The sequence below is a fragment of the Nannobrachium achirus genome, assembly GCF_963921795.1.
Source record: "Nannobrachium achirus genome assembly, chromosome: 9".
Taxonomy (NCBI): domain Eukaryota; kingdom Metazoa; phylum Chordata; class Actinopteri; order Myctophiformes; family Myctophidae; genus Nannobrachium; species Nannobrachium achirus.
In genome coordinates this window covers 24,074,227-24,146,315 of record NC_137818.1, presented here as the reverse complement: position 1 = coordinate 24,146,315, position 72,089 = coordinate 24,074,227, and the positions used below count along the sequence as shown (strand labels likewise).

General features: G+C 42.2%; 3 protein-coding genes across 8 annotated transcripts in view; all 3 read right to left on the bottom strand.

Moving 5' to 3' along the window:
* Positions 1–30,471, bottom strand: part of mgll (monoglyceride lipase) — a 59,233-nt gene extending 28,762 nt beyond the window's left edge. For 2 of the 3 annotated variants that reach the window (XR_013962386.1, XM_080734324.1), the window contains exons 1-2: positions 26,832–27,239; positions 1,968–2,074 (exon numbers count right to left, since the gene is read on the bottom strand). Coding sequence is in view for 2 of the 3 variants with exons in the window: in XM_080734324.1 (XP_080590450.1) it covers positions 1,968–2,074; positions 26,832–27,103 (379 nt within the window). In the remaining variant the exon portion in view is untranslated. Of the gene's footprint in view, positions 1–1,967; positions 2,075–26,831; positions 27,240–30,312 lie in introns of those variants that run through there. The other variant, XM_080734325.1, reaches the window with a different exon arrangement.
* A 5,595-nt stretch (positions 30,472–36,066) lies between these two features.
* slc26a6.2 (solute carrier family 26 member 6, tandem duplicate 2) lies at positions 36,067–60,707 on the bottom strand (the record flags this gene model as incomplete). The annotated part of the gene is made up of 19 exons (XM_080732631.1): positions 60,620–60,707; positions 58,304–58,443; positions 57,078–57,188; positions 55,614–55,789; positions 52,448–52,612; positions 51,708–51,860; positions 50,703–50,785; positions 49,566–49,713; positions 47,441–47,554; positions 46,467–46,544; positions 46,042–46,137; positions 45,527–45,633; positions 44,805–44,874; positions 44,440–44,532; positions 40,913–41,035; positions 40,302–40,442; positions 39,950–40,004; positions 37,164–37,282; positions 36,067–36,090 (listed from the first exon to the last, which is right to left on the bottom strand). The coding sequence occupies exons 2-19, from the start codon at positions 58,317–58,319 to the stop codon at positions 36,067–36,069; spliced, it is 1,872 nt and encodes a 623-aa protein (XP_080588757.1). The 5' UTR covers positions 58,320–58,443; positions 60,620–60,707.
* A 7,046-nt stretch (positions 60,708–67,753) lies between these two features.
* The window catches only part of slc26a6.1 (solute carrier family 26 member 6, tandem duplicate 1), a 25,465-nt gene continuing 21,129 nt past the window's right edge, over positions 67,754–72,089 (bottom strand). For all 4 annotated transcript variants that reach the window (XM_080732435.1, XM_080732436.1, XM_080732437.1 and 1 more), the window contains 3 exons: positions 70,511–70,565; positions 68,739–68,863; positions 67,754–68,531 (listed from right to left, as the gene is read on the bottom strand). In XM_080732435.1, the coding sequence (XP_080588561.1) occupies positions 68,505–68,531; positions 68,739–68,863; positions 70,511–70,565 (207 nt within the window). In that variant the 3' untranslated portion in view covers positions 67,754–68,504. The remainder of the gene's footprint in view (positions 68,532–68,738; positions 68,864–70,510; positions 70,566–72,089) is intronic.

Sequence of the window (72,089 nt, the reverse complement as noted above, 5' to 3'; positions counted from 1 at the left end):
CGGCTGGCCAGGGGGATGCATTATTGAGACCAGGATTACTGCATGTTTTTGTGAGGGTATCAACCCTAGGAGACACGGGGAGAACATGCAAACTCCACACAGAAAGGACCTATCGCCAACCCCACCTAGGGTGTGGGCGCTGATGACGCAGAGGGAGAAACACGCCCCCAGCACCCACAGCGTCCCCCGGCGGGAATCGAACCCTGGACCTTCTAGCTGCGAGGCAAAGCACTAACCACTGCGCCACCGTGCCCCGGGGTGAAGGAGTTTCTCAAGCATCCATTTTGGCAGGTGTCCAACAGTTGTTCATAGTCTTGTCTAAACCAATTTGGGAGGTAAAACAGAGACAACTGACAACAGAACATCCAGCTACTGCTACAACAGTATGAAAGTGTGCAAAGAGAGAGAGGATACAGAGAATGAAAGACGGACAGAGAAGAATGAGACCGACAGACAGACAGACAGACACACAGAAGGGGGGGGGGGGCAGAGTCTACAATGAGTTTTCTATGGTAACATTTGCAGAGTCACAAACAAAGCCTGGCTCCACCATCACGAGTCATCAGCCGCCTACATTGAAAATGCCAAATTCTCATCATAATTTGTTTCTCTTCCGTCTTTTTTTCTCCTCTGTATAGAGAAAGGACCCCAGAGCGTGTACAATAATTGTCATTCAACCCTTGGCACAGAATGTAACGCCTGGGAGGTGTCAAGGAAATCCATACTCTTCCACCGTTGGCAGGCAGCTAAACGCTTCTAGATTAACTGTCGGCCGTCTTTGTTAAAGGAACACAGTGCAGATGAATGGTTTCTGAGTGTGAACCATGGCTGTATTACTTTTTATACCAAACCAGTCAGGTAAGTTTCTCAAGAGGTTGTGTTTCAGTGAAGGGAACAAACAACATCCAGTCAGATCCAGTCAGCTTGTCATTGTTTGAACTTAAGCTCTTCAACTAAAACAAGTGAGAAGATTGCCCTTTAGATGCATCGTGTCACTCGTGTGCATGCACGCACACACACGCACGCGCGCGCGCGCACGCACGCACGCACGCACGCACGCACGCACGCACACACACACACACACACACACACTCACAGGTATGATAGATTGTCAGGCTCTCAAACTTTCATGTCAAGGACCCAAATAAACCCAAATGAACAAACCTTTCTTTTTTAAATAGCCAGTGTAGAAGGGTTAAAGGGATATTTCATAAAAAATAAAAAATAAACTTTTGGTAATTTTATCTTCTAATCAGGCTTTTGTGAACACAGTTTTTAATTTGCTTGATTCAATATTCAGATATTTGATATTCATTTTATCAGACCCATCTCCCCAATCAAGGTCCATTCCTATACAAACCCATTGTAACTTCAAACTCCATTTCAACCATGATAGATTAATCAAAAACACCTGTCTTTTTTCTGGTGACTCATACTGTCCTCCTAATACGTGAGCTGGCCATGTACTTTCGATAACTTTGCAATATTTTATTTAAGAAGCTGTGTCTCTACCTTTCAAAGTTTTAAAAGTTTTTTATGTCCCATAGCTAATAAGTATGATCTTCTACTCCCACAGTGCTCCACTGGTATTCATATCATAATCACGCACGCACGCACGCGCACGCGCACACACACACACACACACACACACACACACACACACACACACACACACACACACACACACACACAGTGGAAGAACAAGATAGCAGTTTTCCTAATTAATTTTCAGAAGTAGGCTTAGTTTTTCAGCTATTAATAAGGCATAAAGCTTCATATCAGAGGAGAACAGCAGAACTGCTGCTGCTGCAGCAGTGCTGCTCTCTTTGAAGCGCTGCCATGGTACTCCATGTCCTTGTCCTGTGTTTTGCATATTTTTGTTCTTTGCATAGTTTTCTTCTCTTATGAGTCTGCCTGTTTTGTGTGTGTGTGTGTGTGTGAGTGATTGTATGTCAGTGCGTACTCACCATGGTCATGAGCGAACACAAACAGTGACTGTTCCTTAAGTCTCTGTGCAATCTCATCATACGGTCCACAGTGCTCTCCTGCCCCGTGGGCCACATAGACCAGAGCCCTGAGAGGAGAGAAATAATGAGCAACGTTAATCCAACTACGTACAAACAAACAAAGCAACACACATGCACGCGCGCACGCGCACACACACACACACACACACACACACACACACACACACACACACACACACACACACACACACACACACACACACACACACACACACACTCAATTCTTTCAAGAGAAACAAAATGTCTTGGTGGAGTTTATCAAGGTAGAGGCAGAGACAGCTCCTGTCAGTGCAGGACTGGTTGATTAATATAACTAAATTAAAACTCAATTTCTGAAAACATTTATGGATTCATGAAACCAATACAAACTAAGTGAAATCAAACACCATACCGAAAAATGAAATAAAACCCCAAGCCAATGGATATTTAAATACTATAATATGCTACGCAAATTCTAATTATCAGGAGACTGGATGAGAGATGGGAGAGGCAGGGGAACATGCAAACATTTGAATGATTCTTGCAAGGATTGGGACATCAACTTCAAACTATAGTTGAAGACAGTATGACTGTTGACAGGTGAGAGATAAAAAAAGGTTTTTGTGCTGTTACAGTATAGCAAGACAATTGTTTTTCAGATATGTTTCTATGAAATCAAATCGTTTTGGAATTTTGTGTATTGCTGCTACAGAGGCTGAGTAATACGTTTTCCATTTTTCAAATCGGACTTCAGCCTAAATGGGTTGGCATTTGACACCAACAACCAGGTCCAGTGCAAAATAATTAGAATGATCAAAGGCAACGATATTCAGTGGATGGATGTTTTAATTGCACAACAACAAACATTTTATATGTAAAAATCGGAACTGCATAAACCCATCTTTAAAAGACCATACCGGCATAATTTTATGCCAGTGTCTATTCACATCTTTATATTGTACATTAACACAGGCCAGTTACCCATTGTTTTATTTTGTAGGTTTGTTTACAATTTCTCCTAAGTAAGTTACCTGTAGATGCTAAAGGCTGACCTCCTAACATCTACAAGGGCCCTCACCACCCTCTTCCAGACCATCTGGAGTGGGGAAAACATCCCCAATGATTGGACAAAGGGCCTAATTGTCAAGATCCCTAAGAAAGGAAACCTCCAGAAGTGCGACAATTGGCGTGGGATCACACTCCTTTCCATCCCCAGCAAAATCTTCTGCCGAGTTATCCTGGACAGAATAAATGGTGCCATCGATAGCAAACTCCGTGAAGAACAGGCTGGATTTCGGAAGGGCAGAGGATGTATAGACCAGATATTTGCATTACGAAACATCATCGAGCAATGCACAGAGTGGAATGTGCCCCTGTTTGTCAATTTCATTGACTTCCAAAAGGCGTTCAACAGCATCCACCGCGAAACCCTGTGGAAGATCCTGCATTCATATGGAATCCCCCATAAGATCATCTCATTAATAGGGAGATTTTATGACCATTTTGAATGCAGCGTTATACTTGGAAATACCATCTCTGAGTCCTTCCCGGTACGATCTGGAGTACGCCAAGGTTGCATCCTCTCACCCATTCTCTTCCTGACTGTCATCGACTGGACAATGCGAAAAACAACAGCTGATAAGCATCGAGGCATTCAGTGGACCCTCTCTAGCCAGCTTGAAGATATTGACTTTGCTGATGACCTTGCTGTCCTGTCCACAAATATAACACATCTACAAGAAAAAACGGATCGACTCACCAAGTATGCACTACAAACGGGCCTCATCATTAACACCGCCAAAACCAAAGTGATGTCCATCAATACCACCTCACAGGCATGCATCACCATAAACGATGAACCACTTGAAGTTGTTGACACCTTTGTATACTTGGGAAGCTTGATTAGCCAGGACAATGCTGCACAAAAAGACATCCAGCGCAGACTTGGACACGCACGCAGCACCTACACAAGACTCCACAACATCTGGAAATACAACACCTACAGCCTCAAAACCAAGATCCGTCTGTATAACATAGGGGTGTGAAAGAATATTCTTTATTCGAATATTCGTTCGAATGTTAACAATAAAAGAATATTCGAAAGTAAAAAATTGAGCTTCGAATTAATTTATATTTAATTAAAACAAATCTACCGCACTTCTCGCGAGATTCTGGGCGCATGGAACGTTAAAAGGTGGCTGGTCTCGCAAGGCAGAAGTCTCCATTCGCTGCTGCAAAAGTGGGCTGATCTACAGGTCCACAATGCGTCGCTGATCCAATACGTTGTGGGCTTGTACATTAAGGGTGCCTATTTAGCAACACCGTCATACGGCGAAGAATAAACCTCCAGCTGCTTTTAACTTTCCCTTCACACTGTCACTGGCCGTCGTCCGCTCCGCAGGGAAGGCTCTCTCCTTTCCGACGGAGTGGAGAGATGCACTCGCCTCGCAGTTCACTGCACACTCAGTGCTTTTAAACTTAATACGTTGATTCAGAATGATTAACGAGTCAAGCTGAAACGTGCGACTCATTTGGTAGTGACGGGAAGCCGGACAACGAGACTTCTCCACCGAAAAACACAAAGCACGGATTTCTTCTCTCACGAGTCATTCTCCCCGCACGCAGCCACGGTAACGGTAAAACTCCGTCACACTCTTGTAGACTGCCTAATTTGGTTCAAACCAAAACATACTCCATTGGTGTGATTATAATTGCTCGTTTCATGTCGTGGCTGTTCCAACTCCATCACAGGCTGCTGCTGTGACGCTTCGCAACGACGATGCGATGCTGCCAGGCACGTGCACACAGACATCAAACGGGGCTTGAGCCCCTGCCCTTTTAAGAGAGAATTGTCCACCAAAATGCCCTTTTAGAAATGTCAGCCCCTGCCTCTATAGCATTCTTTGCACGGCACGTCCCTGACCAACGCGGACCTGGCTGCACGACCGCGACTGTCTACAGTTTACAGTTTACGGCATTTAGCAGATGCTTTTAATCCAAAGCGACTTACAATAAGCAGATAACACAATATATAATATAAATATCACAATAATAAACAAGTTAATAATATGTCAGTACACCAACAGCAATATAACAATGCAAATGAAATAAATAATTAAAGAAAAAGGTTTCTTAAAAAAAAAAAAAAAAAAAAAAAAAGATTAGAATAAACAGCTTCGAATTGCGAATGCTTCGAATTATTCGATATTTTCGAATATTCGAATTTATTCGAATCAACGGTGGATTTTCGGGCGAATATTCGAATGCTATTTTTGGCAAATTTTCACAGCCCTAGTATAACACCCTAGTCAAGCCGGTCCTACTATATGGGGCTGAGTGCTGGCGTATAACCAAGGGCGACATGAACAAAGTCAGCTCTTTTCACAATGGCTGCCTGAGAAAGATCTGCCGTATATTCTGGCCCAATACAATATCTAACAAGGAACTCCACATGAAGACTGGCTGCCGGGACGTGACCACAGAAATTAAACACCGTCGCCTGAGATGGCTTGGGCACGTACTTCGAATGCCCCCAGAGCAGATTCCCAAAGTGGCCCTCAGATGGACACCACCCGGGAAAAGGAAACGAGGCCGACCTAAGATCACCTGGCGCAGAACTGTCGAGGCTGAGCTGAAGGAGATGGGTCTCTCATGGGGCACGGCACAACTGGCCGCCAAAGACCGGGATAGGTGGAGGAACATTATCGAAGCCTTATGCCCCATAGGGGGCGAAGAGCATAAGTAAGTAAGTAAGTTACCTGTATTAAAATGTGCCCTAAAAATTTAGTAAATATTAGCTAAACTTCATTGCACGGTCATGGATTTAAGGGATATGAATCATGGACACATGGAGTTTTGTTCATAAATCAATCTTTTCTCCAGGGACTCTTTTCGTCTAGACTTTTCAAATCAATCTGTGTTTTAAGAAAGCATTAAAACACGATAATATAATAATGATGGATTACCTACTTATCTCAAGTCTCTGCAAGTTTATTTTCATACCGTACTGAAATTGGCTTCCTCGAAAACCAAACAAACCCCGACATACTTTGGAAAATGGTTGACAGTCATAGTGAATGATCTAAATGAAAAATACTAGAAAAGTGTACTCTTTGGACTGCAGGTCTCCACCAGGCCGGGCTGCCTATCCAGGGCCTGCTAACCAAATGCATGTAATTTTGGGTGCCATTATTTTTGTAATCATCCAAACACAGTGTGCCTCCATTCACTGTGCTTTATTTTGAAGAGCACCGGAAGCCACGATCGTGTCCATGTTGTGGAAATTCACGGTCTTGTGATGTGGATCAGGATGTTTACTTTAACACAGAAATGAAAAATCGTCACTGCGGCCGATCATCGCAGTGACGCCGTCCAATGTCACCGTGCGATCGAAGCGTTTTTTAAAAAAAATATTCTGAGATAAAGCTGTTTCTTTGCAGAAGCAATGAATAGGAGCCTATGGAGATTACACGTTTCCTGCTGATGGCGGTAAGTTGCATCATGGGATACGACGTTTTTTTGCTCACCAGCCGTCGCCGCCGCAGCACCTGTTTACTGGCTCTGCACCATGGTAATTCTTATCACATTCCTGGACGTTTTTTGGCATCGCAACTCGCAAGTGTTAATGTCGCCAAACGACCCCAGTCGCCAGTCCCCACTGATGTGCTGACCCAGATATACGTGACTTTTATCAAACCAGTCCTGGAATACACTTCACCTGTTTGGTCTGGCCTCCCAAAACACTAGACCCACGATTTGGAAAGTCTCTGCAGAGAAGATGCTGCCTCATCATTGGTACTATAACTGATTCCTTCCCCACACTGGAGACGAGTAGGGAGGTGTTCAGACGCCTATAAGCATAATATACAACATCCTGTATAGCCAGAGATTAAGGATAACATCCATCTGTTTATCCATCCATTCCACCACACCCCTGTTTTCATAGCCCAGTAACTAGGAACAGACTCAGAGGAAATCTATCAAAATACAGCTCACAGGAAAACAAAGAAAACATCTATTCATACAGTCACCGAAGCTCATCTGAGTATAGAAAAGATCAAGGGGCAAAAACATTAATCCAATTCCAATGCATTTTTATTATGGAACAATAAGTCCAACATCTGAACATTACACTAACACAATACAGCATAAGACTGTGGTTCTCTGTCCTGTCCTGTCCTGTCCTGTCCTGTCCTGTCCTGTCCTATCATATCAGGTATCAGGTGACTCTACAGGTCATGGTTTGGCTCTCTAGTAAAGTTGACAATCAAGTTCATTCTGCTACTGCTTTGTGTGACCCTTTGTGTGAAAAAAACAAAGACATAATTTTCAGGGCCCTTTAGTGTAAACATAGATGTTATTCTACTAAAACCAAAGAGAGGAATGCTGAAACTAAAAATACGTAATAACTAACGTTTATGTCCTGGCTTGACAAAATCACAGGAAGTTGTGTGATTTATGTGACTGCTACATTCCTACAAGTCCAGTGATTTCAAACCATTTACAGGTGCAATTCATTTTTCTCATATGAAACCTAAAACGCAACTTTATTATCTTAGACATTTAAAAAGCCGACCACATGCAGTGGTCCAAAACCCCTCCAACAGTCTGTCTGTGAGACTAATTTCAAACCCTTGCTGATCTAATATCATCTATCAGACCCCTACATAGCTGAGATCAGTGGACCAACAGTGGTACCAAATGTTTATTTTTCCCCCCTTTGCACTATTTAGACATGACAGTAGAGAGAGGGAAGGACATGCAATACAATTATGTGGTTTATTCTCACTTCATATTCTGAAAAGGCGTATTTTCCAAACACTTGTCTTTTCTTAAGCCATATTCTACTTTACCCAGTATCATAATATGTTGTTGTTATTATTGCAGAGCATGTAACACCAACGCTGTTGGTATTTATGTGTATGAATTAGGGCACGTTCTCACCCAAAGTCTGCTTAAAAGGTCCGGATCAGGGACCAAATGTTTACATTGTTGCATTTTGAATTTGGTCCGGGTAGCGTTCACACGGGACTTTTGTTAAAAGAACCAAATATGTAAACAAAATGACACGTGGACATGGTCATACAGGCTGCTGTTGATCTATTGACAGAATAGGCTATTCCTATGGAAAATTACTTCACTGCCTATTCTAATTCATTTTGTGTTATTAATCACAGCCGCTTCCTATATCTTTTTTTTAAAGAAGCGAAACTCACACATTTCAGGCAGTAATTAGCGATGGATGGAGGAATCTCTCTCTTTCTCTCTCTCTCAAAAAAATATAGCCTAATATAAAGCCTTCTTCTTGATTCATTTAACAATAAATAGCGCAAGAACGCGTGGCCAAATAAAAACATGATAAGCGTCACCGTTTCCACATCAAATAATCTCTCTCTGTCTCTTTCTTTCTTTACAAGCAACGGGTCCATAAAGATATTTCCTATCCTTATCATGTTGGAAATGTGAAGCTACATGAATAAATAACCTAAATAAATACAATAAAATAATAGCAAATCCCTATTGTCCCAAATGTTGAATCTAGCATATGCGTGTGAGCCATAACTTTATATGCGGTGGCGCATGCTTAAAAATAACATATCTAACAGGTTGCTAGCTTGCAGATCTGTTCTTTAGACCACAGGATTAATTTAGCTCTGAAACAGCCGTGTAAGCTTGCAAATCAGTTATTTTTACGCACAGCACACGATGACTGGAGTAGGATATGGACATCTTACTGCCGTCCCAACAACAATGTGAAAAGTTTGACTCGTGAACGCCTGTCCTCAGGGGAACAGTGAGAGAGCGAAAAGAGAGCGAAATCCTAATAATGCCTTGAAAAAAAAGCCAAGTTTGACATTTCCTTGTTGGATGGAAGTTATGTGCGCATCGAGGCTGTCTCCGTCTACTCCCGTGTTACACACAAGATGGTGACCTTACTTTTATTTGTGACAGTATTTGCGTCAAAACAAACAATGATCACCGTGTTCGGAGAGCGACCCCTGGAGTCACCGCACACAATGGGTCACCAGTTTCCATGTAGGCTGTAGCTTACAAGACACCGCACCGGCGGAGCGACGGCTCACAGAGAGAGGAGATGATACAATTATTAACGTGTAGCCTACCGCATCTAATGAAGAAATATCAGCGGTCGGGTCATATCAATAGTGATTCCCGTAAGAAATTCATGCTTTTAGAACTAATTATTAATCCAGCTTCACAACTGCAAAACATAAAGATTGATGAGTGTAGGCTAAGCTGTAGGTAGCTGAAGTTAGAATTGATTCACGAGTTGTCGTTTATTCTTTTTTTCCATAGCCTATTGTTTATCAATGAACAACACACAGTGCAGAATGTACTGTAGGCTGATCAGACCTACGTTTGGTCCTCTATAAAGTCCGGCTCCGTTCACACCAGCAGAGGACCGGACCATGGTCCTTTTGGAAGAGGACCGAGTCCTGCCTTTTCAAGAGGACCATGGTCCGGACCAAACAAAGGGACCTTTGCACGTTCACACCAGCGGACCAAAGGAGAAAGAGGACCATGGTCCCTTTTAAGCGGACCAAATAACCCTGGTGTGAACGCGCCCTTAGTGACTTCTAATCATGAATCTACCACAAGGTGTAAAGTAAACTAGAAATTAGGGCACGTTCTCACCCAAAGTCTGCTTAAAAGGTCCGGATCAGGGACCAAATGTTTACATTGTTGCATTTTGAATTTGGTCCGGGTAGCGTTCACACGGGACTTTTGTTAAAAGAACCAAATATGTAAACAAAATGACACGTGGACATGGTCATACAGGCTGCTGTTGATCTATTGACAGAATAGGCTATTCCTATGGAAAATTACTTCACTGCCTATTCTAATTCATTTTGTGTTATTAATCACAGCCGCTTCCTATATCTTTTTTTTAAAGAAGCGAAACTCACACATTTCAGGCAGTAATTAGCGATGGATGGAGGAATCTCTCTCTTTCTCTCTCTCTCAAAAAAATATAGCCTAATATAAAGCCTTCTTCTTGATTCATTTAACAATAAATAGCGCAAGAACGCGTGGCCAAATAAAAACATAATAAGCGTCACTGTTTCCACATCAAATAATCTCTCTCTGTCTCTTTCTTTCTTTACAAGCAACGGGTCCATAAAGATATTTCCTATCCTTATCATGTTGGAAATGTGAAGCTACATGAATAAATAACCTAAATAAATACAATAAAATAATAGCAAATCCCTATTGTCCCAAATGTTGAATCTAGCATATGCGTGTGAGCCATAACTTTATATGCGGTGGCGCATGCTTAAAAATAACATATCTAACAGGTTGCTAGCTTGCAGATCTGTTCTTTAGACCACAGGATTCATTTAGCTCTGAAACAGCCGTGTAAGCTTGCAAATCAGTTATTTTTACGCACAGCACACGATGACTGGAGTAGGCTATGGACATCTTACTGCCGTCCCAACAACAATGTGAAAAGTTTGACTCGTGAACGCCTGTCCTCAGGGGAACAGTGAGAGAGCGAAAAGAGAGTGAAATCCTAATAATGCCTTGAAAAAAAAGCCAAGTTTGACATTTCCTTGTTGGATGGAAGTTATGTGCGCATCGAGGCTGTCTCCGTCTACTCCCGTGTTACACACAAGATGGTGACCTTACTTTTATTTGTGACAGTATTTGAGTCAAAACAAACAATGATCACCGTGTTCGGAGAGCGACCCCTGGAGTCACCGCACACGATGGGTCACCAGTTTCCATGTAGGCTGTAGCTTACAAGACACCGCACCGGAGCAACGGCTCACAGGGAGAGGAGATGATACAATTATTAACGTGTAGCCTACTGCATCTAATGAAGAAATATCAGCGGTCGGGTCATATCAATAGTGATTCCCGTAAGAAATTCATGCTTTTAGAACTAATTATTAATCCAGCTTCACAACTGCAAAACATAAAGATTGATGAGTGTAGGCTAAGCTGTAGGTAGCTGAAGTTAGAATTGATTCACGAGTTGTCGTTTATTCTTTTTTTCCATAGCCTATTGTTTTTCAATGAACAACACACAGTGCAGAATGTACTGTAGGCTGATCAGACCTACGTTTGGTCCTCTATAAAGTCCGGCTCCGTTCACACCAGCAGAGGACCGGACCATGGTCCTTTTGGAAGAGGACCGAGTCCTGCCTTTTCAAGAGGACCATGGTCCGGACCAAACAAAGGGACCATGGTCCCTTTGCACGTTCACACCAGCGGACCAAAGGAGAAAGAGGACCATGGTCCCTTTTAAGCGGACCAAATAACCCTGGTGTGAACGCGCCCTAAACAGCAAACCGTAATTGTACATTTCCAACACTCAAGTGGTTTTTGTGCTATTTAGGCTAGTACACATTCTCCATAGTAACTCCCGTGCTCACTTAACACAACACGTAAGGCCCATTCCCACTGGGCCAGATAACAGATAAAAAAAATATCTTTCTCCATTCAAGTGGATGGTAAGAAAATATCTGACAGATTTTTTTTTTATCAGTATCTTACCATCCACTTTTTTTATCTGGCCCACACACACACACACACACACACACACACACACACACACACACACACACACACACACACACACACACACACACACACACACACACACACACACACACACAGAATGGAAAGGAAAACTGCATAGAGGGATAACAGAGGTGCACGCAGGCACACACGCGCACATACACACACACACATAAACATGCAAATGTGAGTGTAGATGCACAAAACATCTCTGTAGTGCTGAAACCTTTCAGTAGTTTATTTCTGCAACACAAAGCCTTCAGGAGCCAGCTAAAAGCTCCAATCATCACTGGAAGACCATTAGCCTCAATGTATTCAGCGACAGAACACAGAGAAAGGAACGCTGATACAGGATGAAAGAGAGAGAGAGAGAGAGAGAGAGAGAGGAGTCTGAGAGAAAATAAGGAGCGTAGCTGTTCATCAAGCTTCATTAGTAAATCATTATGTTCCCAGTCCTCTCCTCCTCCTCCTCTCTCTCTCCTCTCATAAATCCAGAGACTGTGGCTCAGGCTGTCTCCACACATGTTGTTGGTGGTTTGTGTAATATACGTGTACATGCTTGTGTGTGTGTGCGTGTGCGTGCGTGCGTGCGTGCGTGCGTGCGTGCGTGCGTGCGTGCGTGCGTGCGTGCGTGCGTGCGTGCGTGCGTGCGTGCGTGCGTGCGTGTGTGCGCGCGTGTGTGTGTGTGTGTGTGCGTGCGTGTGTGCGCGCGTGTGTGTGTGTGTGTGTGTGTGTGTGTGTGTGTGTGTGTGTGTGTGTGAAAGACTGTCTTTGTGCGACTGTGATGTACATGGGTCAGGACTTCTATGAGCCAATCTCAGTGCAATGTAAGGAACACTGTGTGACACAGCCTGGGGCTGGAGAGTTATAGTGTGACGAGGCTAATTTGTTCTCTCACTCTTTCAGCTCTTTATCTGATCTTTCTCAATTTATGTCTTTCCCCAACTTCTCTCTCTCTCTCGCTCCCTCTCTAGCTGCTCATTGCTTCTTTCAGTTTCTCTCATACCCATCTCTTCACATTGTCTTCCTTCTACCAGTACCTCTCCCTCACAGACATCTCTGTTTATACTACATCATTCTTTCTTTCATATCAATCTTCTATCCATCCATCTTCTATCTTCTTCAACCATTATCTCTCTCTTCCCACTCTCCCGCTCTCATTACCGCTCATTCTTCCCATCATTTAGCATCTCATTCCCTCTCTCTCTCTAATGTCACCCTCTACTTTTACTTCAATTACCACTACTACTCACTCTCTCTGACTCTTTTCCCTCTCTCTCTCTTCCTCCGCTCTCCTTTTCTCCCTCTTCCTCCCTCTCATTAACTCTCTCCATCTCTTTCCCTCTCCCCCCCACCACCTCGCATGGGAACTGGAAACCAGTTCATCTCCCAGGATGTTTTCAAGAAGCTGCGGCAAACAGCCATTCTTACAACCCAGCCCCAAATACCACAACAGCAGAAACAACCCCCTCCGCGCGCGCGCGCGGCACGCACGCACGCACGCACGCACGCACGCACGCACGCACGCACGCACGCACGCACGCACGCACGCACGCACGCACGCACGCACGCACGCACGCACGCACGCACGCACGCACGCACGCACGCACGCACGCACGCACGCACGCACGCACGCACGCACGCACGCACGCACGCACGCACGCACGCACGCACGCACGCACGCACGCACGCACGCACGCACGCACGCACGCACGCACGCACGCACGCACGCACGCACGCACGCACGCACGCACGCACGCACGCACGCACGCACGCACGCACGCACGCACGCACGCACGCACGCACGCACGCACGCACGCACGCACGCACGCACGCACGCACGCACGCACGCACGCACGCACGCACGCACGCACGCACGCACGCACGCACGCACGCACGCACGCACGCACGCACGCACGCACGCACACACACACACACACACACACACACACACACACACACACACACACACACACACACACACACACACACACACACACACACACACACACACACACACACACATACATTTGGGGGCATAGACCAACTAGCCAGAGCCATACTTGGTAGCTGCAGAACCTAAAACCAAGCCAAGACGTTAATCCCCTTAACAAGATGCTGAATGGACACTCCCATGCTTAATTCAACTCCCTCACTGTGCCAAACACCATTAAGTACCTTCCATAAAGTGGAACAAAAGACGACCTGCATTTCCCAGTTGGACTGACCCTGAAAAGATTGTGTTATGCACTACATGTTAATGAGTTATCTCCTAATTGTTTTCTTAAGGATTATCTCTGCTTTCTGAGAGCACAGTGGAGTAGACAGGATCAACTTGTTTTTCAGAATTCTGATCCGGTCTAGAGCGTATATAACTTTGTGTCATCAGGGCGGCATGGATACCATTTCGTAATTGGTATAAGCGTTTTGTCTGGCATGGTAAAATATACTACTTGATTCGGGCAAAAACAATGCAGTGCCAACCAGAAACCACAAAACGGAAACAACTTTCTAGAATTGTAAAGTAGGCTAGGTTTAGACCGGATCACACTGGTCAGTTTGGAATGAAAACAGGGCTTTCCTCCATGTGGAAAGTCTGGTGACGCGAGGTTAACAGTGGCGTGGGAGTGGGGCAGCATGGAGTGGCCACCCAATGGGGAGATGCCATGTGACACAGGTCATAAGATTAATTCCACCCCATGATGGAGCCCATTTAGGATGGGGACGCAAAGTAACTGGTTCAGCCACTGTCTGGGACACCACCAACCCCAATGAAACACTTGACTGTCCCTTGAACTGAACTGAACACCACACAGTAAAAGAAAATCCTTAAGGAAAACATTTGTACATTTTAAACCAGCTGATTGAACCCTAGCATTCCTATTCTGGGAATGTCTAGCAAAATAGAACATTTTCACTACAAGGAATTGGGAACATAAAATATTTATTTTCACAAGCCTTAACCATGTGTTGCTACAAGTGAGTTTCACCGGTAGAATAACAGAGATCTACATATATGGGCACAAAAGGACAGACAGACAGTTACAAAAGGTACTCTGACAAAGCCCTGACACTATCGTGGCTTTGCCAAAATGCATAAGCATTTGTGTATTGGTGTGCGCCAATAAGGAAAGTGGAGCTGTGAGTGATTTGTCCTCCATTGATTTAAATTTGGGATGTGCTACAGTACCTTTGAGGGATTTTTTAAATTCCTGTTTTTATGTCCCTCGAAACTATGACTCAGACATATTGGTTGGATCGGTGGTGCAATGTACTGTAGGTGTGAGGGCCGCTTAGCGTCCCAAACCTCTAGTGTAGATAAAAAGCCCTTCCATAACATTTCTTTTTATCTCCCTCACACTTTCTTAAATTTGTGAATCTATAAACATAAGTGGCTCAACTTTGTGGGATGGTGAACAGAAAATGTACTAGTTTCCACACATGGCTTTCCATATTATCTGCAGCGCCAGCGTTTAGCTCCAAACAAGAGTGGTAATAAGGGTCCTTTATGCCCTTGTAAAATGGCCATCTGCTTGTACACTTCATAACATGAGGGGATTTATCACCTCTTTGAGACCATCATCATGCCTGCACCTCTTATAGCATGTCTTCAAATGAGAGGAGAAATCTCAGCGTGATGGATAATGTCTTTCACATGGGACTTGCATGCTTATTTAATCCAAATACATTTTATTGCCATTAAAAGTCTCATCCAAGGAACCAATTCAATTTGTTATGTGTGCACTAGTTCCCTGTATCACAGGCTGTGACGTGACCGAGTATTTCCCGGTGAACCTAAGCGCAAAGGTGGGGGTCGATGGGCAAGGAGGGTTGCGAGCTTATGAGAAACAACTAAAATAAGACCTTAAAACCTGGCGAAAACAGTTGCGTGCATTAGCGCAGGATGACGATTGACGATAAAGGAAACCGTTAAATGGAGAACATTAAATTAACTTCTGAAAAGCCTATACCATATATCTATGGCCTACACGGCCTTAAAACATGGCGAAAACAGTTGCGTGCATTAGCGCAAGATTAGATGAGGATAAAGGAAATCATTAAATGGAGAACATTAAATTAACTTCTGAAAAGCCTACACCATATATCTATGGCCTACACGGCCTTAAAACATGGCAAAAACAGTCGCGTGCATTAGCGCAAGATTAGATGAGGATAAAGGAAATCATTAAATGGAAAACATTAAATTAACTTCTGAAAAGGCTTCTAAGCCTACACTGTAGCCTACTAAAAACTAGTGAACCGCGATCTTGCCACACTTGAATAATTGTGGTTGTAAACAATAACACAGACAATATAAATCCTTAGTCTAGTTGTGGGAAGAAAAGGATATCATCGGCCGAAATAACTTTTAAATATCTTGCAATTGGCGACGAGTATCTTACTAAATCGGCAAGAGTGCCTCTCATTCTCAATACATAAAGGCTAAGCTATATAACCTCTCCATCATCAGCAATATGCGTGTTCCCCACACTCCCAAGCCCCCACCGTTGCGCTTAGGTTCGAGATTCACCGGGAAATACTCGGTCGCGGCTGTGACAGATGAAAAGGAAATATCACTTATTTTTTTGGACTCAGTTCAGTGACTTAACCACTAAGTGGTGTGCTTAAATACTTCATAACAAGAAAGATTTATTCGGTGGTACAAAGTCAAATAATCACTGTAACCAAATAGTCAACTCTTTTACCATGTGTTTGTACACTTAAATTTCCTAACATAATGGGGCGCCCGCTGGCTTGGTGGTCAAGGCGCATACCACATACTAGGCTATGATGCCTGCTGGCGTCGCCGGTTCGATTCCCGATCCGGACGACCTTTGCCAAATGTCATTCCCCATCTCTCTACCCCTTTCCTTTCAGTCTACAAAATAAAGGCATAAAAGCCCAAAAACAAATCTTTAAAAAAAGAATTCCTAACATAAGTGATTTATCTGCCATTTCGGGATGTGAATGTTGCTTGGGGGTAGAATTCACCCATGAGTACAACTGCTAGAAGTATAATCTGCTAGAACTGCTAGAAAATGATACAGCGTATAATTCTTTTCATATTTTTCCAAATTGGCTTTGTTTACTGACAACAAGGGGAAGTAACAGATAGAAATATGGTTTCTGTAAATTATTTTCCCTTTACACTGTTGAGCGATGCCATAAAATGTCTACTCTATATAGCATCTCAATGTTGCATTATTCAAATCATTTAAATACCTACCGGTATATCTATCATTATTGGAGAACTGGCCTACCAGCCCTGTGACATAGACCTCATGCATTCAAATCTGACTCATAGGCCTATCCTTGCTTTCTAACCATGGCTTCTCTGTATCACTTCTCGGTGCTGTTGTCCACACAAGCAACTGCACACACAAAGCAACTGTACCAAGCACATCAATGCCTTTATATTTATAACTTCTGATGACTGATGACTGTTTCGCAATCATATGACATTTCGCCAAGGTCAGTATGTGTTATACTAAGTTGCGCGCCAGTGTCGCTCACCAAAAATGGCAGATCTAAAACCTCACAACAAAGCCTTGTGAGTTTGTAGATCACCTGTCATTGCTTCTAAGTCAAGGTTTTCTAGTAATGAGTCAACTTTGTCATTGGTCAAAAACATAATGGCACTACTCTATGTATTCCATTCATATAGGAATCATGCACTCTTCATCATATCTCTGAACCAAGGTCAAAAACCCATGTATTCATACACTCCTCAATAGCTTTTTAGACTTTGATTATCAATTCCCTAGAGGTTGAACAGGTATCATCATTGTACCTTGTTCTGCTAACAGATGCAGCATAGAGACAGAATTTAACATAACCCTTCTATACGTCTGAATTCTTAGTTTTGCGCTGGTGTCGTGCAAACATGCAAGCTTACAATGTGTAGCACTGCGACGTGCTGAGAGCTTGTAGATCGGCTATTTTTTTGCATTACAAAAAGTATACGTTATGTATTCCACACCGTCTAATCACAGTCATGTACCCGATATGATTATTCACCACAGGAGTGTGTGTGTGTGTGTGTGTGTGGGGGGGGGGGGTATTCCACACCGTCTAATCACAGTCATGTACCCGATATGATTATTCACCACAGGAGTGTGTGTGTGTGTGTGGGGGGGGGGGGGGGGGCAGGAACCTGTAGTCCAGAACCTTGGCATGTTAATGTGCTTCCTAGACTTAGCCGTTCAGAAGTGCATGGTCAGTGCTTCTCCTCTCACGCTGTGTGTGGTGTGTGTGTGTGTGTGTGTGTGTGTGTGTGTGTGTGTGTGTGTGTGTGTGTGTGTAAAGAGAGAGAGCGAGATGCTGATTACTGGCCACTCTTTGAAGAACACCCCACAGTACTGTGTAGGTGTGTGTGCATGCGTGCGTGTGTGTGTGTGTGTGTGTGTGTGTGTGTGTGTGTGTGTGTGTGTGTGTGTGTGTGTGTGTGTGTGTGTGTGTGTGTGTGTGTGTGTGTGTGTGTGTGTAGGATAGTGGGAGAGAGAGAGAGAGATTACTGTGCTTTCTTTGAAGGGCTGCCCAGGGGACCTTGCGTGTGCTCATGTACCGTACATTCTGTACTTGAATACATTTGAGAGCTGCATACTGATGTGTGTGTATGCGTGCGTGCCGTGCATGTACTGTATGTGTGCATGCGTGTGTCCGTGTTCAGATGTAGCTATCCATGGATATCCTTGGATAACTACATCTGCGCGTGTGTTTCTGTCTGCACACACACACACACAGACAGACAGATTCAAAAGTTGGTGGTTATCTGCAAACCACATTTACCTCTAGCATGATGTTGTATATTTGTAGATGTAACATTTCTGTCCACATCGCAAGCCTTGAACAACCTCCAGGCATTGACACTAAGGCTTGCCCACCTGCCCACGGCAGGTGAATAAAACTTTCGAGCAGGTGAAGTTGGCTTTCAGGTCACCCGACCGGGCAAGTGTTCATTTGAGAGGGGACGCAACCGTCTAAAAAACACAACACAAGATATGTCTACACACCTGGACGTGGCCAGCATGCTCTGTCTGGTCTGGTCTGGGGAATATAAAATAAGAGCACTGTTTACCTAAAATGTGCTGTTTTTACTGTTGCTACACTTAAAAATATAAAAGTGTGAAACCATTGACATATTCAATTATAGCTATGTAGGTATTTGGTATTTGTATTTGGAGTTATTGAGGTATGATACTTTATCGCACAGCCCCAGAAAGTAAAGAAATAAGTGTTAAATTAAGCGGTAATTAAGCGGTAATTAAAACTTTACCATCTTATCTTCATCTTATAATGGACAATTTACTTTTCGGGCAAGTAGAACATGACCCAACGGGCAAGTGCCTCTGAGACCTTAGTGTCAACCCCTGCCTCAACTTCATCATTCACTGTAGTTGTACAGTATGTCACACAACGATACACAGAGAGTGAAAGACAGGGTGAGAGCAGTTAAAGTTAAAGAGAAAAACTTTGCATGATAGAGAAAGGAGACAAAGTTAGATTCTGGCACATAAATAATAATAATACTGGTATCTCTCAGTGTGTGTGTGTGTGTGTGTGTGTGTGTGTGTGTGTGTGTGTGTGTGTGTGTGTGTGTGTGTGTGTGTGAACACAGCGGAACTGACTGATTTTATGGTTGGAGAAATGTGTGCTCTGATGTCACATAAATGAAGGACACAGATCTTTCATTATTATGCTCCATCTACCACACACACACATTGTGCAAATGCATGACTTCTGTTTACTGACAACAAGGGGAAGTAACAGATAGAAAGATGGATTAAATTATTTTCCCTTTACACTGCTGAGCGATGCCATAAAATGTCTACTCTATACAGCATCTCAATGTTGCATTATTCAAATCACCATCACCACATGGTCAAAGTTGATCAATCAGAGACAGACAGGCCCTCAGGGCAAGCCAAGGAGTTAACTCACCCCCTGACTAGACGCAACCTGTGTGAAATCATAACAAGCAACAATACTGTCAATGAAATATACAAATTGGTCATTTCAAATGTCCCCGCTCAACTCTGGCAAGTCGACAGTATGGAATCTAACACTAATATAAGAAAATGATGTGATTTTATGTAAACGTCACATCAAGCTCACCAACTTAACTTTGAGCTTAAAATTCCTGCTTTAACTCATCGCCGACCTCTTCCAATGACATCTCCCCTGAAGCAGTGGAAAAACGACAAGGGTTCACATTCTTGCTCTAGTATCTGTATTTCATGAAATGACAGAAATGTCATATATTGGCCCTAATGGCACAATATATGAAAATGGTAGTCTTATTTTAAAAGAACCACCAACCCAGACAGATGAACTGATGGGGTGAGAGACTGGCAGAGAGAAAGAGGGAAATGGGAGATTCTAAAAGTAGAAAGAGAGCACAAGCTGACCTTGTTTGGGAAGGAAACGCCTAATCCAGACTCCATCAGCTAAAACATCAATACTGGCATGACCTACATAGATGTTCAAACACTTGTGTGTGTGCGTGCATACAGTGTGTGTGTGTGTGTGTGTGTGTGTGTGTGTGTGTGTGTGTGTGTGTGTGTGTGTGTGTGTGTGTGTGTGTGTGTGTGTGTGTGTGTGTGTGTGTGTGTGTGTGTGTGCGTGCGTGCGTGCGTGCGTGCGTGCGTGCGTGTTTTTCCTCATGTATTCACATTATGTGTAAAGGGCATTTTACATTCTTCTTTGGATCTGCAGGGTCACACTGTATTCCTCATGTGTCAAGTTTAACGAATTGTATAGAAAAACATTGACAAATTTCAACTCTTGACACAGGTGGGCATGTGCATTAGTCGAGCACAAATGCAATTTCATAGGATCGTGCCCGATTGTCCCTATGCCTGGCTGCGGCTGAATGCCCACCTCTCATAGAAAATTACTTAGTAGGTGTGTCAGTTGCTTTCTATAATGCCCATAATGCATGCTCATGGGAAAATAAGTGTGTGTGAGAGTCAGAGGGAGAGAGAGAGACAGAGACAGAGAGAGAGAGAGAGAGAGAGAGAGACTCACAGACAGTGAACTCTCACTGTGTGTTTCAGGTTGTCTATACAGTTGTGTTTATACTGTAAATAGCAAACCAGAGGACGCTGCATGGTTCTTCACAGCTCATTTGATAGAGTGATTAAGTGTGTGTGCATGCGTGTACATCCACGTACATCACATTAAACCCTGCAGAAAAATCTATCTCTCCATTTCTCTCAGAATGTGTGTGTGTGTGTGTGTGTGTGTGTGTGTGTGTGCGTGCGTGCGTGCGTGCGTGCGCGTATGTGGCTGCATGTGCAACCGCAAATGGCTTATCTATTGACAGATCTGTCAATCATTGGGGTGGCCCCTCCTCCCTAAACACATACTGATACCTTTCACCTACTTCCTTTCAGAAGCACCCTGCCCTTTGACCCCGTTATAATATAACCAGACATGACCCCTGGATACAAGGAAATGAATATTTACAGCCAAAATATTGACATTTACTAGACTCTCGAGGAATTCTATGAATGCATTTACAATGCTTTCCCTTTCTAAAGTATCACACTGTTTTCCATTGTAGGTGTTCAGTGGACACAGGCCATATCACATAATCCATTTTACTGTTTGAGTTGAACTTAGGTCAAGCAAGTTCATAAACCACAGTAATGTCCTGATCAGATCAATAAATCAGTCATTGATTCACCCGCAAGCATTTCCAATCATAGACTGAATGTGCTGAATATTTAGACCGCAATGAATGTCCCAATCGAAGGTAGCGTTGTCATTTTCTCTGTCAGTTGAATCAATTGGATTCAATCAATTGGATTAAACTTGTAAAATACATTTCGGCATCAAAGGTGTATACTAACCTTTTGGCATTAATGTTGCCACATTTCTTTTGCCTATTACAAAGGGTTTAGGGTTATGGTATAAAGGAACAATAACAGTAACTTCAGTTTGTGTTTTAATTATGAAAGAAAACATTGTAACTCAGTTTACTTTTCATATCAACAAAGTTTACAACAAACTGAGCTTAAGGAAAATGCATTCAATGCAGCTAAACAATATAGGACTATCCAACGCTGTAAAATAATAGCCTACATTAAAGTATTAATTTGTTTTCTTTTTAGTCTTCACTGTGCAGTTATTGCTCATTCCATTTTTCATTTCATGGCTCTCCTTTTCCTAGTTATACAAATATTCTGGTCTGTTCAAATGATTATTTCTCATCTCCCAGACTCTGGGCAACATGCTGATATGAATCATAGCAATCATCAGTGTGCTAGTAACAAGAACACCTTCTCATCCCCCAACTGTCTGTCTCACCAACAAAAGTTACAGAACCAATTTCTTGTGGGTGTGTCCCTATTCTGACCAGAATAATAATATGCAGTCTATATTATTTCCGTTCCAGTATTTTACTAAACAAACTCAGCAGGCATCAAACCCGTCTGGCTACTGTTGTCACAAGTCAGTGAGTCAACAGTCAGGTCGGCCTATCGCTGCAAGAGACCGGCTGTTACCATGGTTACGATCAGGTTACGATCAGTAGCAGACCTAGAAGGTTAATGATAATTACACGTTGAGCGGGATGATTAATGAAGATAAATTATGATAAATGAGATGAAAACGAAGATGATGGCATTAATTAGAGACGCAGATGATGCCAATTGATGATGAAGATAGAGATGATAGCAGTGGTGATGTTGGTGTGATAATGATGAAGATTACTGTGAAGATAGATAATGATGACAGTGTTTGTAACTGAGCATATGTATAATATGATTGTGACTGCACTTGCGAGAAGAGGAAATGCAAGCCAGATAGATATGCTGCTACTGATGATGGTGACAGCAAACAGCTATCATTGCAGGAACCAGAGCCACAGGGAAAAATATTATGACACTTGTGATAATAGATGAATTTTCTTAACTTCCTTCAAGGACCTGTTTTTAGAAGCAGCTTTGTTTGATAATTCTCAAACACAGCATCTGTCACCACGCCTGAATTTTGTATTTAAGTCATTAAAGTCATGAAATCAAAACAATTAGGCTCACACTCAGACTTAAAAAGTATTTGTTTTGTTTAAATAAAGGTGACAGATGTTTCGGCTATCCAGCCTTCATCAGTAACTCACCAGAGTGGTAGTACTAGGAGCACATTGGTAAATAGAGAGATAAGTTAATCATAACTTCATGAAACAGAATATTGGTTATAAACAACTGCACAATGCAGTATACTGTATCCCAAATACCAAGTAGCAAGCAAGGGGTTAAGTCTTACACAGCTCCAGGTTTCATGTTCTCCCACAGTTCTAATATTCTGCATCACAAAACACATTAAAATGCTAATGTGACTTGACTGGATGACTGAGTGTAATGTAGGGCTGAGCTAGATCAAAATACAATGATGACATTTAGTAATTTCGCTCATACTCTTTATGACTCAAAATGAGCGAGCAGGAAGAGTTGCCCTCAGAAAACAGGTAGATAAGGCCAGGGGAACCGGAAAATATTTAAAAGAAATGTGTACAGTAATAACCTCCAGTCTGAGGGGTTTAGGTCTGCAATTACACATAGAAGTGATTCTGACAGGTCCAACCACTTAGACCACAGAGACACTGGTTCAACAAAGAAAAAGCTGGGCAGTGCTGTGTGGATTTGAGAGAATACCATTCATGCCTGAAACACCAAAAGGCATAATCTGTAAACGGACAGAGAGTAGTAACAGAGAACATGCACAAACAGAAGCTACTGTTTGAAGTCTGTTTGGTTTTAATTTACTCCCTGCTGGGGAATACAAATGTTGCACAATGCTATGCAATATAAGAGAGACAGCCGCTGATACGAACGACCTACGGCCTGGTCGCGACCTAGGCCACGACCTGGAGGTCGTAGGTCCCGGTTCTGGAGGTCGTAGTTCGCGGTACATACTTGTTAGGTCGCGGCCGGTCTAGTTTCGCGACCCCCGGCCGTGGTTGCGCCACCTCGGTCGTCCCCGGGCCGTTGTTGCGCGATCGGGCCGTTGTTCAGCGACCTGGGAAGTCCGCGGTCGTATTTAAAAGGTCTTTTTGCAGAATATTCTAGAGCAGCAGCGCTATTCAACCTTTTGAAGCTTGTGATTGGCTGAACCGGAGGTAGGAAGCGCTCCATTGTAGTCACTTGGACCGCGCGAGGTGCACCAAAACCTATCCTTAACCCTAACCCCAACTCTAACTCTAACCCTAACCTTAACCCTAACCCCAACTCTAACCCTAACCCTAACCCTAACCCTAACCCTAACCCTAACCCTAACCCTAACCTGCCGACACTGAGTAGCTAACCTGCCGACGCTGTTGAAAACGAGCGCTCCTTCCCTTAGCAAGCGTAGAGTTTCTAAACTCGCGTCCCTTCCCTTAGCAAGCGTAGAGTTTCGATCGCGGCGCTCCTTCCCTTAGCAAGCGTAGAGTTTCTAAACTCGCGTCCCTTCCCTTAGCAAGCGTAGAGTTTCGATCGCGGACTTCCCAGGTCGCTGAATTACGACCGAGATCGCGCAAAACCTCCAGAACCGGGACCTACGACCTCCAAGTCGTGGCCTAAGTCGCGACCAGGCCGTAGGTCGTTTGTATCAGCGGCTCTTGCTGCAATATAATGCAATGTAATAACACTATTCATGTTGTGTTATGTTAGCATGACATAATATTACACTCAAGCTCAACAAGACATAGGTGAACATAGTATAACAAAGTTGTAACATGGCATAACATACTGTAAAGCCTAACACAACACATGCCTTTTCATGGATGCTTTGATTCAAAGCTCCTAAGCACTGTGGGTTCAAACAACATAAGCCTGGGTGGTCTCCACTCCAAGCAGTAAAACTCTCATACATGCTAGCAGTGGTAAACATATTCAATGTCTATGATCTAGCTATAAAACCTGCGACACAGGGTCTGTGTCACTCCACAGATGCATGCAAGCTGCAGAGCTTGTAGCACCTGTATTCCTGTAACCGGCTCTGTTAAAAAGAGCTGTCTGTCACAAGCTCACCACCAGTCAGCTCAGATGAAAACAAACAAAAAGCTCCATTTGATGCCTCACAAGATGTGTTCACACGCAAATCCTCTTGCGAGCCAGCAATCACACACCCATATGATAACACACACAAATAGTAAGTATACATGATGGACAGACATCGACAGATACACAGAATCACCCACAAAGCCCACACACACACACACACACACACACACACGCACACGCACACACACACACGCACGCACACACGCGCACAGCCGCACACACACACACACACACACACACACACACACACACACACACACACACACACACTGAGATATTTTTTTTGTGAAAAGAATACAGTCTGAGAAAAAAAACACAAACACATTGTGTGTGTGTGCGTGCATGTGTGTATTTGTAGGTGTGTGTGTGTGTGTGTGTTTGTGACCAGCAAAAACTTGAATCCAGATGTTTTCTGGTTTTCGTCTGGCACCTCTCTCTCTGCATGATGCAGGTTTATCCACATACCCACTGACACTGTGTGCATGTGGGTATGATACGATGCGTGTACATACAGTACTACTGTATATAGTATGCTGTGCCTTTATGCAAACATACATTATGTACAAGCTCTGTTATTATCTATTTCTTTCTCTTACTCCCTCTGCAGGAAACAGGTATGCCTTTGTGCACAATATGTCTTTCTATATGAACAGGACGTGTGGACATAAGCTGTTCATATGCGTGCCTTTTATGCAAACACATGTGCATGCATGCAGGGCAAGCTGTAACTCTGTTTTATTAGGTGTGCATTGCATTTCATACAGTGCCTCACACCACATGTTGGAGGAAGAGTGCAGTGGATTAAGGAGGTTAGGGGCAGAGGGGCTTGCAATAGAAACATACACTGTAAGATCCTGAGAGTGTCAGAATTGACCTGCGAGTTAACTATTTTCACCCTGGTGTTTTATTTTGGGCATGGCAATAGGCGAAGAATTTCAAATATTTTCAATTTTTTCTTTTAAATAGAAGAAATAGCAGGTCTACAATGGATTGCAATGTGACATATATATTTGAAAATGGGGCATAACTGGTTAAATTGACATGATGTTGCAGCATACTGTACAGCAGAAAACATCCCTAGCTATTAGAGATGAGAGAATGCTAGACAATACACTATAAGCTCTGGTGTCTTATTCTATAAGTTTAATTTAAACCAGGTGGAACCACTGAGCTTGACATCTTGCCCAGGCAGACCTGGCAAGAGCAGCATTGACTTCACACATGTTTGCAGTAGCGCATAATGCGAATTGTCAGAGAAAATAAATCAAATAGAAATTGTAGGCAAACGCAAAGTCAAAATTACTGCACAAGCATCTCAAAGTCTGTGTGGTCCAATAGCACAGTGGTTCTCAACCTGTGGGTCGGGACCCCCACATGAGTTGACAGTGAAGTGACAATTTAAGGACTTTTAAGACCTTACAGGCTCAAAGCGAGGCGTTGTGAGCTTGAAGATCTGCTAGTATTACAATATTTATCGGTGGAACAGAAAATGTAACGCCTCAACTCCTACATTCATCAAGTGATTATCAGGGTGGGGGATCCCCGGTTCAAATATGATTATTTTGGGGGGTCAGGGCTTGAAAAGGTTGTGAACCACTGCTTGAATAGCAGACCACCAAGTATATCGGATAAACAAATAACAGTTCTTTATTAAATGTGCCTCAATTTCCTTCAGGAGGCCCCTAGGGCAAAACATGTCTATATAGAATATTACTGGCAATACTTATATTTCATTCTGACACTGGGTCATGGAAGGAAGGTCTTTGACATACATTGGCTCTTTTGTCTTTAACTGTGTGGGTCATGACCCAATAAGATGAAGACCAATTCAGGACTCCTCTGAAAGTTTTATGAATCCTAGTCATGGGATAAGAAATGTGTTCTCGTTTATATTTAGGTCATGGGCTCATGAGGGGCTGAATAAGTTGGCCTGGGGTCTCTATAAAGGAGTGGGGCATATTTGCTACGAGTATGAACTAATATAATTTAGGACACAACCAGCTGGGTACAGCTTCATTCCATAATAATGTCACGTTTATGTAATACAGTAGTACTAGCTACGCTATTTATCACTTCAAAGTCAAACCATACAGGCAAGTCAAGCTGCTAAAACAGAGACAGAGTGTGAGAGTTTGTGTGGGTAATGGTATAAGCATCCATCTTCCCTTTCAACAACAACACAACAGAAGCAGCAGCAACGTTGTTTACATTTGGACAACACCACCACCACCACACTGACCTCGGCGGAGCCTCCGGCTCCCAGTAGCGGCAGAACAAGTGCAGCCCGTCGGCGTTGACGAAGTGCTTGAGGTCGTCGTAGGGGACCCCCTGGGGGCTGCTCCTTCGCGGAGCTCCCTGCTCCGGCATGGGGGCGGCGGGGGAGGGAGGAGGAGAAGACAGTACGCCGAGGAGCCGCTCTGCAACATAGACACGCAGCACCGATAAGACACCGTTGCTGTACAGATAGGAGAAGCCGGCGACGAGCAGGCAGGTGGCGGTCACTGCGTTCATGTTGCTGCTGCTGCCGTCGCTGTCATTCGCTCTCAGTCATTAATTCATAGAGAATGCACTTCACACACAGCGGCGGCAGGTAAGGTAAGGTATAGCGGCGCCGGCGGCTCGGCTCTTATGATGATGATAATCTCTCGTGTCGTTAAAACCGGCGCGCGCGTGCACGGTGCACGCGCCAGGAATGTTTATCTGGAGCTAGGCTACGTAGTGACGTCACCACGTGCCAAGCTCTCCACTGCTGCGGTCAGTGAGTGCCTCTCTCTCTCTCTCTCTCTCTCTCTCTCTCTCTCTCTCTCTCTCTCTCTCTCTCTCTCTCTCTCTCGGTGCCGCGCGCATGCTCTCCCCCAACACGCACTGTACCTCTACCCCCCGCGCACGTAAAACGCACACATCTCCCACTGCCATGGCATGCGGCATGCCCGTGGCACAGTGTCGCAGATGACCTCTCTTTTCAAGTGCATAATGAAATGGCATGTAGAGCACAACTCTCTCTCGTGTAGCCTTAGGCTACGAGGTTTAACTAAGTTTGACGCGTGTGCATTCATTCAAATTAGGTCCAGAGCTATATTTATCTTTAGATATGCCATTCATTCAAATTAGGTCCAGAGCTGTACTTATCTTATGCCAATCCATTTATTAACATAAAACAAAATTGCCAACCTGCACAGCACATGAAACATGGTCGAGTGTTTGCTTCCTTCATCATTTCACACACCTGGCTTCAATCACTGCCAGGTTTAAATCAAATGAGTTCTCACTTCTCAGTAATCTGAGTAAAAATGTCATTACAGTATGGCCACACCAATCATTTCAATAATAAAGAAAACAAAACTAGATAGACGCAATTGGAAATTGAAAGTGTGGTTGCCATGACACACTTGCAAATAAATATCTCTGTATCTGTCAGTCCTATTTGAGCGTGTTATCATTCTGACCTTGTCCCTTTTATAGACCTACCCATATGGAGATCATCAATATTAAGCCCATATCTTGGAATGCCCATATATGGACATACTGTGTCAGTCTCATGTGGTCTATGATGTCAGACATCTATGATGTCAGTCATCTATTTGGGAAAAGTTTAATTTTTAATTGTGTGTGTGTGTGTGTGTGTGTGTGTGTGTGTGTGTGTGTGTGTGTGTGTGTGTGTGTGTGTGAGTGTGTGTGTGTGTGTGTGTGTGTGTGTGTGTGTGTGTGTGTGTGTGTGTGTGTGTGTCTCTCCATATATGGAGCTGACTATCATCACCTGGACCTCCATGAAGATCATGAGATTCATGACACTGATCTCATCAAACCCCTTGATAGCTGACATGGAGACGAATGGACCATCACTTAGATCTCTATAAATGGAGCTGGCCAATACCTCCTACTTCTGACACCACAAACTCCAGATATGGATATAGCTCCATATATGGATATATGGTCTATGCAGTCAATGGGGAAAATTAATTCACTAATAATTTAATAGCAATTAAACTATTAGGCTACAACTTTTCTCTACATAAAATGTAGAGTGTGTGGCGCCAGACTTTTGGTCACTCTTGAACACTGCATGCCCTTAGGGCAACCACACTAATAAACAAAACATTTATTTTGGCTCCCAACAAGTAGCCTACCACGGTGGCACCTGCTCAAGATAATAATAGCCCCATGTAGTGATGAGTGGATCCCATTTTTGTAGGTTTAGTGCAGATGCCGCCTGGTAGGCCTACAGGAAGTGAAATGCTGTATTTCAACAATGGAGAGGGGGTTCCAGTCAGAGACTTTCTACAAAAATGTATTTTGATTATTTTCTAGAATCAAGCCATCCAGGATCCTGGTGAATCATGACCATAAAACATTTGGTGCTGTGAACAGAAGAAGAAGAAGAAGAAAAAAAAGAAAACGCTAAACAAAGGGTAGGCTATTATTAAATGTAGTGCATGGGCTATATCATAATAAAAAAAATCTAATAGCCTAGGTCTATATTTTTTCACAGAATCAAAGGTTTTATGGTCATGATTCACCAGGATGCTGCATGGCTTGTAATTTATATAAATAGGCCTATTTTTGCAAAAGTCAATGGGAAAAATGAATGGTTGATTTTTTTAGTGGCACCAGTAAACCACGCCCACTGCGGTCAGTGCCTCTCTCTCTCTCTCTCTCTCTCTCTCTCTCTCTCTCTCTCTCTCTCTCTCTCTCTCTCTCTGTGTCTTCCACACACTCTCTCGCTCTTTCTCACGTTTAAACCTCGAGCCCCCCCTCCCCTGCCCGCGCACGCAAACCCACATCCCCCTTTGACAGCCGGCATGATCGCCCCTGTCACTGGCAGCATCGCAGTCTCGCAGATGACTTCTCTGGCATGATTTCAAGTGCATAATGTAATCTAATGTAATGGCAACTGTAATGGCAACTCTCTTTTGTGAGTAGCCTACCACATGGCACCGTGCTGAAGATAATAATAGCCCCATGCATGCAGTGATGTCCGACTGAGTGGATCTCCTTTTAGGTTTAGTGCAGATGCCACCTGGTCCTGGTAGTGTTATAGCCTACGTCCTTTCTTGTCTTCTAATCTTTAGCCGAATTATGGCCTTAATTATGTTAATGTTTATAAATTAACTTTAACATGGGCTATATAATAATATAATATTGTTTAATTGTTATTATTATTATTATTATTTATAAGCTTATGTTGTGAATGATTAGATTATGACTCGATATTAGATTAATCCGTATAGCCTCAAACCAATGTAACATTAACCTGTCAAACACCACTTAAACCTAGCCATAAATTACTTAAACCCAGATCTAGTCTTACTGAAACGGACCTGAGGAGTTACTGTAGGCTACTTGTTTCTTTTTTCCATCTATAGGTTGCAAGGTCGATCTAAAAGCACACAGCGAGTCACAATGCAAGCTTGTAGCCTATGTAGATCGTAATTTCTTGGCAAATGGTCCCCAAAAAATAGGGATGCTGGGGTTTGAGTGGTTAAGCGATCATCACATCAGACAAAAATAATTGCTGCCGTGCCGACTGCGCGGCATCAATGCATTTTACAGACATAATTATTAACGTTAATAATTGCAGTTATGCTTTTTTGAACGTAAGTATAGGCCTATCAACTGTCAATCTATCTAACTACTGGTAATTATGTTTGAACATTCCTATAGCATAATCATTCATGTTGAAGTATTGCAAATGTTGAATGCAGGAAAGTTGATCGACCAACCTGCAAAGACGCTTCTTGGAAGTTGTAGCTTCTTCTTTGACTTGTCACTTCACTTGTCACTTCTCAGTTTCTCTTTCTTCCTCGTTTTGTCTCTCTCTCTCTCTCTCTCTCTCTCTCTCTCTCTCTCTCTCCTTTATCTGCCCTTCTTCTTTCGCTTCAGCTTTCTGGGTTTTAATCTGCGCGGTATTCAACTGATGCTCCGCTGTCGGCGCCTGTTGAGGGAAGAATGTAGTCAGAGGCGTTTTGGGGAAAGAGCAAGACAGCCTCTGACTACATTCATGTCGCGTGGCGCGACCGGGTATTTCCCGGTGAATCTGTGCGCAACGGTGGGGGCTTGGGAGTGTGGGGGACACGCACCACTGACTATTGCTGATGATGGAGAGGTGAGCTTTTATGTATTATGTTATGTAATGTAATCTTCCGATTTAGTAAGAGACCCCGTCGCCAATTGCAAGATATTTAAAAGTTATTTGGGGCCATGAAATCCATTTCTTCCCACAACTAGACTAAGGATTTATATTGTCTGTGTTATTGTTTACAACCACAATTATTCACGTGTGGCAAGATCGCGGTTCACTAGTTTTTAGTAGGCTATTAGTGTAGGCTTAGAAGCCTTTTCAGAAGTTAATTTAATGTTTTCCATTTAATGATTTCCTTTATCCTCATCTAATCTTGCGCTAATGCACACAACTGTTTTTGCCATGTTTTAAGGCCGTGTTAGGCTTTTCAGAAGTTAATTTAATGTTTTCCATTTAATGATTTCCTTTACCGTCATCTTCCGCTAATGCACGCAAGTTGACGCAACTGTTTTCACCAGGTTTTAACTTTTAAGGTCTTATTTTAGTTGTTTCTCATAAGCTCGCAACCCTCCTTGCCCATCGGCCCCCACCTTTGCGCACAGATTCACCGGGAAATACCCGGTCGCCACCTTTGCGCACAGATTCACCGGGAAATACCTGGTCGCCACCTTTGCGCACAGATTCACCGGGAAATACCCGGTCGCCACCTTTGCGCACAGATTCACCGGGAAATACCCGGTCGCCACCTTTGCGCACAGATTCACCGGGAAATACCCGGTGAACACATCCTCCTCTCCTCCACAGTAGAGCTTTGGGGGCCGGACGGGACCGGACGCCGTGTGGCCGGAAATATTTCCCCACATGCACGCGCACGGACGGCACCGAACGGTGCACGAGCGTGTAAACGCGTGCATACCCCCCCCGCGAGAGCCGCGACAAACCCCCACCCCGCGAATCCGTGATAACTAGGCTACAAGCTATACTTAATCAGTGGCTACTACTATGCATAACAGGTTTCTAGTGGTGAATGTGTGAGCGTCCTCAAGCCTCTATTCATAGGCCTATGGATATATATAGCCTACTTTAACACCTAGGTTTCCAGCTGTGACTGCATGTGCATATTGTGTCGATGTGTGTGTGTCCCTCAGTCTATGGTGTGTCCTCATACATGGCTCCATTACTGTGGTATTTAGTGTTTGAGATTCGTTCAAGGCAAACTTTGTTTCTCTATCCTACTGCAGCGCTGTATTTTCTAAATGAATTAAAATAAAGTAGAACATAAAATCTTAACAATGCAAATGTAATTAAGACTAGAAAACTATTGTTTTCCCATCATTAGATCTGCTGACATCCTTTCTATCTAAATAGCCTCTAGAGGCGCGTGCACGCGCCTGCACGTGACGTCAATGACCGTCCGCCCGGAAAAAAAAATCCCAAAGCACCACTGCTCCTCCACGCTGGTCTCTCTCTCTCTCAAACACTCAGTGATCACTGAAACTGTCGCACATGCATTCCCCCTGGGGCGGAGAGAGTGTGTTGCTTGGCAGTCCTCTACTCTTCACTTGCCCCGTTCCGTTCTGTCATTTTGGCGTCACTCCGCGCCTCTCCCTATGTCTCTTCTGAAGCCTCTCTCTTGGGTGTGTGTGCTCCAATTCTCTCTCCCTCTCTCAGTTCAATTCAAAGGGGCTTTTATTGGCATGAGAAAACATACGTTTACATTGCCAAAGCAGAAGTGGAACAAAACAATCGAAACAAAACAATGTATGTTGTATGTATGTAAACAATGTAACAGCTGTGTTACATTGCATCTCTCTCTCACACACACGCACGCACGCACGCACGCGCGCGCACACACACACACACACACACACACACACACACACACACACACACACACACACACACACACACACACACACACACACACACACACACACACACACACACACACACACACACACTCTCTGAAGCCCCTTCACTCTCTCTCCCTGAAGCCCCCCTCCTATGCTCACTCCTCTGGCTCTTTCTCTCTGGTTCCCAATCCCTCTCTTTCCCACCTTCCCTCCTTTCACTGCCTCTCCCTGCATGCTTTGAATACCCTCCTCTATCACCATCCGCTCTTCCCTCATTCCTCCATCCTTCCTCTCTTCTCCTCATTGAAACCCACCATATGTTTCTGTGTTCTGGACCGTTAAAAGAAGCCTCAGAGAGTGGATCAATGAGGACAGAGAATTCTGCCGTTTTGTGCCAGGAGGCCCGTGAAAAGGGGCCTCAGTGGAAATCCATTAGCTGAAAATGGGTTACCGTTTTGATGCTGGAATATAATTCAGCAAGCATTCAGAGCTTGTGGGCTAAATATCCTCCTGGTGTTCCCATCCCAATTTGGATTACAGATGACTGTTGCTCATGGTTGCACAATTAGACTGAGGAGAAGCTTTGTTGTCATCCTCAAACAACGAGTATGACTGGAATCCATGTCTCAACTAACAAACCTGTGATCTAATGATTATGACCATCTGCCCTAACACGCTTAACCAGTAGGCTAGGTGTGTATTGTTGTTGTTTCAAGCAAAACACGCCTGACTAGTGTTTTAACAGACATTTGAGCTCTTGAATTCTTGTAATAGGTGCATAAGCATGTAGATATGCTAGTGTCACTAGCCTAGTGATGGCAATGGCTGTCAAAAATACTGCAGAGCCCAAACACAATTGGATGTCACTGTTGAAGTACAACTCATCTGCTTATTAGAACATCACAAAGATAATGTCTGGTCTTTCTCTTTATCGCATGATCACTGTAGTCTGTGTTATTGTAGATGGGACATCCATCTGAATGACCAGTCACCACGGATTAAAGGATAGTTCTTGTCTTAGGATCTCAACAGAGGTATACTTATTGTAATTCACAACAACCAGAATGTGTAAGTGTGCTTGTGCGTTTTGCATTCCTGTGCATGATTTCTACTTTAGGCCTATTTCTATGTGAGCCACTGTTTTATTCTGTTGTTATTATACCGGTATATGCTGCTACATTGTCTGAAGGAAGCCAAACCAACATAAGTTTTACTCTTATGTACCTTTACACAAGATGTAACAAATACAGTACAACCTTGAACCTTGAGTGTGCTTAACAAATAAAGTACAACCTTTAACCTTGATTGTGCTTAAACATGATTATTTAAGCTGTGTTTGCTCAGAGTGTTTGTAAATACTTGTTTGTATGCATTGTACCATATGTGTTGGTGTTTTTGTTTCAATGTGTCTTGAATTTTACTGCTATATCCAATTACAGCCCTGTCATACAGGACACAAATTAATGCCAGGTGTTACTCTCTAATCATCAGAATCATGCGTTAAATATACATGTGATATTCATTCCACCACCTGAAAATGATCTGGGTGGACTTTTTAATTAGGAGAAACTTTCCATCTAGGTATAGGCCTACTATTTTTGCAGTCTCTGCCACAAGTTATCCACAGGAGGGCATATGCAGTCTATTTTATGTCCTGTACTGTGAAGTCCTGTGGAACATTATCACAACTTTTTAGTTAAACTTGATTATGGTTAAAAATGTCCAATCCAAAATTGCAGAATGGCACCCCCTGTTGAAACATGGTCTTGCCTCTATCTACAACATAGTGCATTTGTCAGACAAGCAAGGATGCAATGTTTAGCTATTTAGTATTTTCCAAAATAATGTCTCCACCTGTTTCACAGCTACTTGTTTGGTTTTGGATCTCCCTTTTAAGTGTACTATGGTAAAGGACTTGACTTGTTGGACACACATTATGGAGAAATATGCTTGTTTTACTGTCTTCCTCTAGCACTGTCTTATACAGGTTTTTGGAGCTGTGTGGAGCTCCCTATACGTGGCCGTGTGTGTAGGTATGTTTGTAGGTATGTTTGTATGTGGGTCTGTCTGTATGTAGCCTCAAGAATGTGGTGTAGTACCTTTTATGACCACACATGTTAAGGGAGGGGCGCTGTTTTCAACTGCAATACACACACACACACACACACACACACACACACACACACACACACACACACACACACACACACACACAGCTCCACTTCGAACAGAGGTTCGATTTTTGTATCAGTGTGATGTAGACATCTGACCCCCTGCTCATTTAGTGGAGGTGAGGTAATTCTGAATAAGGGCATCAGCTAAAAGCCTAAGATGGAGTCTTTTGTCAACCCTTGGATTCCACATGAAGTGAGACTTCTAATGAGATCATCAGCAGATGTGTAAACATAGGGCAATGTATAGATAATAAATAAACAGAAGATTATATGGTTTATCTATCTCCCTCCCTCTCTATTGGAGCATACTGAGGTAGGAGAACTGGAGCAGTCTCTGAAATGTGTTAGCAGGCCTCAACAGATGGCGTTTTGCATAGACTGAGCAGTTAGATTAATGATTAAGAAAGGCCAATTTAGAACTTTTTCAAGCAACTTGTGGAAATTGTGGAACCTGTCATGGGATACATATTTTCCTTTGCTAGATGATTCTGTTGAACAATGTTATGGTAGGATGGGTTTTGTTTTCCCCAAAAGAAATTATGTTGTGGTGTGCCAATTATTTAGCGGTGAAATAATCATGTGCAACGTAAACACCACATGGTGTACTAACTACATCAACAAAGACTACCATCCAAATTTCAAAAAGTATTTATTTGTAATACAATTTCATAAATATTAAAACAATTTATTTGACAATTTCATAAAAATCAAACCTCGGTTCGAAGTGGAGCGGTGAATCTGAGCAGCTATACCCTGTGTGTGTTGCTAAATGCCTAAACTGTAAACTGTGCCTGTGAGTGAGTGGTGAGTGTGCCTGGCCTGCACAAAACAGCGCCCCTCCTTTAACTAGTGTGTTGTGTGTGGCCACTCAAGGTACTGCCAGGCTACGGACACGGCCAGCCAGCCAGCCAGCCACCCAGCCAGGGACATACCCACGGACATACCTGTCTATTGGGAGCGCTTTCACCGCTCCAAAAATACAATCAATGTACGTATGTGTTCATTGTTGAGTTGACTATGAGGCAAAAAAAGAAAAGAATCTCTCTTCGCAAACCATAAATATTCAAGTGCCTTTTGGTGAGTGGTGAACACATACACTAGTGCTTTTATTTATGTGAACTCTGAAGATTTGGTTTGTTGTCTGTTGTGTTGCATTTGCTTGTTGCTGGCTTGTTTCTTATGTGGCTATTTATGTGCATGTACGGTATGTGTGTGAGTGTGTCTTTCGCCTTACGTCCTATCTGTGTGTGCGGTTGTGCACTGGTAGCATTACTGTAGTGTACAGTATGTGTTCCCTCATCATGTTTTGCACATGTATGTGAGAATAGAGACATAGCCGTTCCAGGGATGTAAAAACGTCTGGAGAGCCTCTGGTTGGTGCTTCTGTCCCCCTCTTTTCTCATTACATTCTTTCATCACTCCCAGGTATCAGAAATGGGTTGCTGCCATCTCCTGTGACATGGAAGGACGAGAGGAATGGGAATTGGGAAACCAGGGAAGTAATAGAGAGAAATAAAGAAAAGGAAGAGAGAGCAAGAGAGATGAGACAGAGAATAACAGAGGAATGTAGATCAGGTTATAGACAGAAAGAGACAGAAGTGAAGGAGAGTAACAAATAGAGTGAGATACAGACAGAGAACAAGAAACAGGCATGCACAGGAAGGATAGAGAAAGATTGAGGACAAAAAGTCAGTCAGATTTCAGTCAGATGTCTCCAGACATCTCTGCGTTTATTACATTGCTCAACATCGTTCTCACAACTCCCAGATCTTGATTCTTATTCTTATTCGCCTCTGCTGTTCTGTCTCTCCCATTTTAAAGTAAGTCTATTCCTGTAAAATGTATTTCATGGACTGCAGCTGTGGCCCTTTGATGGATTTCCCGGGGGAAATGTAATGTAAGTCTCTCTCTCAGTCTCTCTCTCTCACATACACAGACAAACAATGCAGCCAGTGAAACCTAAAACACACATGTATATGCTCATACAATTGAACATGCATAATGTGCATGCATATATGTGCCCGCATGCACACGCACGCACGCACGCACGCACGCACGCACGCACGCACGCACGCACACACACACACACACACTATTATGTTTTTAGCTGAAAGAAGAATTTGCATTCAGGAGTGCACACTAGGGAATGCAAATCTGAATGTATCAATGAGAGGAATATGTGCAGTGTGTGTGTGTGTGTGTGTGTGTGTGTGTGTGTGTGTGTGTGTGTGTGTGTGTGTGTGTGTGTGTGTGTGTGTGTGTGTGTGTGTGTGTGTGTGTGCGTGCGTGCGCGCGCGTGCGTGCGTGCGTGCGTGCGTGCGTGCGTGCGTGCGTGCAGATATTGTAGCATTTGTGCAGATGTGCATACTTGAGGAGTGTGTGCATGCATATATCAATGCAAATACGCTTATAGACCCTTGTTCACGTGTGCATACCTTAACTTCAGTATTCCCACTGTATATGCATTGTGTGTATACTGCATGCGCATGTGCATGTGTGTGTGTGTGTGTGGGGGGGGGGCGTACCTGTCCATCGGTGTCAGATTGACAGAGCAGAACAGCATCATGGACGGAGGAGAAGAGACAAGACTTTGTCACTTTGTCATTAAAGAAACCTGCAGATTCCATGTTTTCTATTACACCAGCTAGAGGAAGGGAGGAAGAAGAAGGAGAGAGAAAGATAGAGAGAGAGGGGGGGGGGGGTGGATTTGAGGGAAGGGGGAGTGGATGGATGGAGAAAGGAAAGGAGGAATATGATTTGAGTGTGAGTGTGAGGGAGACAGATTCATGAATGGAATGAGAGACGGGGAGAGAAGGAGATGGAGGGTTGAGGGAGATTTGTGCGAATAGAGGGAGAGATGGAAGAAGGGAAAGGTGGATGCGTAGAAGGAAGGGGGGAAAAGTGAGACATAATGGCATAGTCAGTACAAATTGAGCCATTAAGACCTGGAACCACTTTAACCATTATTTTATGTTTTAACTATTAAAAAATAGCAGATATACAAGCTCACAGCGCAGCAACGAGTGCCGCGCTACGAGCCTGTAGATCTGCTATTTCGGATTTAGCAAATCTTTGCTGGAACAACATATTTTGAGATGGGGGTCCGCGGCCAAATACATGTAATGTTGAGGGTCCATTGACATGAAAAAGTTTGAGAACCACTGATTTAGAAGAAGGATTTTGAAGACATTTGTAGAACCGGGTCAAAAATATTCAAAGACACTCTGTGAGCTTTTATATCTGCATTTTTTCAATAGTTGAAGCATAAAATAATGGTTAAAGTAATAATGCGTTATAATGCGTTCCCGGTCTTAACATATTTTTTGCTAAGCATTAAAATCTTCAATGTCTTGCATTGCCAGAATTGCCAGAATCTTACTGTTTAAATGGCTAACAGAGAGCAAGTGTGTGGCAGAGGAGATTGGGAGTTTGTGGTTTAATCATGGCAGACAATGCAAACATTCACCACCAATCACAGCCGCAGTCACTCACAAAGAACTGTTTTCCTCATTACGGTATCTGGGGAAAACATGCCAATTATAACCTATGAAAAAAAGAAATTAATAAACTACATTCCTGCCAGAGACTCTATTTTAATGTGTTATCTCAGACTATGATTTCACAAAAGTTTTCCATTAACTTTTTCTTTTCTCCTGTACATATGTTTGCTATGGCCTGGATGTACTTTTTAAACTGCAGAACGCACGAGGCACTTGCCTGCTGTGTATATTACGTTAAATACTACCTATAAACATAGTATACTACGTCGAATACTTCAGCATACGGCTTTCCGCTCAAAACCGCCGATCTACAAGCTCACAAAGTGTCGCATTTGTGACATGCTGTAAGCTTGTAGATCGGCATTTTTACCGTTATACCACAGCATTTCATCATCATACACAGTCTCTAAATCAGTCTATTCTGTATAACTGTTTAGCTGCGGCAGGAATGTACATAATATGCAGTATTTATGACAGCATAAACCCCAATGCAGGGCTAACATATACATTCCCCTTGCCCTGTTGCTGCTAGTCACGTAAATGGTTAATGTAAGCCAATTATGCACTTTGATAGAATGTTTGGTATAGCAATTCATATGATAAATTGTGAACTTAATTGTATATTCTGCAGTGGAGGTACATATGCACTTTATTTGAAATGGGTTGTATCCATAATGCACACAGGGTAGTTAAAAAAAAGAAGAAGAAAAAAGCATTGATTGCACATTCTTTTAGGGAAATTGCTTCTGATGTTATGTAGTGTATTGATATCTGCTATGTAAAGTTATGTATTTACACATGATATGGAATAGTAATATAACTATTATGGGAATCAATTCCTGACGAATGTCCTAGGCAAGTAGTTACAATGGTGAGGCCAGTGATCTTGAAAGGCCACTGGCCCAGAGGGCGCTAATGTCTACCCCTGAATGTTTACATTACATACACACATTTTCATTTTCTTATATATTTTACTACTATCGTATTCTATTCTACAGTCTTTTAAAAACATTTGGAAACCCACGACCATGTCTTTTCCCTATGAACCCACCGTTTGATCCCAGTAGATTCCCCAGAGACACCTTCCATGGTTACATGGTAGTTGTCCACACTGACTGCGCAGTGATTGACGAACTGACCCGTCTTACAGAAAGACTACAATAACATAGCAGAACAGCTAAAACAACATACAATGTTGGAAGCTATGTGCAATCAAAGCAAGGAAAATAATGTTTGTATTACTGTGACTGTCTGAAGTGTCCCATGGGTAATTGGGGCATTTTAGGTATTCCAGACATAGTGCAAGAGCATAAGCACCCTCTACTGGAGTGGCGTTAATAGTCAGAGTGGTGTTAAAGGTCAGATTCCAAGAAGGCTACCTCCTCTCTCGTTTCTGGACAACCACAGGTTTAAACCTCACAATAGCAAATAATGCATCCTGCAAAGGCAATCTGCCCTGTTTGGAGTGACCTTGCCATTGCCTGCCTGTTCACCAGTTAATGGTAAATGGAGCAAATGGTGTTTATTCTGTCTTTTCAGAGAATAGTTAGTTCACAAGGTAATAAGTGCAGCCTTGATTCAGTTACATAGTTTCTATACTTTCTGTAGAGAATAAAGTAAAATTCATGTTTACCGGACCTTTCGTCACATGGCCTTCTCTGTAAACGATACAGACGTCTGATTTATGCTTCGGCGACAAAGTGTCAAATAAAAAGTAAACACAATGCATCAACGCTGTTTTTCAGTTCACAATACATACACTCTCTTGCCGAAGCATCAATCAGGATTGAGTGTGTGATTATGTTACTTACTCTGACATCCTGCGAGGAACACCTTTATTCCAACGGCTCCATAGTCCTTCTGGATCTGGTGACAAAAACAAAGACAAAGACAACATTGCACACGGTTGATCATTACGTCAGGTTACTGTAGTGATTGAACTGAGCTTGTATGAATGCATGAGGTCAAGAGAGAGAGAGAGAGAGAGAGAGAGAGAGAGAGAGAGAGAGAGAGAGAGAGTTAAAAAGGTACAAGATGAGATTGTGTGTGTGTGTGTGTGTGTGTGTGTGTGTGTGTGTGTGTGTGTGTGTGTGTGTGTGTGTGTGTGTGTGTGTGTGTGTGTGTGTGTGTGTGTGTGTGTGTGTTTGCACATGTGAGTCTCACATTGCTCAACGTCTTTACTGCAACAGTATCCAGGAAGTTAACGGGGCTGAGGTCAAGGATGATCGCCCTGGGGAGGGAGGGGTCACGCTGCTCTTCTACTTCTATGATGCTGTTTTGTGCCCTTGTCTCTTGCTCGCCCTTCTGGATGGGAGGAGATTTAACATGGAAAATGTAGATTTCATATAGACTGGGATCAACTGATTTTGCAGTGTTCTGATTCGGTCAGAGCATATAACTTTGCATCACCATTCGGGCGGAAACTAAGAGCACATGTGCTCCTCCAAAATGAGTTCCCTCGGGCCAGACGTGTCATCACTTGTTTTGTTGGTATAATCATTTTGTTTAGTTACTTTGGCATTATAATTGTTTGGTATATATGTTGTTTTATTCCAACTCTTAGCGCGACTGGTGAGACTACTACTAGATTCGCCATTCATGTGGGGGAATAACAACAAACCAGCGCCAACCGGATACATAAACGGAAACCATTTAGGGAATCCAAGAGTAGGCATAGCCATTTCCACCATGTGGAAAATGAACTGGTATGAACAAAAAAGAAATTCATCATATCATGCAAAGTGTAAGTGTAAGCAGGTTATATTTTAGTATACCATCTCCTGTCCATTCTTCTTGGCAGCTTTCTCAGCTTCCTTGGCTTCTTTCTTCTCATGCCGCTTTCTCTTCTCCTCCAGTTTCTTCTTGGCTGACAGGATCTTGGTGATGTCTATGCCAGACTGAAACAACACAACACCATAACAGATCACATCACATCACATCACAGCACAGTACACAGTACACAACACAATACAATACAATACATTGCGGACTTCTCTTACCCTGGATTCCCTCTGCAGGATCTATATTATGCATTATTTTATCATAATTTGTATGGTAATTATTATTAAAATACATAATTACATGTCTTACAATTAAATAATTCTACCAAAATCTTTCCGCATTAAATAAAATCTTAAGGGCCCTGCTATTCTAGTCGCTGTCACCCTTTAAAGGACCTACACCATGAATTTTCACTTTTTCTATTTTAAAACCTTTTTTTGGGGTCCCACTGGCACCTTCTATCCTCACAAAGTCCTATTTCTGTACATTGTGTCTTTCTCTGGTTTTGGGAAGACAGAGATGAAAAGCTTTCCACGGGTTCTCAGAACAGTGCTGTTCTGAGAGTTGACGCATGTGACGTCACACACGTTTCCCGTTTTTTTTTCAGAGTCAAAACATTTTTTTTTTCAAAATGTTTTTTTTCAAAACTTTTTTTTTTTTTTTTTCAATTTTTTTTTTTCAAAAACTGTCAAAAGGTAAAAAAAAAAAAAAAAAAAAAATCACATTTTTTTTTTCAAAAATCTTTTTCAAAAAACTTTTTTTTTTCAAAAACTTTTTTTTTCAAAAAACTTTTTTTCAAAAAACTTTTTTTTTCAAAAAACTTTTTTTTTTCAAAAACTTTTTTTGTCTAAGACTCAATTTTGAGCATATATTTATACAAAAAATATAGTTTTAAAAGCATGGTGTAGGCCCTTTAAAATAATTATCTAAGTCTATAAACACTAGCAAGAAACACTTTAGATGCACAATTTTATGCCACCCTACAAGTAGTAAATTGTGTAGTGCTCTCTAGCTTTTCTCTTGTAAATACTTATTTATTTATTGATAGATAAATAAATATCTATCAATAAATAATAAATAATAAATATTGATTACATCTATTTTTTTCTAAAGTTTAAATTACAAAAGAAGAAAGGCACTTCCTTGGTCCATCTTTTGTGAAAATCATTGCAAAGATGTTTGGCTATTTATAGATGGCAATGATATTGAAAATACCAAGATTCGGTTCGTCTCCAACTGAGGTTGGAAATCACAGATAGCTGGGCTCATTTAAGATAAATCAAAAGTATTTCATCATTTGTCTCCATATACATTTTTGGGATTTTGTATTATTTCAATGTGGTATTCGTACAGTCCACTTCAGTGTTGTATGGTTGGATTTGAACTCAAATGAAACATATTCAACTGCAACAAAATGAGTATGTAAACATTTGCAAAATGTGCAGTAGACTCATTCTATTCTGCCAGTGCAAGTGTGAGTGAGAAAATTCAGCCATTTTATAAGTTCTATCCATTTTATGTAAAACCCATGAAAAGTGTCACAGTTTTAGCGACTGCTGGGTCGAGAGTTCTGAAAAAAGTGCACCCAGTGTGCTTGTAACCAATAGTAAAAAACACTAATTGTGCATCAGAGGTTGCTGGTAAACACTGCTGACACAATGACATAAGTACTTAAGTAGGGCGTTCACATGACCGCTGGCAGGCACTTTGCATTCTGACGTTGAAGCAGCTAGCCCACACACGCGGTTACGTTATGTCTCATACTGTAGGAAATAGTTTACACCAAGACGCGCCATATCAACCACGCAAAACAAGGCAACGGATAATTTTGTTGAATACTGCATTCTGACTCTGTGTGTGTGTGTGTGTGTGTGTGTGTGTGTGTGTGTGTGTGTGTGTGTTTGCACATGTGAGTCTCACATTGCTCAACGTCTTTACTGCAACAGTATCTGGCAGGCACTTTGCATTCTGACGTTGAAGCAGCTAGCCCACACACGCGGTTACGTTATGTCTCATACTGTAGGAAATAGTTTACACCAAGACGCGCCATATCAACCACGCAAAACAAGGCAACGGACAATTTTGTTGAATACTGCATTCTGACTCAACATATTGTTTCATGTACTGTATTTGCAACATCATTGGTATAAGGCCAGCCCTTTTTGTTGTTCGTCTGTCGTTACTTGTCTTTTTGCTGTGTATTATCAGTAGTGTACGAGTAAATATTGCACAGTAAAATCCAGAGTGTTCATTAATTTGACATTTTCAGTGTTACATTTACTCTCTGAGTTTTGCTGTCTTAATCTGGCTTCTATTCAAAGAATACTTAATAAATCTATTTTTAGATCAAAAGAGCAAACCTGGACTATACTGTACCATAATGACATCCACTTATATTTGAATTGTCTCACTCCCTCAGTCCTTCCTTATTAATGCCTGAATCCTTTCACTTTATACATCCATTTTCCCTTTGCTTGATTGTGCCTCAGTGGGTGCATCCCATGTCTCTACATTGAAACCTTGTTTCCTTCACTTGCACCTCACATGACAAATAATAAAAAAAAAAAAATGGATGGCCATGTAAGAACAGCACAGGAGAGCAAGAGGGCATAGTTTTGCAGAAGGAAGGATGGCGGCAGAGTCTTTGCATTTCCATGTAGTCTTAATTTAGATGTCATCAGACATATCAGTAGGTGGAGATATCTGATTATATCTAAACTAAGAGAAGGATGATATTTATTTGAACAATGCCTGTCAACTTGGTGATTTGCGTAGTGATAATAGCAGGTCAGTTATCAATGTGTCACTGATTCAGTGTCAACTGCTGAGGTTATCTCTTGGAAATTATGATTATTACTGGCATAGAGTGACATATTTCTATTCTGAGAGAAAGAGAAAGAAAGACACATGGTGATAGAATCAGTGGTGCTTTGGGATTTTTTTTCCCGGGCGGACGGTCATTTATTGACGTCACGTGCACGCGCGTGCACGCGCCTCTAGAGGCTATTTAGATAGAAAGGATGTCAGCAGATCTAATGGTGGGAAAACAATAGTTTTCTAGTCTTAATTACATTTGCATTGTTACTTAAGATTTTATGTTCTACTTTCTTTAAATTAATTTAGAAAATACAGCGCTGCAGTAGGATAGAGAAACAAAGTTTGCCTTGAACGAATCTCAAACACTAAATACCACAGTAATGGATGAGGACACACACATCGACACATGCACATGCAGTCACAGCTGGAAACCTAAGTAGGCTATACATCCATATGAATAGAGGCTTGAGGACGCTCACACATTCACCACTAGAAACCTGTTATGCATAGTAGTAGCCACTGATTAAAGTATTGCTTGTAGTTATTGCGGATTCGCGGGGTGGGGGGTTGTCGCGGCTCTCGCGACAAATATATATATAGAATATATATATGTGTGTCTGAGTGAATTTACAGTATGTACAGTCAGTGTGCACATGGGCGTGCGAACATGCACACGTATGTGTAATAACACGTGTGTTCTCACCTTCCCTGCCAAGGCATCTTGGTACATCTCAGCATTGGCAAAATAGAGTGTGGCAGAGGAACGGAAAATAATCAACCCTGGCACCGGTTGTACCTGAAACAGATCGATCAATCAATCAATCAATCAATCAATCGATCAATCAAACAAACAATCAATCAATCAAAATCCATCCATCATCCATCTCTCTATCAATCATGGAACTATATATATTTATGTATTCCTTTAAAGAAGATACATGGAAGTGAATAAGATAATACATCAGTACTGCATGGGCCTGGATCGACAGAGTCAGAAGTTGAAAGCCCCCATAGAAGGCTGAACACTTATACAGTATAGGTCTATAAGTACAGGGTTGGTCTAAGTACCTGATGATAGTCCTCCATGGGCCTGTAAATGTCAGTGTCTGGAACCTTTCCCAGAAGGGAGTACTTCGGTCTGACATACACACACACAGACATGACATGCAGAAAAAGAGTCAGAGACAGACACACACACACACACACGCGCGCGCTAATGACATGGGCATTAGCAGATTGTAATAGGTGTGGTTAAACACAGTCACTGTGGTCACTAAATGTAGATACATCATCACAAACCACACCAAAAACAGGGCTTACTATTTCAGTGGGAAAAGTATGTCTGCGCCAAGTGTATGTGAGTGTGGGCGCATACTGTATGTGTGAGAACCCCTCTCTCCACTTTTCTTCCTACCACAAGCAACTACTGAACTGTTCTGTATTGGATGATTGTTGCCTTTTGTCAATACATGGCTAATTTATAATTCTGTCTGTCCCATACTTGGTTATACACATTGATATTGAGTTTTACACATTGTTGTTTTTCTTGTAAAGTGTTATTGTCCGTATGTTTCATATTCTTGCAGCTTGAACAAAATCATAATACATACATAATGGAAATAAAGTGTTTCTGTGTGTGTGTGTGTGTGTGTGTGTGTGTGTGTGTGTGTGTGTGTGTGTGTGTGTGTGCGTGCGTGCGTGCGTGCGTGCGTGCGTGCGTGCGTGCGTGCGTGCGTGCGTGCGTGCGTGCAGGCGTGCGTGCGGGCGTGCATGCATGTGCACGCGCTTACAGTTGTGTTCTGAAGATGACAGTGAGAATGGAGAAGCCAATGGAAGCAGCCAATCCCAAGTCAACGTTGAACAATACTGTCAGGATAAACGTAGCAATCCACACCAACTACAGAGAGAGACAGAAAGTGTCAGTCAGAGAGACAGAGAGGGACAGAATAGGAGATGGAGAGATAATGATATGGATCAGAATCCAATTTCATCACAGGTTTACAATCAGTATTGTTTTCATCATTCACACATGTTTTCGTGCAAGCTCCATCATTTCCATACATACTGATTTAGATAATGTAGATGATGGAGAATATAAAAGTGTGTGTGTGTGTGTGTGTGTGTGTGTGTGTGTGTGTGTGTGTGTGTGTGTGTGTGTGTGTGTGTGTGTGTGTGTGTGTGTGTGTGTGTGCGCGCGTCTCTTTTATTACCTTTTAGTATTATTTACTGTATGTAACATTTCACTGCAGATACATGTATGAGCATGTGACAAAAAATGTGAATGTGAAAACGTGAACGTACTCACCATGTCCACTTTGTTGCGCCTCCAGAGATCAGGGATGTCCAGGAACTGTTTCAACATTCCATGAAGATTCACATAGACGATGGCTGACAACACCGCCTGCACGACACAAAGACTACAGAACTGTAACTAACTATACTACATGTAGACACACACACACACACACAAACATAAATGTATGTATGTACACATGCATGCTTATGTACGTGCAGTACAGACACCCACATGCATGCTCTTTTGGAGAACACATACTACATGTGTTCTACATGCACCTTATTATATGCATGGACATACAGACAGTTCACACACACACACACACACACACACACACACACACACACACACACACACACACACACACACACACACACACACACACACACACACACACACACACACACACACACACACACACACACACACTTTACCTTGGGCAGATCTTCAAAAAGAGCTCCAATCCACAGTGTGATGAAAAGGATAACTATTGCTGATAGAGCCCCAGCCACCTAAAGACAGAGAGAGAGAGAGAGAGAGAGAGAGAGAGAGAGAGAGAGAGAGAGAGAGAGAGAGAGAGAGAGAGAGAGAGAGAGAGGCACAGAAATAATAGCCAAGGCACAAAGGGAGAGAAAATCAGAAAACATTGAGAGGGTCAGACGAATAAAGGGAAGTGGAGATACTATCTCCTGGAGATTGCTATCTCCGAGACAGCAATAGGAGAAATGAGTGGGGGCTCAGACTGAAAGAGCTGACAAACCCCAGCTGGCCAGTGATCATCATTATCAGTGAAATGATGCATGAGAGACGGGACATGATTAGATGAAGCCTCTTCTAATGTTATTGCTTCTACCATACATTCACTACACTCCTGTCTTCTCACTCTCTCCTCTCATCTCATTGTAGATAATAGGTCCTGGCTGATGAATGATAATGCCAGGCCAAATCCGTTTAGGCTCTCTGTGAGTCTCTGTTTGTGTGATGTCAAAATTTCCAAATCGATTGTCTAAGTGTTTTTTTTATAGACCCACTTATCAGAATAACGTTGAGTACTGCACCCCCCCCCTTTCTTCTCCTTCTTAAATCCATTTAAACTCTGTGGGTGCAGTCTGAAACCAGAGGAAGTCTTTATAATGTCAAGATGAACTACAGTACAAGCTCCAAATGAAAGAGAAAGTCTCAAAGTCTCAACATGGAAACCTGATAATATTAAAATTTCGCTCTTGTTCAGGAGCTTGGAGCTACTCGTAAGCTTGTAAACTACAGTATTACCTTTACCTGTAAAGACAGGTGTGAGTGTTTTTCAGCAAGGCATTGAATGAACCAGGGGCGGTCAGTTACCTTCCTGCTTAACGTCTTTCGCTTAACTTCTTTCCTAAAGACCTTTAACACCACCGCCCATACATACCTGAGTTTTCCCTCCTGTAGTAACCTGAACCATGGAGCGAGACATGGAACAGCTGATGGAAAAGCACTGGAACACTGCTCCGATGGTATTACTGAGACCCAGGGCAATCAGCTCCTATTAGATTAGATTAAAATATGATTATTTTGGGGGTCACTTCCTGAAAAGGTTGAGAACCACTGGTCTAGGTGACTAGGTGACGGACGATTTATAGATCAGGTCTGGTGACCTGATAAAAAAACATATATTTGGAAGGTCGCAGATTAGTATGTAAACGGTCACAGCTTCTCCATATGTGTGTATCTCTGTCTATCTGTCATGCCTGACACTGTGGTTCTATGGGTTTGTCGCTCTGACATCATGCTCTGATGTCACTGTGATGTCAGGGGGACCACTCTTAACAGAATGGGTTTGCTGCTCTGATATATGGAGTTACACGATGTCATCAATATTAAGCCCATATCTAACAGGACTTCATATGGGAATGCCCATATGGAGGCCACATCAGCCACATACCACACTAACAGAATCCATATATGACCAAGACAGATGGCCAAGACAGCCCATATCTGTGTGGCTGGTTCTACATACAGGGATTTCCATGTATGGGCATAAAAGGGTATGATGTCAGATATCATAGACATCATAGGACATTCACATAACGAATAACTGAGTAAGCATGTTTGGGCTCTCACAGCATATCTCCATATACTGTACATGGATCTCCATATATGGGTATCAGGGGTCTCCATATATGGGTAACTGGTCCGATATACATCATTCTGGCCAGATGGCCAAGAATTGGCGCGACCTCGCCCTTTTGCATGTTGTCCTGAGGTGTCTTACTAGTATATATAGTATATCATATAATTAAATATAAAAAAAAAAGGATTAAAATAGTAAATATTTTCTGAAATGTCTATCAGAAAAAGGAATGGGGTTTAAATCTGTGTATAGAGCCTACAGTATATATGTAACTGTGTGGAGGACAAAGGATCATTTCAATGCACCGAATTTCTAAAGGTACACCCCAGATGGGACTCGAACCCACAATCCCTGGCTTAGGAGGCCAGTGCCAGGCCACTGGGGCTGCTGTAAAAAGGGGAGGGGCTGTCTTCTTTTTTTGTCGGAAAGTAAAGTATGTGACATTTGATTCCCTCTACATGCATCAAATTCCCTTTTCATGCACGTACTGTATGCCCCCCTTTTTGGTACCATATAATCACTTCCCAGTCATACTGTTTATTTAACGAGACAAAGAGTCTAAATGCCCCTCTTGCAGCCATGCTGCTCCTTACACCCAACCTTAGACCCCCCATTTTCACTAGCAGGTCTGAAAGTTAAAAGGAATCACACCCAGTGTGAAGTGAGCGGTGCTTTTTAAGTGTCCCACGCAACTTGGCCAATGAGCCAAGTCTGGGACAGTACGTAGCCTACATACATACATACAAACAGACAAAGCCAGATGTAGGAGCGGTTAGCACTGCTAAAAAAACAGAACAATTCATGGTCACACTTTGGCCTGAGGGTGGAGCTAGAGGAATGACCATGGGGTCACCATAATCATCCTCATCCTCAATAACATATCTTATCTTTTAGTATCTACTGTATACATTGTAACTGCTACAGAGTGACTTCCATCTTTACATGTAGTACAGTATGACTGTGTACATGTTTGAGAGTCAAACAGCACCCAGACAAAAGACATGACAAAGATGTCGCTACGCACCTATACACAACTCATTGGAAAATAGCCGATCTACAAGCTCACAATGCGTCGCAATGCGTTGCATTGTGAGCTTGTAGATCGCAATTTTCAAAAGATTTTTATACATTTCAAAACTTGAAATGGGACATTCTATATTCTGGAGTATCTCTATATTACTTGTAAGGGTGCCCTCACACCAAAATACCTATGAGAGTGGAATCCGCGTTCCGCCAATGCATTTCAATGATAAGGGAGCGTTTTTTGCAGAAATCCTCTGCTGGCATGAAACCGCTTAACTCTCATTGAAATGCATTGGCGGAACGTGGATTCCACTCTCATAGGTATTTTGGTGTGAGGGCACCCTAACAGAGTAAGTAAGTAAAACATTTGAGTACTTTTTCCACCACTGTCCAGTCCTACCTGGTTGCTGTCCACCTTGTATCCGTATTTCAGTGCAAAGATTCGTCCAAGGGAGATGGCCATGCCGTAGCCCACCACAGCGATAGCGAAGGCATCCCCAATCACCTGACCAAACAGATTGACTGCTGGGAACTCAGGTGGCTGGAGACTGGAGGAGGGTGGGGAACAGGGGCGTCACAAGGGGGGGAAAAGTGGGACTGAGTTACTAGGGCCCAAGGTGGAGGGGCTAAGTCGTAAAAATGTGTGCAAATCATTGAATATATGTATTTTTTAAGCAAACATTTGTAACTCAAATTTTGGAATTCTGGAACAAAATATTTTGAGATGGGGATCTGTGGCCAAATGCGTATCATTTTGGGGGTCCTTGACATGAAAAGGTTTTTCAAAAGCTCTTAGAAGGATTTCTTTTGGGGAGGGGGCTTTCATTTGATAGGACAGTAGACTGACAGGAAATGGGGGGAAATCAGGGGAATGACATGCGGCAAGGGTCGTCCGGATCGGGAATCGAACCGGCGCCACCTCCTGGCATCAATGCAATGTGGCAATGCCTATATGGTATGCACCTAGACCAGTAGGCCTGCGGGCGCCCCAGATCTTAGAAGGATTTGAAATATTCAAAGACTTGCACAACGATTTTTCAAAAATAGCAGATCTACAAGCTCGCAGCACGGCACTCGGTGCCGCGCTGTGAGCTAGTATATCTGCAATTTTTCAATAGTTAAAGCACAAAATAATGCATAATAATGCGTTCCCAGTATAAATGGGTTAAACCCCCTCCCCCTATGAAGAACATTCATGGGGGGCCCGCAGTGAATCCTTGTACCCAGGGCCCAGAATTTGGTGCGATACCCCTGGTGGGGAACATAAGGGATTCATTATGATTAGACAGGTAGACAACTGTAAGTTGGTCGGTTATAACCCTAAAGTTGCCTGTTGGTGGTTAAAATGTTTGACACATGTTTGACACACAAAACATCATCCTGCATCATCATCCTGCAAAGCATCATCAAGAGCATGTACATGCATGCGTGCGTGCGTGCGTGCGTGCGTGCGTGCGTGCGTGCGTGCGTGCGTGCGTGCGTATGTATGTGCGTGCGTGCGTGCGTGCGTGCGTGCGTGCGTGTGTTAGGGTCTCACCCTGACGGAATGTCCCCCACCACATCAATTCCATACTTAACATGCAGATTCACCTGCCAGGAGATTACTGTGGCGATGATGATCTAGAGAGAGAGAGAGAGAGCGAGAGAGAGAGAATGAGAGAGAGGGAGAGAGAGAGAGAGAGAGAGAGAGCGAGAGAGAGAGAGAAAGGGAGAGAAAGACAAAGGAAGAAAGAGGGAGACAAAGAGAGAGTGAGAGAGAGAGAGAGGGGAGGCGGAGAGAGATACAGAGCAAGTGAGGGTAATGTTTATTAGAGAGTTTATCAGAGAGTTAAATTAACAGTGACCTTGATGTATGACTGTAATACAACCAGAAAGATGCAATTGGAAATTGTAAGTGTGGTTGACGTTGACTCTAATGGGGAGCCAATCAAAGAGGGGGAAAAGGATGACGTCACGATATCAAGGTATTGTGATGTCTGATTGGGTGAAGGATTACAGCAGATGATGAGCAAGCTAGACAAGACCTATAGTCTGTTCAACCCATAGAGTATATATATATATATATATATATATATATATATATATATATATATATATATATATATATATTTATATATATATTATATATATAATAGAGAGCGGACCATCCCCGCCCCCAGCTATCATTTCAATGCAAGTGCTCAGTGGCGTTTAGAAGCATGCGGAAGTAGCTGAATTCCAGTGCATTGTGGGTGAGTCCAGGTGCATTCTGGGGGAAATTGGAACCAAATTAGGTTCCAAAATGTTTGACGTCGACGTCCATTGAACCCTATTGTAGACCCCAGCGGCGCGCTCTTATGCTCGTGCATGTATGTTTCACCCCGCCTGAAATTCCAGCTTTGGCCAGTAGGGCGGCCGCTTAAACGTTTACAAGCCGTTCTGGGGGCTTGGTTCAACCAGACTAAGTATACATGTGTTAGCGATGCATCGATACATGATGTACTATGTGTGTGAGACCAAGAATGTGTGTACATAATGCAGTGTGTGTATGTGATGTACTCACAGCCAGCAGCTCTACAGGAATGGGCACAGGTAGTTTTTTAGACAGGTAGGTGTTGAGCTCCTTTACAAGGACGAGTCCCACGACAGAAACAATACTGACCACCAAAGTACCGATGTTAGTTTCTGGTAGTAGATAACACAACTCCAACACGGTCTGAACACACACACACACACACACGCACACGCACGCACACGCACACGCACACACACACACACACACACACACACACACACACACACACACACACAATGTCCATTTTGTATTTCAGCTTTGTATGCATGTAAACGTATAACATGTCTTGCAATTTGCAGAGTGCATTATTTAGTAGGCAATCACACAGGCAAACACAGTGCAAACCTGTGTTAAAGGTGCTATATAGACAACATTCAGCCACTAGATGTCTCACTAAATCACTACACCTCAATGCAGTTTGCATTGTCTCTTAAGGGAAGAGAAGGACGTTCCCCAAATAAAATGAAAGCAACAGGGATAATGCCAACTTCAGAGGGTAAACGAAAACCTGACAAAATAGTTTAAATAATTATTCATAATAGTTTTATACAGGGAAAGTGATACTTTTATCTAGCACCTTTTTACAAGCTCTGTGAATGTATTATTACATTTTTGATCTACATTAAAATGTTACCTTTAATTTATCCATTTGTAAGTTATATTAACACAGAATATTTTACAGTGAATGTGTGCAGGTGTGTGTGTTTGTGTGAGTGTGTGCGTCTTACATATATGAGTGAGAAAGGTCCACTGTATCTTTTGGGGCTGATACCGAAGGTGTATTTGAGCTGGGAGACGATGACGTGCATAGCAGCACCTGTGGTGTAACCTCGGACCAGAGGTTCAGACAGATAGGTCACCACGAAACCAAACTGCACCAGGCCCAGCAAGATCTATAGGAAGACCATAGATAGATAGATAGATAGATAGACAGAGATATGCCTTCAGTAATGATCTCTGCACATGTGGGTTCAAATCCGACGATGTTGACGATTATACTGTATATATTTAACCGAGGAACACTACAAGACATCTTTAAAATGGGTTTTAAATCATTTCAGGGTTCAGGAGCTGTACTTCAGTTCAATTGGATGACACTGTTCTACAGCATATATCAGCTGGAGAAGAAAGATCCCTTCCTCGTCAACAACATTTATCAACTGTGGAGCAAATGAGCCACCCTAAATTGAGTAACTTTTCAGGGTTTGGGAATTGTACCTTAGTGGCAAGGTGGCACTGCTGGAAGAACACAATCACAAACGAGGGCATTAAGGTGATAGACTATCCTACTCATCAATTGTTCTCTGCATGTGTGGGTTCAAATCTCCTTCTCCATCCTCGTCAATGCCAGTTATACATTTCACTGGAACACTACAAGCAATCCTTAAATGTGTATTAAGCATAGGCCTATGGATCAAAGGTTACTTAGTAGCATAATAATGGGATAGCGCTATTCTATAGGGTAAGTGGAGAAAACACTGTAGGAAACAAACAAGGTGGCTGAGTAGTTAAGTTGACAGACTTGCTAGTCCTGATTCAATTCATGGTTGTCAATGGTTACAAGACACTTTGGAAATGCACCCAGAATCAAGCATATATACCTCATAGGATTTTGATCTAAACCTTTTTTGAGATCATCAGTGTTGACAATAGAGTGATGATAACAGAGGCAGATTCAAACCCTTGTCTATGTGGTCAGAGAACTAATGGCCGGAGGTACTGAAGCATCTGAAAATATTGTAAAAACAAGACAGGTTCTAATAACGGCTTGGCCCAGTATGTGAAGCTATACTGTATCTATGCCATCAGGCTGGCAGGCTGGCAGACCTACAGTATGACTCAGACATAACCATATATAGAGGCTGGCTGAGTCTACGGGCCGGCCCATCACTATGGCCATATACAGTATGGGCATATAATGATGATATCAGGGATCTACATATGGGCATAAAAGGGATAAGGATTGACAAATACAGAGATCTCTATATACAGGCAGGTTGGATCGATATAATGAGCCACTCCTGGAAACTTTAGATGCCAATCTTAGCCAATCAGGATGGAATATGAAAAATCTGACAGATCTATCTTGATCACAAAGGAATAATGTGTACAGATTTGCATGATGTTTGGACAAATCTGTATGAGGAATTTGTTTTGCCACCTCCTGGTGGCGCTATAAAAGAATTCTAGGGAGTGTGCGTGCAAAGTTTCACGCCGATCGGTCCAGCTATAGGTAGGCATTTTTCAAGGCTCCACCATGAAAAATGTAGGGTGGCATTTCATCCTTTTGGCCTAGTGGGAATGTGCTGGCGTTTCACGGCAATCTGACGCTGCGTTCATGATTTGAAGCATTTTCTTCAAAACAGGCCCCTCCTGCAAACTTTTGAAGCCAATCTTAGCCAATCAGGATGGAATACGAACTGTGCTGTAGGAGTAATATAAAAATCGCACCCGTGCGAAGTGAGCGGTGCAAACTAATTCCTGCGCAAATCAGTGTTGATAGGCATGCATGGCAATATCCTTTTTGTTGTGTATGATGTCAGTCTAGAGGTCTGCTCAGACTATATAAGTGTTTATCGTCATTTCTCATCAGTTAGTTGACCAAGCTACGGATTGTAACTTGTAAGAGTGTCATAGTGTAATGATAAGTGACCTTATTTACCTCCAGAGAGGCCTCCAGAGAGGCGAGAAGAGGCCAGAAGATAAATATTTTAGTTTTTCAAAGTCTGTTCATTTGTATTTTAAACTTGTATTAGCTGCCTATCATTTATAACCTGTAAGATTTTCCACAGTCTGTCTAAAAGTGTGGTTATTTTGTCGCTTATAAGTGATATTCATCTAATATAATTTTGAAATTCAAGGTTAGCACCGCTCAATAATTTTTTATGGCGTATTTTACGCGGCCTAAACACGTTATGACGTATTTTACGCGGCCTAAACGCGTTCTAAATCAGGGTGAACCAATCGGGTGCCTCTGTGACTATGACATCATGGACAGATCAACAGAATCGAAGTGTTTCATTGGTCTAGCGAACTCATGTCATCATCATTTGTGACATCATAGTTTTGGTAAAAAAGAGGTCTATAGGAGCGGTTAGCACCGCTCAAAAAAATGTTTAGCAAAAATCGTCCTCTTCACCCACACTCCCTCCTCCATGGAGTGTGGGTGCACAGTTTCAGGGCCATCGGCCCAACGCTGCCCGAGCACGCACACACGGACACAGGGGCAAATACAAAGTCTCAGCCACACCTTCAGCAATTAAGGTTTTTCCATTTCAAATATGAAGAACAGAAAAAGGGAGTCCCGCACACTGTCTTCACTTACAAAAATGTATTAATAGGGATACAACATTTCGGTCACTCGGACCTTCATCAGGCATGAAGAAGGCCGAAATGTTGTATTTATGCTTACATTTTTTGTAGGTGAAGAAGAAAGTGTGCGGGACTCCCTTTTTTTGCTTTTCAAGTTCATTACTCCAACGCACCTGTCCGTCTCCTTAGGTATGCAAAAAGACGTTTGCTTCTCATTTCAACAAATGTAAAACATAATGTGAACATATAAGTACTTTCTTGGCTAACTGGTGCTTCGTATAAGACATTTGGTGATATCCAGCAGTTTGCGATACTAGCCCTGGACTTGCAGACAGATGGCTAGCTTCCTATAGAGCCACAACATAAAAATGGATTACAGCAAAAGTATTTAAACAGAATCTCTGTTCTCACAATTACTTTGAGATTAGTGGTTCCCATTTCTCAACTGCTTTTACATTGTGACCAAAACAGTGCTATGACCACGAAGTCAATATGTATTTAGGGACATCTCATGATCCACTTTTGGTTAACAACAATTACTTTCAAACAACAGTATTTCTACTCCAAATTGTGCATATTTACCTGGAATAATCCAGATAGAAATGTGACCGCTGCAGCCACACGGACCCTCTCGTCATCCCGCGCTATCACGTCAACTATACTGGAGTTGGACACATTGTCCCATATCATGAAGTTAGAGTCTGGAGCCAGCCGTTCAGTTACCCCTCCTATCATCACACTCATCACAGCGTAAGTACCTATGGACGGACGGACAGATAGATATTGAGACATACAGAAGGACAGAACTGGAGACAGACAGAAATAGAAATAGTTATGGAGACAGAAATATTAACAGCCAGAAAGATATTTTAATGTACAGCAATGCCTCATCCCTAAAATGCATGTCTTTTTGGTGTGGGAGGAAACCTGAGCAAACCCACATGAACAGATAACGTGCAAATCCCATAGAGAAAATCCAACCAAGGACCTTCTTGCTGTGAAGCAACAGTTCCTCTGCCCACTCTACAACGTGGATGCAGAAAATAGAACCGCTGAATTCAAATCACATTCAGAGCCTTAGAAATAACTAGACTGCACTCTGTCGAGGTGCCAACTTGCGCCTGTGCACTTGTGGCCTATGGCATACTTTTTTCAAGGGTTTTCCCATTGGATGACGCAAACACATGTTTTTTCAAAGGTTTTGCCATTGGATGACGTAAACACAGACAGACTGACACATCATACAAAATCACCGAACGCAGTAATTGCGCACTCTGCTCTGCTGGCGCAAGTACCGTATTTTCCGGACTATAAGGCGCACTTAAAAGCCTTTAATTTTCTCAAAAAACTACAGTGCGCCTTATAGTCCAGTGCGCCTTATATATGGATCATTCATTGACATTGACATTCCCTTTAGCACAGCTCCATCTGTTGGATGCATAACGCAACGGTAGCGTCTATTATGTGCGCCTTATAGTCAGGTGCGCCTTATATATGAAAACAGTTTGAAAATAGACCATTCATTGACAGTGCGCCTTATAGTCAGGTGCGCCTTATAGTCCAGAAAATACTGTAATTACAATTATTAGAGTACTGATGTGGAAAAATCTATCCTGCTTTTAATAAATGCTCAAAATACCACAGACTTTAAGTATAATAAAAGTGTTTATTATAAAATAGAAAATGTGAGAAGAGGAAACATGAGTGAAAGGATGCACCCCATGGAGGGAACTGGCTAGGAGAAGACAGAAGACAGTACTGAGCTTAAACACCTATAACCTTTTGTCTAATTGCCCCAATGCTGTTGTACATCAGGAATAGGTTGGCCCATGTTATCTAGAAAAGACGCACATCAATCACGAGAGGAGTAAAGGAGAGCTCAAACGCCCCTTCTCTCGGGCCCTTGACCCAAAGTACAAAGTGGGCTTATTAAAGTGAATCTATCCTAGCAAAACATTACCTCACATAATTAGGAAACCACAAGTCAGTTTACCCTAAGCATTCTCATAACATCATTATAAGTTTCTTTCCCATATCAGTACATACCGACTGAGATGTGTTTGGAGGTCCCAAAAATGAAGTAGATGAGGACAGGGTAGAAAGACGAGTACAGACCAAAGACTGGAGGGACGGACGCTAGGAGGGCATATGCCATACCTAGAAGGACACAACCAACAAGTCGAACAAACTGTAGCAGATCATAGGTCAAATTCAGTTAGTTACAGTTGGTTACAGCAGATATCCTTAATTGTGGAGAGCCGACAGGTAGCAGTCAGGGTTTCCGCTAGGCAATTTTTGGGCCGGAAAACCGTGATGATTATATTTTCTTTGGCCAAAGAGTAAAATTAATCGACTATATAATAAATAATGTCGCATGCGTGTTTGCAGATATGTGCACAGAACTGATCATTACACCTCCTTACGTTACAGCTGAACTTCTTTACACTTTATCACAGATGCAATCTGTTCCTGATTTTATAGTTACCTGACAAATATCTACTCCAACATGCAGAGGTGTCGCTTGCCAAAAAACAACTGAATAAATTGAGGAGGGCGCGAGTGCACTCGGACTCCGTCGCACAGTATAAATAAATAAATAGGTCTACCTTACTATGAAAAACCTACAGCTTTTGTTTTGTTCTGTGAATTTTATGTCATGATGGCACAAGGAAGGTTGACTACTTGCCTGCAATGTGTCACCAACCTTCACCACTTTTGCTTGATTGTATAATATCCACGGCCCATATGAGTTCAGGTCTCCGTTTTATTATTGTCAATTGGGTCCGGGTCGGTTCTGATTCTATTATCTCGGAACCCCGGTTCTGTTTATCATAACACCCGACCGAGTCAACGAAGAAGTCCTGCTGATTAGGAGGAGATGCAGTTGCGTAAAGCTTGATTCGTGCTTCGCTGCATGACAGTGTTGCGTTTTGAGAATAGCAGACATACAAGCTCCCAACATCGCACGTTGCGATGCATTGTGACTGTGAGCTTGTAGGTCGTTTGTTTTCGATGTGCAGATCTATGTAATTTCCAGTGTTCCAGGTCTCTAAAACATGACTAAAAAGACGTGATTGCATAATCATGTGTGCAGGCATGCAATTGAAACAATGTGGATGTAAAATGCATCTCTCACGCTAGCTAATATGCCAATTAAGAAACATCTGAATGAAGATCTTGAAGAGCCACTGGTCGATACCAACGACCCATCATTATTAGCAGGTGTAGTGGTTGCTGACCTCAAGTCAGATAAAGCTTGAAGCAGCCCTTACCCTGCGGCAGCTGCATAATCCCCACACTGAGTCCAGAGATGATGTCTCCGATGGCGTTCTCTCTGATGGAGTAACGAGGCAGCCAGGAGAGGACAGGAACACTGCCCAGAACACAGCTCTTCACCCTGGGGCCTGAACATCTAACACACACACACACACACACACACACACACACACACACACACACACACACACACACACACACACACACACACACACACACACACACACACACACACACACACACACACACACACACACACACACACACACACACACACACACGAAAGAGGGAAGAAAGAGAGGATAGAGGGTTATTGATTGATTGATTGATTACTTTATTAGAAGTTTGAATAGGAAAATGTACAGGTACAAAGGACAGTACAATTCACCGATACACAGTCAACTAAAAGGATAAAAACCCCACACTTTTTCTCTTTCTCTTTTTATACTACAAGAAAGCTTTTGGGCTTTTTGGGTTTAATTTGGGGTCCCTTTTTACAACTCATACGCATACAACATTAAATGACAGAAAAATTAAACACATACTATGCAAAAATAATATAATCATAATAAAAATAAAACAAATGGTATTTACAGTAAAAAGGTCAAGGGGAGGTAAGGATAGGCTTTGTCTTTTTTACCAGTTTCGAGTTGCAGCCACCCTTAAGTGACATTTCAGAGCGGTTTTAAAGGAGGGTAGGGATTTACACTCCTTTAATGCCGTCGGTGGGATATTCCACATTTTTGCGGCATAGCAGGAGAACAGATTTGTTTGAGCCAAATCTGGGTTGGACGTGATTTGAGGAGCACATTTGTTAGAGCACTGACTGCAGCTATATACAGTGTAGGTGACATATAATGTCACTACCCATATCCTATGTGCATTGGTACACAGTCCACCTGAAACAAATGTCAAATTGACACTGGTTTCTTATGACTGTTTTTGACTCCATATAGTCTTGTCCTCCTTCAACTCTCTCCCAGGACCGCTTCCTTTCCCCACATATTAACGCTACAAAAACCACACATTTGTCTAACTATTCATGATCTCTCCCTTGCCAGACAACATCACATTGGTAGTAGCCAACATGCCCGTGCAGGCCAGCTGAAAAAGAACCCGATCACTAATAAGACGCAATGGAAAAGGGGTCACGGCACTCACGTGTGCGAAAATGAAATCCATCAAACTTTCCTCTGCAGTTTTCCTCCCAGTGCACAGAAAGCGTAGGATATTAACTTTGATCTCTCCCTTTTGAAATATATGCTCCTTGGTTTCGGTTGTGTGTAAGTGATAATAGCGATTCCCAAACCAATTGCTCTCACCGTCAGTTGGTTCAGAGCAAAAGCTAATTTAAACAAACCATAAATATGCTCCTCGTAAAATAAATAAATAGAACTGGTCCATATTAGTAATATTAGTCAAGCCTGTCAAAGTCCTATCCTAGGCACTCCAAAGTACACCCAATACGGTCACTCAACAACATTATAAATTCAGCAAGAATATGTGTCACAAAATAGCAATATATAGAAACAATAGAACAAGAAGCAATATGTAGAATCAATGGACACAAAAATGAACAACTTTAGGAGTAAAACAGAGGTGACTATGTAGACCTACCATCCATAGCGGTATACATGCCGGCTAAAAAAGAACTAGTTTTCCTCCCAGTGCAGAGAAAGCTGAGGATATTAACTGTGATCTCTGCCTTTTGAAATATATGCTCCTTGGTTTCTGTTGCGTGTAAGCGATTCCCAAACCAGTTGTCCTCAAAATCCCGGCATCAGTCGCTGGTTCAGAGCAAACCAAAACAACAGCTTTAAACAAACCAGAAATATGCCCTTCATAAAAAATTGGTCAAGTAAAATAAATAGATAACATTGACCAATTAGTATGACAACCGGCTGACTTGTCAAGCCTGTTCGAGCCCCATCCTAGGCACTCCAAAGTGCAAGTACACCCAATAATAATCCAAAATATTCAACAAGAATATGTATCACAAAGTAGCAATACGTAGAAACAATATGAACAAGAAGCAATATGTAGAATCAATGCACAAAACCTTACAACAAAGAGTAAAACATAGCATGTACCATACCATCATAGCTATATCAAAGTATAACCATAATTACAGTATATACAATCTGGTAGCAATCTCATATTCTACTGTATTTGGAATGTATAACTGAAGTCTGGGAATCAAACAGAAACAATCAACTCAATGTTTTTATACATTTTGAAACATGCAAAACATTTTATTCTGTATTAAAGCAAGAATGCTTCCCACCCTGTCCAGAGCATAAAGAGGATGTTACCTTATGGATTCTTTGACTTTGTCAGTCAGAGATGACTTGTTCTCAGACCTCTCTGCTATCTTCTCCACGGCTTCTTCATCCAGGACATCTCTGTGGACGTTGTAGCCCACTCTTCTCCTCTCTGTCATGGCTACCGACATGGGGGAACTCTATGATGCAGGCCAGAGGACAGACAACACATGGTACACATTGTATGGTACATTCTTTGGTCATTTACGGTGTATGCATTCTTTCATTTAAAGAGAGATTTTGACGTTGATTTAAGTTGTCTACATTTTTCCAACATCAGATTTCTCCTTGGCTGAAATACCAGTGTTGATTAGTGATTGATGATAAATAAAGTTTAAAAAATATGAACACAATATTTTGGACCAACTACCTCAATATCGATATTGTGACTATAGAATATAGTATTTAGATACAACATAAATTTTAGGACTAAATGAAAAGTCCAAATCCTTGCCATATCACAATCTAACAATATGCTAAATCACAGGCAATATCTAGTCTCACAATATAATGTTTATGTATTGCCCAGACATATTTAAAATGCATTTTTTTTTTCATACTGAGTGAGAAACAAAAATCCAATTACCTCTTCCTGGCGTAAGTGTGTCAGTTGAATCCTCTATTGTCTGAAAGTACAGAGAGTCTCTTCCTTTCTATTCCTGTGCAGCTTCAGTCAGACAAACAACCATAAAAATCTCATTTACATTTCCCAAAGTAAAGTACACCTCACTCTACTTTTGCTTTGTATTGATTTCCACAGAGGAAGAGCCCCAAATTCTCTTTTCCGCTACAGTTCCAGACGTTGATGTTCCCTCAGTTCAGTCTCGAAGGCCATACACAGCAAAGGTACACCCCCGCTCCCTGCGTGTCAAGACTTAATACGGTCTGTGTGGACTAATGGTCCTTGTGCTTCAAATTGAATCTGAGGAGGGGCTCTCCTTCAGGTCCAAGTTGTTCCAAGTACTCAATTAATCTCGATTAATTGTGCTCCTGCTCCTGCATCCAGGTCTCAAAGGAAAATGCTCCTTGAGAGAAATTCGTAATAGTGAGGATCAAAAAAGTGCAATGGAGTTTCCATAAGTCCATATAAATCCTTTGATCCATGGAAAGGAAGGTTTCCTGTGATTGCAATTTTCTCTTTCTGTCTGTCGGTCTGTCCTCTGCTCTGCTTCTCTTAAGTGTCCTTTATGAATGAGAGCGAGACAACTCCACGGTCCCAGTAAGGTCCAGCCTTGAGACCTTGAAGTAGCTACAATATAGGACCAGCTGTCATAAAGACAGGGGGGCAAAGTTCATGTTAGTAGATTAACTAGATAGTCACCCATTAGTTATAGACAGATTGTACAGTAAGTACAGTTAGGCTACAATAAGAAACCGAAAAACCACATCTACAAACATCAACATTACAGAGGGGTCATTACAGAAAAGCTAGATGTGACTAATCACTTGAACAACTTCTTTACAACCACCACACTGGTTAACATACTGGCCTCTCATTCTGGGTTTATGGTGTAAAGCTCCAAGCATTCTACAAAAACTTGTCACCATGGTGACAACTGATGATGTATTTAAAAAACGGAGCGCCCTACTACAAAACAAGGCCACTGACCACGACGATATCCCCTCCAAATTTGGACCTCCAAAAGACATTCAACACTGTATTCAACACTGTACTACCAGTATACTGATTGATACGTTGAAGGCAAACGGTTTTGATAATGCATCCATGAACTGGATTAAATCCTATCTGGAGGGGAAAGAACAGCCTTTACTGTCCTTAATATACAGTATGTTAACGACATAACATTAGCATGTGGCTGCAATTTGTTCTTGTTCGTGGATGACTCTGCACTCCTGGTCTCGGACAAGGCCAAATTGCAGGTTGAAAAAGCCCTTAGCTCTGAACTGGTAAAATCTACCTACCGGTAATCTAAAAATAATCAAGAAAATCAACCAAAGAACAAGATTTTTGGGTAGGATGATATCTCCTCGTTGGTCAGTAGTGAACTGAGGACACTAGCTGGATCACTCATCCAATGTCATTTCGACTATGCATGTAGCTCCCTTAGTTAGTACAGCCAACACCTGGTGCACAACAGCCCTGCCAATCGGGCTCAGCCCTATTGGCAAGACAGGTTGCACGTCGGTCTGGCGAGTGGGAGCTTCGGGTTCAATCTCAGTTCATCGCAAATCACTACACATACACCTCATGGTATTCTAGCACCACAAAGGCGTTAAAAGCAAAACTTCAGACCTCTCAAAACAAACGTATCAGGTTAATACTTGACCTCACACCTAGGACTCATGCACCTAACCGCAGCTAGAGCCAGGGTAGAGGACAGAGTACAGCAACTTGCAATGGGCCTGGTCTTCAAGATACTCAAGGGACCAGTGCCCATGTGCCTGTCAGACAACTTCAATAATGTGAGACACACACAGGCACAACACCAGAGGGAGCTCCTCTGATCTTGTTCAACTCAGATTCTGCACAAACATGGGGTTAATTAGTTATGCCACCAAAATGTGGAATGCCCTACTAACAGACATCAAAAAGTGTGACTCGCTACGCTCCTTCAAAACCGCCATAAAAGAGCACATAAGCTTGACACCAGGAATTAGCATGTTTAATTACAATGTTTTCTAACATGTGATTACTAATGACTTATTTGAATGTCTTTAAATGTCTTAATGAATTTAATACACAATGGAAACGAGCCCTTATCCTTTTAACACCAGTGTAATCGTACCATGTATTCAATGAATCAATCAGTCACCACTGTGTAATTTGACAGAATCTTTATCATTTGTTACCTATTAGGGATGGGCACTGAAGTGTTTCATGTCAATGCTGCTCATAGACATTTGAATTTACACTTGAGTACATGTATGTTACATTACAGAAAGGTACAGGAAGGCAGGCACCATTCCATGCATATAAGTACTGTTCATGCAGACAGTCAGCCAGCCAGCCACAGAAAGATAGACACACCAGCAGGACAGAGAGGGAAATGACAAAGATGATGGACAGATCACAGAGATACTTGAGATAGGAAGAAGTGATAGACAGGCTGGCAGATTGACATAGAGACAGACAGGCAGACAGACAGACACATGCCTGCAATAAGAGAGACAGGTCTGTATCGAAGAAGTCTTAAGCAACCCTTATCTGTGGTTGATTAGATTGTTCAGCTCTGTGTCTTTCTTCTTACACCAGGGCTAAATAGATGGGAATGCTGAAGACCAAAACAGCCAGATAGGGATTAACTAATAACTTCTCTTAAAGGGTGTGTCTTAAACATGCATCGTGTCATGCACCGAAATAAGCTGATCTACAAGCATGATGATGACATGCTACGAACTGGTAGCTCTGCTATTTTCAGTGTGCGACACCAGCGTGCAATTAAAATATAAACCAGGCTTTGAGAAATTGCCCATTGTGCTGTGTTGGCTGTGTCACAGTAATGAGCTGATGCTAGCTAGTTTAACAGTCCGGTCCGTGCAGCAGGTTAGGACAGATGTAACTCTTAAAAGCCCTGCTTTTTGTTTAGGCAGGTTCTGCTTTATTTAGGTAGACAGAAAACGGAGGACAGCGGGGAAATGACCACAACTAAATTCTCCAGACAGAATGGAACCAGGGATCTGGTCAGCCACTGGAATGCCCATAAATAACTACTTTTAAATACTGCACTTTCGTTCTACACGCAAGAAGATATTTTCTCTTTTCAGGTGCCTGAAGGTGACAGGAAATTGGCAAGGTGAGTAATAGGGATGGGTATCTTTCACCTTTTAATCGATACGATACCTTTTTCGATACCTGGGAATCGATACGATACCTTTTTCGATACCATTTTCGATACTTTTTATTTATTATTATTATTATAATTATTATTTGCCTTTTTCTATGGGCTATTTTATAGACGTTGGATCATTATCATAATAATAAACATTATAGGCTATTCTCTGCTATTTTCACAGTAATGAGTGTAACCTACTAAAGCAGTCATTAAACTTTCAGTAGCCCAACTGTTACAGATGCGACCGGCAAGGGGTGCATTCAAAAGTATCGAAACAAGGTATCGTTCGTTTTTACGTGAACCGATACTCGATAGTATCGTTTCAGTGAATCGATACCATTAAAAGTATCGCCGACGATACCCAACCCTAGTGAGTAATAGGTTATGTACTCATTGCATATTACAATGTGTGGAAGGAGAGATATGCAGTGTGTCCTTCTAGTATTGATCATGGATAGAAACCATCCTCTGCTAACATTGTGTTACAGTTTTACAGGTGGCTGTCAGGGTGAAGGTTAGATAAAGATTGTAAATAGAAGACTGTAATCCTAGTTGCCCCTGTGCCCTTAGCCAGTTGAGGCATGGACTGTGACAACTATATTGCAAAAACATGTCCAATGCTACTTTTTTCTTCATATCTAACATTCTTCTAAAAGCGAAATATCCAAATATATCCAAGTATACCGGAAAACTCCCAAACACACACACACACACACACACACACACACACACACACACACACACACACACACACACACACACACACACACACACACACACACACACACACACACACACACACACACACACACACACACACACACACACACACACACAAGAAGATGGTAGAGTGGGATCTTATATGGCTCTGCAAGGACCCAAGTAATGTCCTTCCGTTCAACTATAAACTATAACTTTGAGGTCTTCAACATTCTTGTCTTGGCTCTAGCAGGAGTGATGGTAATATAGTTTACATAGCAATATGGTGTCAAGGGAATTGATAATAATGAATCAACAAGAGACAAGGTCACGGTGGACACATGCATGCCTTTATTATGTCTCTGGTGGGGAACAGGGAGATGTTGAGGAAGGGACTAGATGGGTTTTCAACAATTCCAGATAACAGTAATATAAAGTGCTTGGTTTCTCATAGGAGAAAACTACCGTACATTACCACTTGTCCACTTCCCTGTGTGTCTGATCCCTATGAAACTTTTAAAGCCTGATTTATAATACAATGTGTAGTGCGCCAAATATACCTGATCTACAATCTCACTGCATGTCCAGTGTGTGTGTGTGTGTGTGTGTGTGTGTGTGTGTGTGTGTGTGTGTGTGTGTGTGTGTGTGTGTGTGTGTACAGAGAGAGTAGAAAACAAATATTGTGTGTTTTCATGTTCAGAGAATACAATAGAACAGAAATAGGCCTATAGCTACATTATTGAACCCAAAGGGAAATTACATACTCTCATCAAGCTATTTAGCCTATTTAAAACAATATATATCTCCGCCAGGCCAGGAAGTAGAAGTACGTTTTTGCCGATGTTTGGACAAAATCTTTAGGAGTAATATCAAAAACTTTGTTTAGCAGAAATCAACCTCCTGGTGGCACTATAACTGCATGGACTGGATGTGAAAAAGGTGTAATTTCTTCCTTGTGGGAATGTGCATGCAAAGTTTCACTGCAATCGGTCACTGCGTTCATGATTTGAGGCATTTTGTTCCAAACAGACCACTCCTGCAAACTTTGGAAGACAATCCTAGCCAATCAGGATGGAATATGAAAAATCAGACAGGTACGACTTGATCACATGCCTATTGAGATAATGTGTACCTTTTTGCGCGATGTTTGGACAAAATCTGTGGGAGCAATATCAAAGAATGTTTCGTAAAAATCTGCCTCCTAGCTGGTGCCGCTATAGTGTATCTACAGGGCACCCATTTTGTGGCAGCCTCGCGTGGCCAGACATCACTGAGGGAAACATTTTTTTTGTTGCACTAGCCGATCTGAACGGTTTGGTTCCAGGCCTAAAATGTATATAATTATAATGTAATTATTTTTTGTAAATATCCATGGGAAAAATGAATGGGTTTTCTACCTGTGGCACCACAAAATGAAATATTGCACTGTGTGACCCTGTGTCGCATAATAGTCTGGAAACGACAACGATTTAAGACAGCTGATTTCAAGAAAGTTGTGTAGTGAGAACTGCAAATCGATATTATGACGATCTTCCGACTTTGGAAGTCATCCAGCGTGTAAGTACCTTAAGGGGATAGTTCACCCCCAAAATGACTTATTTTCTATTCATTACTCACCCCATGGAGACAAGAATTCATGTATATATATTCTTTTGTCGTATTCCTAAGCCAATAAGTTGATGACGAACAGCAGTTCCCTATGGAGACACAAAGGAGGTACTCGCTCTCTTCTCCTAATCCCAATTTCTGGGATAATATCCTTCAGTGGAAAGTAACGTTGTCCCTTGAAAATGAGTAATTCCTCTCGACTGAGTCGGCTGCGGTGGTACAACTACATACTGGATTTACAGCATGCTTTAGAGAACATAAGAATAACACAGTTTGTGTCTTTGCCTTTATTACAATGCTACTCAATAGGTTTTATATCACAGCTGACTGCTAATAACAGCAGAAGTCTATGGAATGGCCTACGTATCGTTAGGCTAGTGCTTCCATCTTCCCCTCATACCCAGATGAGTTGAACCAGTTTTTCCAACTCATTTGACATTCATAACACAAAGGCAAACATAAATGTAGAGTAAGGAGGGGTAAGCGTAAATTTATCCGACTGGCACATTCCCGCCCATGTTGACTGGATGTTAATGGATGTCTATGTACAGTACATCTTGAAATACTGCTGCAATACTGCTTATTTGACAGGCAAGCACTGAGCTTTCACATGTAAATGGCCTGTCTATTCACAGACTGCATGTCAAATGGGGGGGGTTGTGTGTGTGTGTGTGTGTGTGTGTGTGTGTGTGTGTGTGTGTGTGTGTGTGTGTGTGTGTGTGTGTGTGTGTGTGTGTGTGTGTGTGTGCGTGTGCATGTGCGTGTGTTTGTGTGTCATGCCCTGTACTACTCTACAAGGTAAATGGCAATATTTGGGGTCGGAAACGTCACTCCCTACATCAGGACTGACATGAATATCGAGCATGATTATGTTGTAGTATGAGAGGTTCAAAGGCCGTCAGGGGACTTTTGACACGACCAGCGACCGGTCAAGACAAACCTTAATCTGTTATGGGTGCACTGACCAGCTGAAAGGTGTCAATATACAAGAACACTTTACTTTACTTGTTTATTCAAGGGACAGTGCACATGAATGAACATTTCAATCAATTCACGTCATTGCATGTAGATATGCCGGATTTAGCTAGAAGCTCATTTCCATCCGTAGTCCCACATACAATACACCACATGTATTATGTCTATAAAATTATTATTATTAAAAAAATATTGTGTCTCACAAAGGGAGTATGTGAGCAATAGGACCATTTATATGATCCATATATCAACGCTGCCGGGTGTAAACCTTGTATGTCCAAACCGTAACCTTTCCGGAAATGGAAATCATGAGATACTGTACTGGCACTCGTTAGTCGTTAGCATGCCTATCAGCCAATCACAATGCGAGGTCTGAACTACCATAAGAATGGTATAATAATATTCTATATTCTATTCAATTTGAACACATTCTATCACCTCAACTACTTCACAAGGTGTGGAAGGTGAGGCAGGGTGGCACAACAACCACACCTAGATGATGCAGACATTGCCCTAATAACAGACTTAGTGGTATTAGTCACATACTCATTTAAGCCCTGGATAACACAGGTCAGACTGAAACTATGACACATGAGTCTAAAATATGGCCTATTGGACCATTTACCTAACTAATAATACAAGAAATCTATGTTGTTTGTAAAGGGAACAGCACTACTCAACACATAAAAAACTGTCTAGATCCTTCCGACACATCTCTGAAAACACACCTAGGTTCTTGCCTTTTGTAGTCTTTGCATTCAGACATAGTAGAAGAAGCAGTCATGTTTTGGGGTCAACATTCATTCACTCATGTCTGGGTTGGTTTCCTGAGAAGACAAGACAACAAGTGGACTACGTTTTTAACTTGAATTAATTTAATTAGCCAGTCTAATTAAATTGGGTGTTCAGTATTGAACTGAACACCCTGACTAAGCATTCTGCATTTACATTGGGTATATTTGTAAAGCACATTTTGTTTTATATTAACATGCTGTAAGTTCCTAAGTTACTGAGCAACTTAAAGTGTAACGTACCTCCAAAGTGCATGGCAAAGAGTGAAGGCAATGCTGGACGGCATGGTGGACTGAGGGGAAAAGATGGAACCTGGGCAGTGTATTGGGTATACAACCTTGAAACTGTAACTGGGACAACACTGTCTCTGTTGGGAAAGACCACATCATTCAAACTTTAGATTCAACGTTTTGTTTAATTTACATTATACTGTAGGTATTTATGTGATTCCCTCTTTTACATTATCAATAAAATATGTTTCATTAAAGTCCATAACATGTCACTCTTTAAATGTCTGACATTTAGCTTTTCTTTCTTTTCTCTTTCTTCGGACTGAGCCCAGGGCCATTGTAATAAGCATTGTATAACTGTAATAACTACAAATCAGTTATACAGAGTTAAATCACGGGTCAAAGTTGACAAAAAGTACCCACGCAATGCAAAGGTGCAAATGTTAAAGGTGTTGGTAGGGATTTGTGTTGATAGGGAATTGGGACTTGCACGTTGACATGATATACTGTATGAGTGCTAATGGCGGTTGGATCAAACTAGAGATGTTACCGATCAATCGGCAATGGATCGGATCAGGCCGATCAAAGCGTGATCGGCGATAATCGGTGGTTTAGATCAAAAGGTAAATTCACAGATCCGATCCGATCCGATCGGTGCATCCGATCAACCAGCCGTTCAGTATGCCCACTTGAGGCCATTTTGGGGTATTGATTTCCACAGTGCTGAAGGAATAATTAGTTACTGCTATGATAATAAATACATAGTAATGCTGGTAAATAACTATAAGGCAAAAATGAATTCATGAGTGAATTAATTAATTAAAGTTAAAACATTAACATTTAGAAAATATAAATAATATATAAATAATAACTTGATCGGATCTGTGATTGATCGGTATCGGGTGATCAAACTTTTGTGATCGGTGCTCGGTGATCGGTTCCAAAAAACCTGATCGGACCATCCCTAGATCAAACCTGTGACTTTTCAGTCACTCAACAGTCTGTGGTTTGTCATTAAACAACGCCTACATGCAACATGCAAATATATTTCTAAACCCTACTTTGACAACACCCATCACCTCTGGAAACATGCCAAGTATTGTATCCTGCCAACCATAACATTAATCAGTTATTCTACATCATGCTTCCTTGAATATGAAAGAAAATAACACAGTAAAGATAGTTCCTTCTGCTGTATTCAAACAGCGAACAGATACAAATGTAAACAAGCAACATGACCACAGCTGTGATGAAATGTCTCCAGTGTGATGTATGACACTTTGTTTTGTATCATTAACCGCCTCTGGGGGTTACAAGTGTATTATTATTGTGTTACTATTGTGTCACTATGGAGTTACTGTGCTGTTATTGTATCAATGTGACGTTCAGTGGGAAAGAACTGGCATGGAGAGTTACAGCATGGGAAAAAGAAGCATGAACTGACCTTTGACACGTAAATGCCCGGCACACACACGCACAGTACACGCACGCACGCACGCACGCACGCACGCACGCACGCACGCACGCACGCACGCACACACACACACACACACACACACACACACACACACACACACACACACACACACACACACACACACACACACACACACACACACACACACACACACACACACACACACACACACACACACACACACACACACACACACACACACACACGAGAGATCATGTGAGTGAAAGAGGGAGAGAGAGGCAACAATAGAGAGAGACTTTTTAGTGGGTGAGAGAGATGTTGTTAGTTGGAGCCATGCGAAACTAACCTGGGCAAGCTGCCAAAAACATGCCGACACCCTGGACCTCCAATTCTTCCACAACCTAATAGTAGAATACATGAATAACACACACACACACACACACACACACACACACACACACACACACACACACACACACACACACACACACACACACACACACACACACACACACACACACACACACACACACACACACACACACACACACACACACACACACACACACACACACACAATAAATAAATATGATGAAAGATTTCTTCCCTCTTTTCATAATGCAAATGATAACTCATGTTGACTCTGCATGTGTTCAACAGAGGCCGTGCTGGCATGCTTTCATGTTTTGTCATTAGCGTCATAAAGGGGAAGGATGGACGGCAAGTCTAGACAGTACAAATGACAACGCCTCTATAACATCTGTTAATAAAAGACCGGGGGATTTATGTGTTTCAATGTTAAGTGACGGAACATGTACTGTACGTCACGTGTGGCAGTGTAAGCCAAGGAACCTTGCACATACTGTAGACACACTGTGTGTATTATATCGTCACTGTCGGGCAGAAACCTTGTACCTCCAAGTTTCAAATGTGAAAGTTTTTCCGTAAAGTAAATTCCTGCTTCACCATACAAGACTGTCGCACAAAACTGGTGAAAATAGACGATCTACAAGCACACAACGCCTCGCACCGTGAGGCGTTGTGTGCTTGTAGATCTGCTATTTTCACTAGTTTAAATCGTTTTTCATAATGATAAATACAAAACGAATGGTTTTAGACATACAAGGTTTCCACACGATATGAGACATTACATAATGAGCAATTTTACATGTTAATAGACTGTTTTTCCAGACAAAGAGAAGGAGAGAGAGGGCCATTGTCAGGGCAATCTCAGAGGAAATGAGAGTAGAAAGTTCATTTTCTGAGAATAAATAGGCTGAGGAAGGCTGAGACTGATTATTCATTCAGATCCTCCCACACCGTTATTCAGACTTGGGCTGAATGGCATTGCATAATAACTTCGGTCGAGGCTAAAAATAGTTTGGTTAGCCTGCCCCTGAGGGATTGCTGTCTGAACATCATTTGAATCCATCATGCAGAATATTACAAACAATTACTTTGGAGGAATGAGGGCCAGATTAAGACTTGAACTTGAACCATTTTTGCATGCATAACGTGAATGGCAAAACGAGTGGCAAAGTGAGTTTAACGTTGTTTAATGACATTTAATGCATTAAGATAGGACTTTTTTGTTTGGATCTATGGGCTGTCAAGGCCAGAAAGTATAGTTTTTTGCCACTCAGTAGGTGTTCCCGCATAACTTCTGGGTATGATGATGATGTCACATGCATACCCTCTATGCTAGTTAGAAAGGGGAAGGTCTCAGTGGACAAGTGGACTGATATTTTGAAGCATTATATTTTTATAAATAAAAATGTATTTATATATATGTTGAGCACACGTAGCAGGTGAGTTGTTAATTATCTAATGCTGGCTACAGTATTGTTGCACTACAGGACTGTAGGTTACTACAGTACAGTCCACAGTCTACAGTCTGTAGATTGTCTACAAAAAGCTCTCTGCTG